This window comes from Fragaria vesca, unplaced genomic scaffold (genome assembly GCF_000184155.1).
Source record: "Fragaria vesca subsp. vesca unplaced genomic scaffold, FraVesHawaii_1.0 scf0513160_u, whole genome shotgun sequence".
Lineage (NCBI taxonomy): Eukaryota > Viridiplantae > Streptophyta > Magnoliopsida > Rosales > Rosaceae > Fragaria > Fragaria vesca.
The window spans coordinates 832,191-900,926 of record NW_004443448.1 but is presented as its reverse complement, the minus strand read 5'-3'; the positions used below and the strand labels follow the sequence as shown (position 1 = coordinate 900,926).

At 39.8% G+C, this 68,736-nt stretch overlaps 10 protein-coding genes across 10 annotated transcripts in view; 6 read left to right on the top strand and 4 right to left on the bottom strand.

Moving 5' to 3' along the window:
• LOC101302325 overlaps nt 1–466 on the bottom strand; it is a 5,684-nt gene extending 5,218 nt beyond the window's left edge. Inside the window, exon 1 of the mRNA XM_004310008.1 lies at nt 297–466. The gene's annotated coding sequence lies outside the window, so the exon portion shown is untranslated. The remainder of the gene's footprint in view (nt 1–296) is intronic.
• A 1,269-nt stretch (nt 467–1,735) lies between these two features.
• On the bottom strand, nt 1,736–4,600 carry LOC101302036 (NADH dehydrogenase [ubiquinone] flavoprotein 1, mitochondrial-like). The gene is made up of 2 exons (XM_004310007.1): nt 4,538–4,600; nt 1,736–3,512 (listed from the first exon to the last, which is right to left on the bottom strand). The coding sequence occupies exons 1-2, from the start codon at nt 4,538–4,540 to the stop codon at nt 2,055–2,057; spliced, it is 1,461 nt and encodes a 486-aa protein (XP_004310055.1). The 5' UTR covers nt 4,541–4,600; the 3' UTR covers nt 1,736–2,054.
• A 2,353-nt stretch (nt 4,601–6,953) lies between these two features.
• LOC101299155 (ankyrin-1-like) lies at nt 6,954–10,194 on the top strand. Its single transcript, XM_004310154.1, has 5 exons — nt 6,954–7,256; nt 7,698–7,973; nt 8,111–8,248; nt 8,341–9,028; nt 9,338–10,194. Exons 1-5 carry the CDS (start codon nt 6,954–6,956, stop codon nt 10,192–10,194), a joined length of 2,262 nt encoding a protein of 753 aa, XP_004310202.1.
• Nucleotides 10,195–19,233: 9,039 nt separating this feature from the next.
• Nucleotides 19,234–23,052, top strand: LOC101298860. The gene is made up of 3 exons (XM_004310153.1): nt 19,234–19,369; nt 19,596–20,480; nt 20,579–23,052. Exons 1-3 carry the CDS (start codon nt 19,234–19,236, stop codon nt 23,050–23,052), a joined length of 3,495 nt encoding a protein of 1,164 aa, XP_004310201.1.
• A 3,574-nt stretch (nt 23,053–26,626) lies between these two features.
• LOC101301748 (ATP-dependent RNA helicase DHX8-like) lies at nt 26,627–31,748 on the top strand. Its single transcript, XM_004310006.1, has 15 exons — nt 26,627–26,826; nt 26,906–27,103; nt 27,214–27,431; nt 27,871–27,923; nt 28,060–28,176; nt 28,286–28,377; nt 28,764–28,850; nt 28,958–29,172; nt 29,285–29,377; nt 30,109–30,232; nt 30,460–30,607; nt 30,730–30,799; nt 30,949–31,109; nt 31,276–31,451; nt 31,548–31,748. Exons 1-15 carry the CDS (start codon nt 26,627–26,629, stop codon nt 31,690–31,692), a joined length of 2,097 nt encoding a protein of 698 aa, XP_004310054.1. The 3' UTR covers nt 31,693–31,748.
• A 3,086-nt stretch (nt 31,749–34,834) lies between these two features.
• LOC101301460 (urease-like) lies at nt 34,835–40,844 on the top strand. The gene is made up of 18 exons (XM_004310005.1): nt 34,835–34,960; nt 35,097–35,170; nt 35,306–35,351; nt 35,510–35,615; nt 35,719–35,861; nt 36,458–36,568; nt 36,881–37,047; nt 37,193–37,571; nt 37,656–37,764; nt 38,176–38,315; nt 38,451–38,588; nt 38,688–38,779; nt 39,146–39,275; nt 39,352–39,510; nt 39,799–39,966; nt 40,112–40,246; nt 40,331–40,402; nt 40,491–40,844. Exons 1-18 carry the CDS (start codon nt 34,835–34,837, stop codon nt 40,710–40,712), a joined length of 2,517 nt encoding a protein of 838 aa, XP_004310053.1. The 3' UTR covers nt 40,713–40,844.
• A 2,005-nt stretch (nt 40,845–42,849) lies between these two features.
• Nucleotides 42,850–46,873, top strand: LOC101298571 (lipoxygenase 6, choloroplastic-like). Its single transcript, XM_004310152.1, has 9 exons — nt 42,850–43,234; nt 43,495–43,778; nt 43,867–44,104; nt 44,191–44,520; nt 44,638–44,723; nt 44,815–44,922; nt 45,025–45,326; nt 45,407–45,673; nt 45,759–46,873. The coding sequence occupies exons 1-9, from the start codon at nt 42,850–42,852 to the stop codon at nt 46,516–46,518; spliced, it is 2,760 nt and encodes a 919-aa protein (XP_004310200.1). The 3' UTR covers nt 46,519–46,873.
• LOC101298284 (4-coumarate--CoA ligase-like 9-like) lies at nt 46,362–49,414 on the bottom strand. The gene is made up of 6 exons (XM_004310151.1): nt 48,401–49,414; nt 47,641–47,830; nt 47,390–47,535; nt 47,231–47,298; nt 47,026–47,128; nt 46,362–46,911 (listed from the first exon to the last, which is right to left on the bottom strand). Exons 1-6 carry the CDS (start codon nt 49,412–49,414, stop codon nt 46,798–46,800), a joined length of 1,635 nt encoding a protein of 544 aa, XP_004310199.1. The 3' UTR covers nt 46,362–46,797.
• Nucleotides 49,415–58,044: 8,630 nt separating this feature from the next.
• LOC101297985 lies at nt 58,045–61,119 on the top strand. The gene is made up of 4 exons (XM_004310150.1): nt 58,045–58,512; nt 58,935–59,366; nt 59,504–59,813; nt 60,560–61,119. The coding sequence occupies exons 1-4, from the start codon at nt 58,045–58,047 to the stop codon at nt 60,700–60,702; spliced, it is 1,353 nt and encodes a 450-aa protein (XP_004310198.1). The 3' UTR covers nt 60,703–61,119.
• A 3,977-nt stretch (nt 61,120–65,096) lies between these two features.
• Nucleotides 65,097–68,736, bottom strand: part of LOC101301166 (cyclin-dependent kinase G-2-like) — a 3,842-nt gene continuing 202 nt past the window's right edge. Inside the window, exons 1-7 of the mRNA XM_004310004.1 lie at nt 67,037–68,736; nt 66,400–66,535; nt 66,225–66,313; nt 65,929–66,040; nt 65,739–65,845; nt 65,500–65,642; nt 65,097–65,426 (exon numbers count right to left, since the gene is read on the bottom strand). The exon at nt 67,037–68,736 is cut by the window's right edge and continues 202 nt beyond it. Of these exons, the coding sequence (XP_004310052.1) occupies nt 65,546–65,642; nt 65,739–65,845; nt 65,929–66,040; nt 66,225–66,313; nt 66,400–66,535; nt 67,037–68,706 (2,211 nt within the window). The 5' untranslated portion in view covers nt 68,707–68,736 and the 3' untranslated portion in view covers nt 65,097–65,426; nt 65,500–65,545. The remainder of the gene's footprint in view (nt 65,427–65,499; nt 65,643–65,738; nt 65,846–65,928; nt 66,041–66,224; nt 66,314–66,399; nt 66,536–67,036) is intronic.

Below are 68,736 nucleotides of genomic sequence, written 5' to 3'. Positions count from 1 at the left end.
AAAAAATTATAGGCATCACCTGCCCCACTAATCTCAGCTCCTATCATATAAACAAATGATGATAATGACTACTACGCATCATAATTAATTAAAATAAACAGCGAAAGAGACAAAATCGTAAGCAGAATAGCAACAGGGAAATTGATAAATTAAGGAAGATTTTGACTTCTTCGTCGTTGCGGCATTGATGTAACAGAAATCGATTCAGATCGGAATCTGAGTAGAGTTGTGGATTTTCATAACCGAAAAATGAAGATCGGAGATCGGTGAGTGTGAGAGAGTGAGAGGAGACTTACGATGTTGAGCAATGTGGACGATGAAGACGACGACGGAGAAGAGAAGCGTGATGATTGTGGAGCTTTGATTCAGAGAGAGAGTGAGTCTGTGCTTCAGAGATTGATTGCGTGTGAGAATAGAGAAGAAGGAAGAAGAGGAAGGAAGTTTGGAATGAAAAATGAAGATGACGATACCGCGTGTTTCGCCGAGTTGACACAATTTATATGGGCCCAATTACTGGCCCATTTGTGATCAAACCCAAATTCGGAATAACGCATATAACCTCCCTAGTCCCAAGTGAGGATGAAGAACTAAAGAGGAGCTCGATGGAGTAGGTATAAACTTTAATGCAATGTGATTCTTTCATATAGAAGTAGAGGAACAAAGTAACTAGAAAGATTCTTCTTCTAAAGAAAGATTATTCTTCTAAATTGTGAAGTTTTTTTATTTAACTCATTTTTCGGTCATAATTTCATATTTTCACCGTTCAGTTTGTAGAATTTATTGCATAGATCATTTTTGCAAAGTTTCATCTAATTTTGATAATCATTTGGGTTTTCGTAATCGTTATTTATATAAACAGTTCTGGTTAAACATATTTATGATCCGTTCATTGATTTAATCTAATTTGGTATATTAATGATCATCAATTTGGATGAAATTTTACAGAAATGATCTATACATTAATATCAATAAACTGAACGATAAAGATGTGGAAATATGACAAAAAAGTGAGTTGAGCCACCATCTGTATGTTGTCTGCTTGGGATTGTTGAGCCAGATTTCAAACCATCTAATTTGGTTTCTTTTGATCTTGAATGAACTCAAAAGCATAGATGAGCCCCTCAGTCCAAAGTTCACTCTCAGGCATGACATCTTTACTACAGGAACAAGAAATGCTGTCACCTGTTTACTCTTGTTGCTGTATTCCATCCAGAAATTAGAGAGCGAGCAGCAACACGAACCAGAGGAAGAATCGAATTGAAAACCAACAGACAGTGAGAAATACATGGCGTTTTGGGCAGAGAGAGAGAGAGACCGCGTGAGATCTCTCTCTGCATTATCAGAGACTTCCGATTTTATCATGTTTAAATTCAACAAGACAATAGTTCTTGTCAAATAATCTATTATGTCTGACACGTAGTATGTTGTAATGCTGTTCTCTGTATAATTACAACCATCAAATGAAAACCAAGAAGAAATGATGGTCCTCTAATCACAAAAACAAAAGAAAAAAGATTGATCTCCCAACTTGTCGACTACTCACTAATTAACTATGACTTGCAAAAGCTCTAAAGTGCATCATCTCAGGGTCGTCAAAGTCTTAAACAGCATAGAATCGAGAATTCACCAATGCCAGCATTTGGTTCCCTAGTTATATAGCACTTGACTGTGGAAGCACAAGACATAAAAGAAGACATATGTGCTAATGCTGCAACCCAAAATATGACCATCATGAGGTCAATTTAGTCACCAATCTTATTGCTAAATATCAACACAAATGATAAGCCCAGATAATCAACCTGGGTAAGCCCGGCAACATTTTAGGAAAATTTCCTTTTTGCTCAAGTCCAAGAAAACCCGCATGTATAGATTGATCCAACCAGATCAGGCCACCTGATAGTTGGTCTTACAACAAAATAACAACAAATAAATTCAAAGTACCCAAGTTGAAGTTACTTGTATTGTTTTTCTCCTTTGTTTTTTTATTTTCAGAAGTCAAAGGAAGAAATGAATGCAAACTAGAACTGAGGCAAGACTCAACCTGAGAAAGACACCTATGCAGTTGCCTCCAGAAGCTCTCTCTCAGCACGCTCCCTGATCCTCCTCTCCATCTCAGGCCTGAAATGCCTTATCAGACCTTGCACAGGCCAAGCAGCAGCATCACCCAAAGCACAGATCGTGTGCCCCTCAATCTGCTTGGTCACCTCCTGAAGCATGTCAATCTCTTCCAACTTTGCATTCCCAGTTTTCATTCTTTCCATAATCATCCAAAGCCATCCAGTTCCCTCTCTGCAGGGTGTGCACTGCCCACAGCTCTCGTGCTTGTAGAAGTAAGAAAGCCGTGCAATTGCATCAACAATGTCAGTTGATTTATCCATCACAATAACAGCTGCAGTCCCCAACCCAGATTGGACAGCCTTCAGTGCATCAAAATCCATCAACACATCATTACATATGTCCTTGGTAAGCAATGGAACAGATGAACCACCTGGAATTACTGCAAGCAAATTATCCCATCCACCCCTCACGCCTCCACAGTGCCTCTCTAATAACTCTTTCAAGGGTATACTCATCTCCTCTTCAACAGTGCAAGGCTTGTTCACATGTCCTGAGATACAAAACAATTTAGTCCCTGCATTGTTCTTCCTCCCAAAACTAGAAAACCACTCTGGTCCACGCCTTAATATGGTGGGAGAAACAGCAACTGTTTCCACATTGGTAACAGTAGTGGGGCAGCCATATAATCCTGCATTAGCAGGAAAAGGGGGCTTCAATCTTGGCTTGCCCTGTTTGCCTTCAAGGCTCTCAAGAAGAGCAGTTTCTTCACCACAAATATAAGCACCAGCACCAAAATGGATATGAACATCAAAGTCATATCCAGATCCACAAGCATTTTTGCCCAGTAGCCCAGCTGCATAAGCCTCTTTTCTGGCCTTTTCAAGGCTCAATCGTTCATTCACATATTCACCTCTTATATAGATGTAAGCAGCACTGGCCCTCATCCCTACCCCAGCAATCAGGCAACCCTCTAAAAGCTTATGTGGATCATGGCGCATAATTTCCCTGTCCTTACAGGTTCCAGGTTCACTTTCATCAGCATTGACAACAAGATAAGAAGGACGACCATCAGATACCTTTGGCATAAAAGACCATTTGAGGCCAGATGGGAAACCAGCACCACCACGTCCGCGGAGGCCAGACTTCTTCATTTCATTAACAATCCAATCAGCACCTTTGATAACTAAATCCTTGGTTCTGTACCAGTCACCTCGCTTCATGGCACCTTTAAGAAATGGGTCATGCAACCCATATAAGTTGGTAAAGATTCGATCTTCATCTTTCAAGCCACCAAAATGGGTTTTCTCTGGAGGTGGGGGAGGTGGTGGAGGTTGAGGAGTAGTAGCAGTTGATGCAGCCTGAGTGCTCAATAACCTATAACCTAGTCCCCACTTCGCACCATGATGCCGGGCTAAAACCGCCCTTTGCAGAGAAAGAATACCCTTGATGGGTGCCTATGACGTACATTAATACCAAAGAAGTCAGATCAGATGATTCATCCAAGGGGAACTATATGTCTGTAACATCTGTCCTTACAATTAACACAAACAAACAAACTGCAATTCCAATGGAAGTGCATCCCAAAAACATGCATGAAAACAGCAACAATGAAACTGCAATATTTACTTTTCTTGCAGACTTTTATTCACAATGAAGGTAATACAAGCAGTCCCACTAGAAGATTTAAACTAGGATAATTTGTCGCAATTCCTATATCTATCTTAACTATTCTCAGCACTCCCTTTTACATTACCTCCTTTATGATAGCCTCACAGCCTTTCACACTGAACCAAGAAAGAAATCGAATTAACACTCTTTGTTACCCGCAATGAAATCTTCTTTGCATATGCATTGGGATTCAAGTGTACGAAGCCTGTAACCCAAAAAGCCTAAGTTGGTCCCAGACCAAATTCAAAACAAACTTTTAGCCAAAACAAAGCTCATAATCAATTTTGAACCTAAACTTTCACAATTTCTCATTAACTGAGCCCAAAACCGACTCTCTTTGCTAGCTGAGGAGAAACTTTCTTCCCCCAGAGCATTGGTACTTAAGTCTACCCAAGAAGCGTAAGAGTATTTCCCATAAAACCCAGAAACTTGCTTAGCTCACAATCAAATTAGAACCTAAAGTCAAAATCTTTCTTCACCCAAGCCTCACCGAAAAACTGGGCATAGCTCAGTAGAGCTCCAACACTAGCTAACTAACCCAATTTCAATTCCATTTTCAGCTACTTTCCTCAAATAATCGAGCACCCAAAAACAGAAGCAGACCCAGAAACATAAAAACAATTCACAGCAGATCTACTAAAGACCCAACATTTCATATCCATACTACAGAACCAATCACACCAAACAAACATGGTTGACAGAAACAACAAAAATTAACCCGAATCAGATTGAAACATGAAGCAGTAAATAACAGGGTCGAAAGTTAATTGCAGTAATAAAATGCAAGGGAGTAGAGATTTGGGTTGGGTACCATGGTATCGCAGCAAGAGGGAACCCTGATGCGTCTGATTGAGAGAGAGAGAGAGAGAGAGAGATATTATGGGAGCGTTGTTGCGAAGCTTTGGGTATATGTAAAATGGAGCATCCGAATTCAAGTTATGGTGTGGTTCTGTGACACGTAGAGATGGTCTTTGGGTCTAAGGATCTGGGGGTTGTGATTGGACCTTGGTGTGGACCAACAGAACACAGATTGGGCCTACTTGTGCCTAGGCCCGTTGAAGGTGATGGGAGTTCTATATTTGGAGTTTTTTTTTGGAGACAATGGTAATAAGATTTATCTTACGAGGTGAAATTTAAACTTCCTATTTTATAATCTACACTCGCCTTTCTTTTTTGGGTAAATTTTTTAAAAAAAGACAAAACACATGTCACTAAAGACAAGATTTAAATTACCAAAAGAGGAAAATGGGAGTGTGGATTGTAAAATTAGGAGTGTAAATTTCAGTTCCTTTTATCTTACCTTATCTTATTAGTAACTTTGTTTAAATAAAATTTCTAGACTTGTAGTATTTCTAAAACTTTATATGAAGTTTCTATTTAATTCGCTATACGAGTCACCTCGCGTTAGCATTTATTGTCACGAGAGGGTCATAATTGACATGTGTTTTCCCTTCGCTAACCTTGTCATACTTCCGGTAAAGAGAAAATGTGGTAATGTTGCACTAACTTACTATACAGTTCTTGATGAGAAGTGACAAATTGGCATGGTTTTCATTATTTTGGTGATTATTTCTCATTTAGTTTTTAAGTTTCATTATTTTCTTTTCTCATCCACTAATTACCTTGAGCTTAAATATGTGATTGGATAAAACGAGCTAACCCTAAATTGAATTACTATATTTTTCCGGGCTATCACCTTATTGCTTTCTTGTTCGAGTTACATCAGGGCTAGATTTTATCATGAAGGTATTACTAATTATACATAGAAATCTCTTATATCGATTCTATCGCCAATGTAGAGCAAATGAACTGCCGGCCAAATCCGGTTTGTGATAAGTTGAACCACAACTGCATATGAGACAAGCAAAGTCCATGGATTCATTGTCTCGTTAAAAATAAGAGTGACCCCTTGATTGTGTTCTTAATTATATTAGCACACTTAGTTAATTGATTAATATCAGAGCTAGCTTAGCCAACATCTGTGGCTTCTATTTGTGATTTTGGCCAAATGGACAGTTGCCAAATAAGTTTGATCACGTAATACAAACTTGGTTTGTTGAGAAGTTGGCTTGACGGCTGAATTGATAATCTGATAATTTATGCTCAAGTTTCTAATATAGTCCATGTTATTAACTTCTTAATTATTCAGATTTCTTTTTTGTTGTGCATATGCAAGTCCTAGCTAGCCAGTAATACATCAGATTCTGAATTGGTACGTGTTGAATCTGATCTGATGAGTTCATCTTAATAGAACTTGTCTCGCTCTTTTCTCTGATTTAGTATTAGACATTTGGTTTGTTTGATTATGAAACTTGTAGAATTTACATTCCTTATAAATTTTGTGCGTGTTGTAGAAATTCATGAACATATGCCTCAAGAGATTCTAAATAAAAAAATATTTCCATATATATGTTTTTTCATCATCTATAAATTTCAAATTAAAATTTTGAGTTAAGTCAAAGCACATCCAATTACAAACGAACAAAAGATCTTTTGCTTACATAAAGGTAAATTAGTTTGAAAGTCTATGAAAAACGTTTATGTTCACCTCAAATTTTATCTTTTCTAGAATTTTGCTCGAGTCAAGTTCTAACGAAGGCTCTCCTCGAGATAACATATTCATTCACAGTAGGTGAATAAAGGAAACATCGAAAAATTGGGTAGGAAAAGAGAAAATCTACCAAAAGAGAAAATATAGGAATATCATTACACCATATCACCAAAGGCTATGAAAAAAAAAAAAAAAAAAACCATATCCAATTCAATTGTGTCCTTTTCTTTTCAGTCCAAAAGATTGGATATAGTTTCCTCAAGTGAAAAGGTACATTTTCCTACAAAAATTACACAAGACAAAGATGGACAGTTTTCCCAGTTTTCCTTTTCTGACTAGGAAATAAGAAAATAGCATATAAAACCCCCAAGAAATTAATTTCTCCTTTGAAACACTAATTATTCCAACCAAGACCAGGTCAAAACACAACCTCAAATTCTCAGAATCTCAAATATATTTCCGCTCACCAAAATCACAACTCCATCTAGTCACGCATATGTCTCTCTTCCCCCCTCTCTGCTTCTGCCATCTTCTTCTCCCTGACGCAAACAAACCCAACTAAACCCAGACCTACAATACCTACACACACACACACACACACACTCACTCTCTCTCTCTCTCTCTCTCTCTCTCTCTCTCTCTCTCTCTCTCTCGCAACGAAATCAAACTGAAAATAATGACGGTGTTCGCCGGAAAAGCGCACGTGTTTCCTATCGACTACGAAGCAGAGGTGTCACAGAGGTTGGTCGACGCTGCCCACGAAAATGATCCGAACTCGGTGTATGAGTGTCTGGACGATCCTTTTGTCGACGTGAACTACGTCGGAACAGTGTGCTTGAAGAGTAAAAAGACAGAGATTGTGTTGAAAGGTGAGTCGGCTCACGAGGTTGGTGTCGAGTACGAGGAGTTCAAGACTCAGGTAACCGCCTTGTTCCTCGGAGCTCATTCCGGCAATTTGGCGGTCGTCAGAAAACTACTGGTAATAAAATGTGATTCATTTTTGATTTGCAGTTAATTATGTGTTTGTCGGAATTGTCATTTTTTCTGATGATCGAGCTGGGTTTTTGGTCGGAAAATTGTAGGGTATCCAGATTAACCGTTGTGATTACTATTCGGAATTTGATAATTTTGAAATGGTAGAATACTGTAACTGACGTGAGATTGAGGTCAATTGAGCATTGATGAGCTGCGATATGGAAAATCATATATTTTCTCATACAGCAACGACTTTTCTTGTTTCAAATTTGAATTTGTTAACTGATATAAACTCTAATTTCAAGGTTTTTATGTGACAGAGTTATGGAGCCAATATGAATCTATGTTTCAAATTTCAGTTCGTAAAATTTTCAAATTCGAATAAAAAACATGGAGTTCCACTCTAGATGCTCAGGACTAAAACTTGTTCATTTTCATGTGACAGAGTTATGGAGCCAATGTGAATCTGAAACTTTTTCGAGGCTACGCAACAACAGCAGCAGTGAGGGAAGGACATACAGAGATACTGGAGGTTCTTCTCAATGCCGGAGCATCTCAGAAGGCCTGCGAGGAGGCCTTGTTGGAGGCAAGCTACTTGGGGCGCGCTAGGCCGACTGAGATGCTCATGGCATCTGAGTTTATTCGTCCTCAAGCCGCTGTTCATGCTCTTGTTGCTGCTTCCTGCAGAGGGTTTGTTGATGTTATAGATACACTCATCAAGGTACATCCGTACATAAAACTCTTCTTAAAACAAGACCCTTAATTTGTGGTCTGCTATGAATTAGTACACACACTTTATTTTATCTTGTACATATAACTGTGTCTGAAATTGACAGTGATGCTCTTGATTGGTGGCAGTGTGGGGTAAATATCGACGCAACTGACCGGACATTGCTTCAATCTTCGAAGCCATCACTCTACACCAACGCTGACTGTAATGCTCTTGTTGCTGCCATTGTTAGCAGGCAGATTTCGGTTGTTAGACTACTGTTGCAGGTCAGCAATTCAGCTCCTAAGAGTCTGTATATGCAGTAATTCTATGATTCTATCTAGTGTTACCTAAATTTACCTTTTGAACAAATTTTCAGGCTGGAGCCAGAACAGATACCAAAGTGAGTCTTGGAGGATGGTCCTGGGATGTAAGTACAGGAGAAGAGTTTCGGGTGGGTGCAGGACTAGCCGAGGCTTACAGTGTGACCTGGTGTGCTGTGGAGTACTTAGAAGCCAGCGGTGCTATCTTGCGAATGCTGCTACAACATGTCTCCCCTAATATTGCTCACTTTGGAAGGACTCTCATCCACCATGCCATCTTGTGCAATAATGAAAGAGCAGTAGATGTGCTGTTGAGCTGTGGCGCAGATGTAGAGGTTCCGATTAAGACAACTACTTCAGAAACTGAGTATCCCATCCACATGGCTTCGCGGTTTGGGTTAAGTAAGATTCTCCAACAACTGATTGATGGTGGCTGCAATGTCAACTCTCGAACAGACTCTAGAGAAACTCCTCTCATGATCTGTGCTAGACATAAACACCAGGAGTGTTTCAGAATTCTTGCTTCCAATGGTGCTGATTTTGGCCTTGTCAATTCTCGTGGTCAAAGTGCAAGTGTGATTGCAGAGTCAGCTAAGTGGAGTCTTGGCTTTAAAAGAGTAATTCTAGACTTGATTGGAGCTGGGAAGGTTGTTCGATCGAGCAATATGACAATCTTTTCTCCTCTATTGTTTGTGACTCAAGAAAATGATGTTGAGGCTTTGAAACGTCTGATCAGTTCTGGTTGTGATATCAACTCTCAAACAGAATCTGGAGAAACTGCACTAATGATCTGCGCAAGACATAAACACCAGGAATGCTTCAAAGTTCTTGCTTCAAATGGAGCTGATTTTGGCCTTGTCAACTCCAGTGGTCAAAGTGCAAGCTCCATTGCAGAGTCAGCTAACTGGACTCCTGTCTTCAAACAAGATATCCTAGATGTGATTGGCGAGGGGAAGGTTATCCGGTCAAGCAACACATCAATATGTTCTCCTCTAATGCTTGTGACTCAAGAAAACAATGTTGAGGCTTTGAAACAACTGATTGAGAGGACAGACATTGATGTTGATGAGCAAGACGAAAATGGATACTCGGCTGCCATGATAGCTGCAGCAGATGGTAACTTGGAAGCTTTCAAATTGCTTATCTGTGCCAGAGCTGACATGAATCTGCAGAACAAACATGGTCAGACCCCATTGGACCTACTAGATAAAAATCAACATGGTGAAGAATTTGAAAAATTATTACTGAATCATGCACTTGAAAAGGGCCCCGATAGTAGTTCTCTCGAGTTCTATGCGCTACATCTTGCAGCGCAACATGGAGACTTGGATTTGGTTCATGCATTGATAAGTCACGGCTATGATGTTAATGCTTTTGATGCTGAGGGATACACTTCATTGATGTTAGCTGCAAGAGGAGGCCATGGTAAGCTGTGTGAGCTTCTAATTTCTTTTGGGGCTAGATGTGATACTGTGAATGCAAGACATGAGACTGCGCTGTCTCTTGCGAGGAAAACTGGATCGAAAAATGATGCAGAGAAGGCCATATTGAATGAGTTTGCACTAAAACTTGTGCTGGGTGGGAGTAATGTCAAGAAGCACACAAAATGGGGTAAAGGAGCTCCCCATAATAAAGTGCTGAGAATGGTTGGGGCTGCAGGGCTTTTAAGATGGGGGAAGTCAAGTAAGAGAAATGTGATCTGCAAGAAGGCGGAGGTCGGGCCTAGTGATGCATTCAGGTGGAACCGCAGGAGGAAGTATGACTGTGATGAACCAGGGATGTTCCATGTGGTGACTACAAAGAACAAGGAGCTGCATTTTGTGTGTGAAGGTGGGATTGAAATGGCGGATTTGTGGGTGAGAGGGATCAAGCTTGTGACAATGAAAGCTATCTTTGGCAAGAATGAATGAGTGAAGTTGTGCATAAGGGATCTGTTCAATTTTGAGGATTGGTTTATCTCATTGTATACCTTTCCTTTTGCATTGTGGGATTACTCTAGAGTGAAAGAATAAGCCTCCCTTTACTAGAATTCTTTGTAGATTACTCATCTCAAACTTCTATGATCAGTTAAGAAATAAAAATTTTCTGACATTTTTTAAAGGTCCTAGAGGAGGGTGAATAAGCCCTTAAAAACTTTTTTTGTATAAATTCGTTCTCAGGGATAGCAAAGGGTATAGCTATCCCGAATAACAAATACACAATGACAATAAATAAAAGTTGTAGTAAAATAACAATGAACACCAAGATGTTTTTTACTCGCAAAAACCCTGCAACTAAGGAGAAAAACTGCGTGCCCCTAACTCTTGAGGGACAAACCTTTCCACTATGTAAAACTCATTTCTTACAAGATTATAGTCTAGGGATACATCAACGACTTGCTATCCTGCCTAAACTACCCACTAGTCTAGATCTATACTTTTCTCTTGTTTCTGAGTACCTTACTCCTTACAAGATTACAGTATAGGATACAACAACGACTTGCTATCCTACCTAGTCCCAAACTAGTCTAGATCTACCTCTTTTGTCTCTAAGTGGCTACACATGAAGGTATAAGAAGTTTCAACTAAGAACTCAGCTATCACTTAACTGATTCTTCTTGAACACTTCTAAGAAGTTTCACTCTCAGAAACTCAGTTATCCTAAACTGATTCTTTCATGAACCCAGCTATCTCAGCGGGATACATCAGAACTCAGCTTTCATGAACACTTCCAGGGTTGCTGCACTACCAACTGATCTTATGGTATGCAGAATGCAATGAGTTTATGAGAAGATGTTTTGTTCAGCTCTAAGGTTTATAATCACAAAAAGAAGACTTAGAGACTAATGAACAATGCAAAGTAAAACCAAAAACCCAATAAATGGAGAAACCCAACAAAGCAAATGTAGAAACTACATTTTGACAACCATTGAGCAAAGGCAGCCTTGCTCAATATATATAGGCTGATGGAGTGCTCTAACAAGAGAGAGACACAAGCCAAAGAGGTGCCACAAGAGGGCAAGAAGGAGGGCCAAAGCAAGGAAGGAGTTTTGGACTTTTGTCCATGGCCAAACTCTGAAAGTGAGAGGTCATATGCAGCTGTCCTAGGCCAAGAAAGAAACAAACAAAACAATCCTAAACAATGTTTGATTTAAAAGCAAGATACAAAGGATTTGCAAACTTTTTCCCAAAAGCATAATACCACAATGGTTTAGCAAACCACTTTTCTCTGATATCAAACAAAGCAATATAGTTCACATTGCAACACACTAGTATTCGTAGTCCACTTAATACGATAGAGTTGCTAAAAATCAATGAAGTTTAAAAGTGACAAGAGCAAACACTTACAATTGCCAAGATCTTTTGTTAGGAGAAAAGAAAAGGACTGAAGGGCTCAAAACACTTCTCCTTGCCATGATTGTCATCTTAAAAAAAACAGAGAATTAATACATTAAGCAAGTTACGCATAATTATGTTTTACTTGTTATCAGTACCATAATTTAGCTGCTGACATACAACAAATTGTTCAATAGGTAAAACTCAAAAGACTCTTTCTCAAAACAAAACAAAAAAACAAAAAAAAAAGAACTCAAAAGACTAGTCAGGAATGAGCCTCAATCACTAATACTTTCCATGTCTAAGTCTCACTAGAGTAATTGGTAGTATGATACCTTTACTATAAGAGCATTTCCACCCATGTACCAATTGGGTAGTTGATTTGCCAAAAGAGAGAGAAAGATGAATGCAGCGGCCCAAAATTGGTTGGACTGATTAATGGGTCCCACTCACTTCACTAATTGAATGACCAATTTTTGGTCACCCAATTGCCAGACCAATCAGTGAGCTCTACACCCATGTGCTGCTGCCACACCACACCAACGTCTCTTTTTTTTTTTGGTAAGTTCCAACGGTTCTTTTGCAACGGTAAGTTTGTTTTACAACAGTTATTTTCGATCTGACGGCTGTAATTAATCCCCAACGGTAATTTTTTTTATTTATTAATTTTTCATCTGAAATCAACCTGGAAAAAAAAAAAAAAAAACTTACCTAACTCTTCTATAAATACCCACCCCTTCACCTTATTTTCTCACACCAAATTTCATAGAAATTTAGCTTCTCCTCATCTTCTTCCTCATCATTTTAGTTCTTCATTTCCTTCAATTATCATCCAAAAATGGGGGAAGCTTTTTCCAATTGGCAATACGAAGAAGAGATTCAATTATGCGATTCGTGGGCACGTATGACCGTATGCCCAATCACCGGCAAACAAATATCCTTATCAAGGTTATGGGAAAATTTTTTTGCCGATTATGTGCAACATTGGGATGGTCCGCCAACAAGCCGATGTCCTCAAGCTCTCCAATCCCATTTTCGAAATTTGAAGACAATGCTCAAGGTTTGGCACAATGCGCAAATGACCTCCCGCAATCGTATTGCAAGCGGCACCAATAGAATGGATGAGGTATTAATTTCCCCCGCAATATTATATATTTGTCCATTCAAAATTTTCAATTTATATATCTTAATTGTGCTTCACTTTCTTGTTTAGGAAAATCAAACTCAATCGATTTTCATGAAAAAATATAAGAAGAAATTTGAAAAAAGACTAATGTTGGGATAAAGTTAAGAACCATCCATACTTTGTTGATCCGCCATCTACTCCATGTCCACCGGCACCATATTTGACACCACGTCCTTTCCAAAATGAGTCTCCAATTGATTTGGATGATGAAGTAGTTGCGGAGACACCACCAAGCTCAATTCCAAGACCAATTGGAATAAAGAAAGCCAAAGAAGCAAAGAGAAAAGGAAAGATGACACAAGATGCAGCGGAATGTATGGCTCTTGCCATTCAATCCATGGCCGAATCAACTCAAGCTTCTGTTGAGCTAGTGAAGAAAAGAAACGAAGAAATAGTTGCTCACACAAGAAAAGTATTTGAATTTGAAGAGGCAAAGGAAGATGCAAGAATTATGGCCATGGATACTAATTCATGGTCTCCGGAAAGAATTAGATGGTGGAAAGATAGGAAGAGAGGTATTATGGCAAAAACATTGTTAGGTGGCGATAGCAGCAATGACGGCGGTAGCGGCAATGACGGAGGTAGCAACGATCCATACATACCTCAATTTGATTAGCTTTATTTTACGGTAATAAAATGATGTTTAATTAGGAGATCATGTAATTTAAATTTCACTTATGTAATTTTAATTTTATGAAATAAAAATTTTATGTTTTGAATAAATTAATAAATAAACTGAACAATAATAATATTAACAACAACTATGTCAAACCAACATTTATTATTAAACATAGATAAATATCAAATAAGATTAAAGCACACATATTAATACAACATACAAACAAAGAGTACATTAATTAAAATCACAAGCCACACTTTATTTAAATCTAAATTCCCGATTGTGGTGTTTCATACTCGGTTACCATCTATGTTCCAATTGTGCATCACCAAATCATCTTGTAGACACTTATGGAGGTAGGCAGACTCTACCTGAAATTCTCGATCCATGAATCCAGGAAGATTTTGTCCGTCTCTTCCTACTGGTTCGAATTGAATAGGTTCTCTAGTATCAGGATGCACAGGTCGATCGTAGACAGTTGCCATAGATGGATTCATTAGATCATCTTCTATAGGCTCCACAAATTCTTCCTCGACAAATTCATCCTGCACAATCATGTTATGAAGAATGATACAGCTTATCATGATGGCTCGAAGATCTTCTAATTTAAACAATCGTGACGCAGTATAGCCCATCGAGATTGGAGGATACTGAAACACCGCTCCACATCTTTGCGGTAAGCCTCTTGTTTTTACAAAAGTGTTTCTCCTCTTCTGTTCTAGGGTTCGATATTGTTTTCACAAAAGTGGACCACCTCGGGTATATTCCATCAGCAAGGTAGTAACCATTGATGTACCTTTTGTTGTTGACATCAAACTCAACCAAAAGAGCAGTTCCACCTATGACACGCTCGAACACATTGGAAGCACCAAGAACGTTGAGGTCATTTTGAGCTCCAGGGGTGCCAAAGAAAGCATGTCATACATGTTTGTCGTGAGATGCCACTGCTTCTAGAATTATAGTTGGTCTTCCCTTCTGACCCGAGTAAGCTCCAGCCCAGCCGATTGGGCAATTCTTCCACTCCCAGTGCATGCAATCGATGCTTCCAATCATGCCTGGAAACCCGCGACGGTGTCCTCTGTTGAGAAGCCTATATAAGTCAGCAGGATTGGGAGAACGCAGAAACCACCCACCGTAGAGAAGCTCAATTTGCCTACAAAATTTCTTTAGACATTTTAACGCCGTAGAAGTTCCCATCCTAGTGATTTCGTCACATTGATCAGCGGCTGCACTGTATGCCAGCATTCTCAAGGCTCCTGTCATCTTCTGTTCGGGAAGCAATCCCATTTTCCCAGTGGCATCTACTTTTTGCCTCCAGAAACTATCGTGGTTGCAAAGATCCTCCATTATGCGTTGAAAGACATGTTTTTGCATTCGGTACCGCCTCTGAAAGCTTACTTCGTCGTACACTGGACGTTCCACAAAATAATCTTGTAGGAGGAACTGACCTCGAACTTCTCTGTGTCTCTCCACATTTGAAGCACGCCTAGGTCGTGAACCACACCCTCTTGTTGTCTCTGATAGTTGAAATTGCGCCACCATTGCAACCGCTTGAGAGTTTGTAGCTTGAATCCGCTCGAGGTCTTCCATATTTTCACGCTCCTTCTCTAGCAACCACCTATTCAATTCATCCATTCTAAACAGTTGAAACGGATAAATGATAAGCCTTTCAAAACAGATGAAGGTATAGAATGAGAAGAATGTGTGAGTAGGGAATGAAGTTTGAAGCTTATTTATTAACAAATATTGAAGATAAAAAGTTTCTGACAAACACACGTGTCACGTTTTTATAGGTTGAAAATCTTATCGTTTATCTCATATCTTCAGAAGATAACGATATCTGAAATTGACACATGTCAAATGAATATTGGACGAATATGTTATCGAAAATCAAAAGATATATTTCCATTAATCTCATTATTAATGAATTATTCAATTTTGAAATGTGAACAGTGGATTAGCAAGCAGATTGCCTTCCATTGGTGCATTGACAAAAGAGAGGCAATTGCCAATTTCAGATGAATAGTAAATTGGCAGTACCAATTTAATTAGCGAATTAGCAATTGCCTTTGCTCCATGGGTGCATTTGCTCTAAGAGCAATTGCACAATTGGCAATTGCTGATTTGCCAATTGAATTGCCCTTATCAATTCACTATTCATCCCAAATTGACAATTGTCTCTCCTTTATCAATGCACCCGTTGAAAGCAATTTACATACTGCTGCAATTATAACCGTTGCAGTAAAAATTATAGAGCCGTTGCAACTGATATGGTGGACCCTACTTGTTATTGCCCGGGCGATTTGATTGCCAAAAATTGGCAACCAGATTGGCGAATCGATTTCTCTGACGCGGGCCCTATGATTTGCCCGAGCAATCTGTTTGCCGCTACATTCATTGTTTGGCTGAAAAGACATGGAACCCACTAATTGCCCCTTCAATTAGCGCAGCGGTGCAACTGCTCTAAATACCCTTCGTAGCAAGACAATTGTAAGCCAAATTTAGCTTCAAAATCAAACAAATTTTTTACACCTGCAGAATTGAAGGTGAACCATTTACAAAATTAGCAATACCCTGCTATACAAAAACGAATCGAAGTTAAAAAAAGACATGCATAAAATATTTATGCACCGTTCCAAGATAACATCTTGAGGGGTGACATTCAGTTTAAATTATTTCTAACAGAGTAAAGTTTACATACCAATCCCTTGCAAATCAACACTGAAAGAGAGATTTCTTTAATTTTCCTGCACATAAGTTCACAAAAGGGAAATACTCATGAAAACTGAAAAGCAAGTAGTTAGGAGTCCAAAATATTACTAACTTAGAATTTCATTACAAATGAATCGGATCTTAGTTCACCAAAGGGAATACTGTGAAGATGAACCATAAGTAAATTCAAGAAATGTAAAAATTTGAAATACAAGAAGCTATGGTCATATATTTTCAACTTTTTTTTTTTTTATAAAGTTTAACAGGAGCTAGGTAGAGGAGAGTGCTCTCTCACCTGAAATTTATTAATAAAACAGAAAAATTACAATCAAGTTGGGCGGCATTAAACCCAATACCCGAAAACACCAACAAAAGACATCAAACTAAACTATAAAGTAAATCAATGAAAACGAAAGTTAGGGAGGCCAAACTTATCTGGTTGGTACATGCCCAGAATGAAGTGGGGAGGTTCATCCCACCAAGATAATGTAGACATCAACAAACCCATATTGGCAAGAGCATCTGCCACTTGATTACCTTCCCTGAAAGTCATATATTTTCAACTAGCATGAACAAGGAGTTACTGCAATAGAATTAACAAAACTAATTAGTTTAAAAGTGACAAGAACTAACACTTACAATTGCTCAAGAAGATACTAAGGAGCACATGAAAGCATTGAAGGGTACAGGGCTCATAATCTGGCAAGGCGTTGTCTGCCGCAATGACTTGCCCTTTACTACCTCAGTTCTCTACGCGATGATTGTCACCTACAATCCGGAGCAACCTAGAACATTCAAGAAAAACAAATACTATACAGTGTCAAGAGCAATTAGTAAACACAACATATATAAGCTTATGAATGATCAAATTCTCACCTTTACTTACATGTGATCCAATAAGGCACCACCAAAAATCTCACAATAAAAGGAAACAACATTAGATCATCAAGCTTTTGTGCACATCTATTGAAAAAGAAAACAAATACACACACGGACAGAGACTAGAGCTCAAACGATAAACTAAAGTCTTGTATTGTCTTCTTCCTTCCCATCTCGAGAAGTTTCTCTAGTTTTAATTTGACCCACAAGGATATGTGATTCCAGCTAGGAACTTGAACAATGCCTAAGAACTAATAGTTATAGAATTTCTCATGAAGGTAAGAAGCATTATGATTCATGAATTAGACAAGAGTGTGATTGATAAACAACAATATAAGAAATTATTAACGTAGAGAGAACGTAACATTCCCTAAACCAAAGTTTTCGGTCTTCTATAGTTAAAAGTAATCGATGCTACAAGAAGCAATATTACCAGAATTGGATCTGAGTGATGCGGTAAAACGACTGGGAATTACTGATGTTTTTGGAATGTATCTTTTGGATTCTAAGTGTCTAAAGATACATCTGTTTAGGGTTTAGAAAGTTCCTCGACCATTACATCTGTTTTTGGTGTTTGGATTGGTTTAGAAACCCTAAACCCTTAACCATTAACATCGTCTCTTCTCTCTCTTTTCGGTGAGGGTTAGGGTTTTTCTCTTCTACAAAAATTAGAAGGGTGTTGACGTGCAGCCGATGACGTTATATGTCTTGGTTGATCTCGGGTATCACTAGAGGCTATATCGTAGTCACTAGTTTTCTCTGTAAGATGGAAGAGGTTGTAGGAAGCTTTGCCAGAAGGTTGGCTATTTCAGAAACAGAGGTGGAGGTGGTGATGCCTTCGGAGGTTTTGGAGGTGGCTCCGAAAAGATGGTTTCTGGTGGGCGAACTTCTCACTGGCAAGAGTTTCAAGGCGGATCTTCTGATCTCGACGATGAAGGGTCTTTGGATCCCGAAAGATGATCCCCCAGATCGGAGTCGGATTACGGCGACTAGGGTGGGCGGCGGGAACCGTTTTCTATTTGCTTTCAAAAGAGAGGCGGATCTGAAGTGGGCGGTCAAGGGTAGCCCTTGGACCTTTGACAGAGCTCTCTTTGCTATAGCGGTTACGAATGGAAAGGAGGACCCTCAGAAGGTGGACCTTAATACGCAGTTCTTCTGGATCCGACTCCGGGGTCTGTCGCCGGCTTATTTGCAAGAGGGAGCAGTGCAGGATACTGGGAGGATTGTTGGGCAAGCCATAGGTCAATTTGTCAGAGCTGTTCAGGGTTGTGGTAGTGTTAAGTTGGGGGAGTTCTTGAAGATGAGAGTTGGGGTGGACGTGAGTAAACCCCTAAAGAAATGGGTCTGGTTTAAGCCGACCGGTTCGTCGACAAGTGAGCGCTTTGTCCTGGAGTATGAAAGGCTTCCTCACTTTTGCTTCTTTTGTGGTTTGGTCGATCATACGGAAGGGAAATGTGCTAGAAGAATTTTTGGGGAGCTCTCTGAACCTGCGTACGACGGTCTTATGAATGCTGATAAAAAGGAAGCGTGGTTGTTTGAGAGGCTCCAGGCAAATACAGATGAGATGGAGAGTACACGGCCGGGTTGGAGATTTGGCTTGCACCAGCCAAGGAAGACTGGTTGGATCATGTCAGCGCCAGATTTAACCACTGCGGGGTTAACCCGAACTCGGGAGGAGAGAGATGAATTTGTTAAGGACAGTGGTAGGTCGTTCGATGGTATGGAGATTGATCGTGTTGCGAGGAGGGATGAACTGCAAAATCCTACCTCCTCAAAACGACGCCGACTTGTTTTTTCTCCAAACGGCGGTGGTTCACCGGAATCGTTGAATGCTGGAATTAGGGTTCAGAATGAGCAGTCGGAGCTAAATCCGCTCCCGGTGAGATCTGACATAATTCAAAAATCTTGTTTGGCGGTGATTTCGGATTTGACTGGGGAGCAAGTTAATGAGAAGACAATTTTGGGGGAGAAACTTTTGGCGGTAAAGGAAGGTGGAGTTATTGGGGGTGTTTTAAATTGTCTAGATCAGTCCCAAGTACAGGTGTCTAGTGTGGATTACAGGGGGGCTGGGCGTTGTAGTAGGATTGAATCTTCATATGCGGCTATTTTTTTGGGCCTTGGGAGTAGTACAGGAGGGCAAACTATGCAATAGAGTTTACAAAAGGTGGATAAAATTGTTTTGGGCTTGGACCTAAATGTGGCCACTTCTTCAAGTCCGGTCAAACGTGGCAAGTCCAAAATGAATAATGGGAAGAAAGAGGGGCAGCCTGCTGGTAAGGGCGTGAAGGGGGGTTTTGCTGTTAAAAGGGGTGTGGTTGCTGAGATTTCTCCAAAGAAGAGCCAAGGACGTGCTCTGAATCGTCCCTCCGTGATGGGTCCAGCTTCGACCCATCACGAGAAATGAATGCTTTAAGCTGGAACTGTCAAGAGATCGGGAACCCTTGGACAGTAATTGGACTTAAAGGGTAACCCTAATTCATCCCGACGTTGTTTTCTTGTGTGAGACGAGGTGTTTGAAGAATGAAGTGGAAAGTTTACGAAGGCAGATTGGTTTTAAGAATGCTTTTGCAGTTGATTGTGTGATTCGAAGGAATGATGCAGGAAGGGTTTGTAGAGCTGGGGGTCTTTGTGTTCTGTGGCAGGAGAGTTTTAAGTTGAGCGTTATGTCTTATTCCCTTAATCATATATACACGGTGATTGAGGGTGTTGGTCCTTGTTTTTGGAGGTTTACTGGTGTTTATGGGTTTTCAAAGGTGGAGGAAAGATATTGGACGTGGGACTTAATAAGGTCTTTGGCTCAGGGTGGTACAGGCCTATGGTTACTCGGGGGAGACTTCAATGAGATCCTTAGGTCTTCGGAGAAGGAAGGTGGGCCTCCAAGAGATTTTGAGCAGATGGAGGCGTTTCAAAAATGTCTAGATGATTGTGGTCTAATAGATTTAAACTTCTCGGGTCCGGTATTCACTTGGAAGGGTAAGAGGGCAGGAGAGCTTGTCAAGACCAGACTGGACCGTTTTGTGGCAAACAAGGAATGGAAGGAGGTGTTTTCGGCCTCAAGAGTGACTCATATGAAACCTTCTAGATCCGATCATGTTCCATTGGGTATAGAGATTTTAACGACCCGAGTTATTAGGAGGGTGAAGAGAAAGCGATTTCATATTGAGGAGTTTTGGTTAAGAGATGCGGAGTGCATTGATGTGGTTAGGAATGGGAGGGTTCAATACAGCGGTGGGGATCTGTTCCAGGCGGTCTGTCATAAGATTGATCGGACTCGACGCGCTCTGTGGGATTGGAGTAATAGAAAGTTCGGCAGTTTAAAAAAAGAGATAGAAAAGACTCGGGGCAGACTAGCGGTGTATTATGATAGAGCTCGGCTAGGTTGGAGTGATCAAGAAAGAGTGCAGCTAGAAAAGCGGTTGAATGAACTTATGGAACACGAGCATAATTATTGGAAGCAGCGAGCTAGGATCATGTGGCTCACGGAAGGTGACCTCAACACTAGATATTTCCACCAGAAAGCAGACAATAGAAGACGGAGGAATGAGATAAAGGGTTGTTCAATGAGGCGGGGGTGTGGTGTACAGCTGAGGCTGAAGTGCAAGATATTGTTTTACATTACTATGGGCAGTTGTTCACTTCCTGTAACCCTAGAAATGTTGATCTGTTCACGTGTTTGTTCCCGACGGTGGTTTCGCAAGATATGAATAATGAGTTGACAAGGGCTTTCACAGAAGAAGAAGTGCTAAAAGCGTTAAAGCAAATGCACCCTTTGAAGGCGCCGGGTCCAAATGGTTTTTCTCCTATCTTTTATCAAAAATATTGGCATATTGTGGGGAAGGATGTTACGACAGCAGTGTGGATTTTTATGAACTCGGATGAGCTCATAAGGCAGGTTAATGGTACTTATGTCACTATGATCCCGAAGGTGAAAGTTGTGGAGCATATTACCCAACTACGTCCGATTAGTTTGTGTAATGTTCTATACAAGTTAGGTTCAAAGGTATTGGCTAACAGGTTGAAACCGATTCTCAAATCGGTAATTGCTCCAAATCAGTCGGCTTTTGTTCCCAGAAGGCATATCTCTAACAACTCTATTCTGGCTTTTGAAATCTCTCACCACTTGAAGAGGATGTATGGCGGGGGTAATGATTTTGGTGTGTTAAAGCTTGACATGAGTAAGGCTTATGATAGGGTCAAGTGGGGCTTTCTTGAAGAAGTGATGCGGAGTATGGGTTTTCATGGTGTTTGGATTGGTTGGGTGATGAGGTGCATCAAAACGGTTTCTTATTCTTTTATTTTAAATGGTGAGCCTCGAGGAAACCATACTCCAACTAGAGGGTTGCGGCAAGGGGACTCCATTTCTCCCTATTTGTTCTTGTTATGTGCTAAGGGGCTTTCAAGGATGTTAACATACGCAGAGATGAGAGGTGGTATACATGGTGTTTCCATCGCTACAGGGGCTCCTTCTATTAACCATCTATTCTTTGCAGATGACTCATTCATCTTCTTAAGAGCGGAGGTAGTGGAGTGGTACAGGTTAAAACATATTCTTCAAGTTTATGAGGAAGCTTTGGGGCAGCAGGTTCACTTTCAGAAGAGTAGCATATCTTTCTCAAGAAATGTGGCGAGGGAGGCTCAGGATCGGTTGGCGAGTTTATTGGGAGTTGAAAGGGTGGACAAGCATGATAAGTATCTTGGTCTTCCAACGGAGTTGAGCTATTCCAAAAAGGAATCTTTTCAATATATCATGGATAAGACCAGAGACAAGATGAAGAATTGGAAGGATAAAACTTTAAGTGCAGCAAAGAAAGAGGTAATGATTAAGGCTGTGGTTCAATCAGTGCCCACGTATGTGATGAGTGTTTTGGAGGTACTGAAACATATTTGCAATGAGATGCATCGATGCATGGCGGAGTTCTGGTGGGGTGACTCGGATAGGGGAAGGAAGATACATTGGGTGGCTTGGGATAAAATGTGTGCTCCCAAAAATGAAGGGGGTTTGGGTTTCAGGAACATGGAGCTCTTTAACCAAGCTCTCTTGGCGAAGAAAGGTTGGCGCATAATAAATAGTCTAGACTCTCTCGTTACGAGAACTCTCAAGGCTAAATACTTCCCATCAGGTCATTTTCTCAAAGCGGAAATGGGTTCGGATGCTTCTTATGTGTGGCGTAGTCTTTTAAAGGGGAGGGACTTATTGAGGAAAGGAATTCGGTACCACGTCGGTAATGGGGAGAGCATATCAGTTTGGCATGATCCTTGGATCCTAAGACCTTGTACTTTTAAGACTTATTCTACGGTTATGGAGGGGTTAGAGGACCTCAAAGTAGCTGACCTGATTGATCCTGATACTAGGGTATGGATGGTGGATTGGTTAAATGAGTTGTTTTTCGAGGACGAAGTGGAGGTAATCTCGTTAAGTTTTCGGAATCCGGATGATCAGTTAATCTGGCATTATGACAAACATGGCCTCTATACTGTGAGGCGTGGTTATTATACTGCTAGATGTGCTTTGGTCAGTCAGCAACAGGCGTCGACTTCTGCTCCCAGGAATTCCTGCGACAAATGGAAGGCTGTTTGGAAGGTCAAGGTGCAGCCGAAGATCAAGTGCTTTATATGGAGGTTACTCAAGGACTCTTCTTCAACAAGGTCTGCTCTGGCGCATCGCATTGCATTGGAGGACCAAAGTTGTTTGTTTTGTAGGTGTGCCCAAGAGACGTCTATGCATGTGTTTAAGGACTGTCAAGTAATTGCTTGCATGTGGCTGTGCAGTCCTTTGGGTTTACGGGCTAGGAACCAGGAAGCTAACTCCAAGTCTGACTGGTTTGAGATTATGATGGAGACATTGCAGAAGTCTCAGCTGGAGGTCTTTGTTATGCTTTTGTGGGCGATTTGGACTGGGCGAAACAATATTCTTTGGAAGGAGGCCCAATTTGATCCGGCTCACACAGTGAGATGGTCTCTTAAGCTTCTAGAAGAATATCATCAAGCTAATCCAGGAAATTCAAATGGGAGGAAAAGTAGGGCTGCTGCAAAATGGGAGTTCCCTCCACCTGTATGACTTAAAATTAATTGTGATGGGGCTTTTAGCAGCAATGGTGAGGGTGGGGCTGCGGTAGTCGTACGAAATGAGGAGGGTATGTTTGTTGGGGCACAAGCTGTGAAGCTTCCTTCTTTGCACTCTCCTTTACAAGCCGAGGCCGAGGCATGTAGGCTGGGTATGTGTTTAGCTATGCGACATGGGTGGAAGGAGGTGGTGATTGAGAGTGACTGCTCAGTTCTTGTGGTAGCAATGCAACAACAGGGCGCGATTCACGTTGAGGTTAGCCGAATTATAGAGGATTGTCGAGCTTATATGAGTTACTTTGATTTCATTATTTTTCGGCATGTCTTTAGAGAAGCAAATAATGTTGCTCATAGGTTAGCACATTTTGCTAGTCTTGATTTTGAGTTGGAGGGGTGCCTAGGGGACCCTCCGGATTTTATTAAGGACTTACTTTATGAAGATCTTTGTAATGCTGCTAGTGTTGATCGAGGTAGAGGTTTTATGTCCCCCTCGCGTCATCACAATTCTATTAATAATAACGGGCGTGGAGCTGAGCCTCCCAGGTAGGCTAGGTTCCAAAACCCCTTTTAAAAAAAAAAATACATCTATTTAATACTGCAGCTTATTTTGTATCACCGGGAATTAATCTCGACCAAAGCTCTAATCATAGAGCACGAATTTTGCAGCTTATAATGAGGGAAAATCAAAGACTCCCCCATCAATCAATAAATTAATCCTAGGACTCCCTTAAAAAAAAAAAAGGAAAGGAAAACAAAACCTAATCCTAAAAGAAACTTTCCTTTAAAAAGATTTGGAATCAAACACAAGCAAATTGTCTTCTATAAATAGAGGCTGCTATCAATGAGTTATATAACATCTAAGAATTCTGTCTAGGACATTCAACTCTCTCTTCTATCTAAGTTTATCTTTCAACAAGTATGGCTGCACCCAGAGATGTAAGAAAGCTTAACCACTTGTTTGAGACTCTCGGCACCTCTTCTCCTAATACAATAAGGAAACCGTTCAGTTCCTGCGGCGTCTATCTATCAGAAAGAGCAGGCCTTTTATGGCTGGCTGGTCGAGATGCTTCTATGAATAAAGGACCTAACAATGAGGATTATTCTAAGGTGAACTCCAAACAAACAGTCATGCATACTCCTGCTGGCTATAGTTCCAGGTCCGGAGAACCAGTGGCACCTGACTATAGAGAAGAAAGACCATGTATGCCTTGCGATTTGGATTATTTTAAGGTGAACTCCAAACAACCGATCATGTATACTCTTTCTGGCTACAGTTCCAGGTCAGGAGAGAAAAACTAGTGGTGCCTGACATTAGAGAAGAATTACCAAGTGTGCCTTGCAATGAGTGTTCTAAGGAGCACCCCGCTTATTCTTATTGCCCTTACGCGCCTTGTAGGGTTTGTTACAAGGTTCACCACCCTACTAATTGTCCTTACTTCCACTATATCCCACAGGGTGCAGCTTTTGACCGTGTTGGCTATGAGTTAGTTTGTAGTTGTGGTAACTTATTTAACGAGGATAAGTGGGTTTGTTCATTTTGTCGTCGAAGCATGCCAAAGCTCAAGGCGAAGTATTGTACCATCTGTAATAGCTTTGATGATCACAGCACACATGACTGCCCGAAGGATAAGGTTCTTGCTGCCGAGTATAAACAGATTAGAGACTATATGCTTTCAGCTGGGTCTGATCTGTCTCCCTATGACAAAGTTCTAGAATCAACATGAACGGTCTATGGTCTGACAACTCCTCTTGGGTGTGGACAAATGAATGAAGGCAAGGTTAGAGGTCATCATTTGGTCCGCGGGCCTAAAAGTCAGTGGGCGGCCCGTTGGTCTGAAGGGTCAAAGCCGCCACCCGGCCCGGCCCATAGAAAAGCCCATCTCTGCCCGGCCTATAGGGCATGAGGCCGGGCTAGGGCGGAGGGTTCAAAGCCTCGGCAAGGTTACTGGGTCTACCAAATAAGCTGCCAGACAGGATTTGGTTGCATGTAATTTACTGAGGTTTATGCGACTTTAATTAGATACACCTTGAGAATTTTATAACATCTGAAATGTTCATCTATTTACAATGTTTTGTAGTATTTAGTTTTGTTTCTGTTTTCTTGTGCTATGATGGTTTTTTTGCTTGAACTGGTTGCATGGCTTGGCTGGGACTAAACTCTGTATCAAAACTTCATTGTCCAATCTAGGAGAAGTTAAAAGACGCTAACTTGATCCTGAAAAATGCGATATCCTAGTGTCGATATTGATCTCATCTCATATATAGTTTTGGTAGTAGTGTAGCTGATCTGCACTTTTAGTCGTAACTCAGGTTCTTTTCTTCGTTAGTTCAAATTTCCATTTCGGATAAGAGTCTGTTATATCCTCTTGGTCCAAAAACATTGGCTATTTATAAAAGAGAGCAGATCGGCACCGTAAGTTTCATGAAAACAACTCGTGGCTTATAAGCAGTTCAGGTTTATGTTTACAACTGGTTTGTATGTTTTGAAATAAAGTTCCATATGAAATCATGTAGTTTCATATGAGTATCCCATCCACATGGCGTCGCGGTTTGGATCAAGTAAGATTCTCCAACAACTGATACTGATTGATGGTGGTCGAATGTCAACTCTCAAACAGAATCTGGAGAAAATGCACTAATGATCTGTGCAAGATATAAATACCAGGAATGCTTCAAATGGTGCCCATTTTGGCCTTGTCAGCTCCATTGGACAAAGTGTAAGCTCAATTGCAGAGTCAGCTATGTGGACTCTTGTCTTCAAACAAGCTATCCTAGATGTGATCCGCGAGGGGAAGGTTATCCGATCAAGCAACACTTCAATATGTTCTCCTCTAACGCTTGTGACTCAGAAAACAATATTGAGGCTTTGAAACGACTGACTGAGAGGACAGACATTGTGGGATTACTGTGGAGTGAAAGAACGAGCCTCCCTTGTACTAGAATTCTTTGTAGATTACTCATCTCAAACTTCTATGATCAGTTAAGAAATCAAAATTTTTTGACATTTTTGGTTTTTCTTCCATGAATGGACATTACAGTTTGCAATCACAATCCCAAATTGTGTTTTTTAAATTTCTCTTACGCTTGAGTTTATATTGACTGATGCCTAATGAAGACCTAAGCTAGAATGCAGTAGTGCAGGTGTCCTAAAATGTTTCCTCCTTCCTTTTTTTTCCTGCTGGTTTAGGTTACTTGTATTTTGGTGGAGATTATAAGGAATAAAATGAAGTATGTGCCTAGATTTTGGAGGATAGGTGACTTGTGACTCGGATGAACATTGTTTGTGTTAAGCTGTATCAACTAACTCCACTTTTCAATGATTTTTAATCATTACATATAATCGGAGTTGGTAAAAATATATGTGTGAAATCTTATATCCAGATTCGAACCATGCCGATACTAATTGAGTAATTTGACCGAACGGTCATGAAAATTGGACAGAGATATGATGTGGATATTAATGTAACACTTTTTAACTGTCACACTTTTAATATTTCTCTCTTCTCATAAACCTCTCGCACTCTTCTTCTCCGCTCTGCAACTCTAAACCTCCCTTCTGTTTCTCAACAATGGCGGAGCTCCCAATCCTCCAGTTCGAAGAGAAAATCATCGAAACAGTACAAAACAGCCCCGTCGTGGTCATAATCGGCGAGACCGGTTCCGGTAAGAGCACGCAGCTCTCTCAGATGCTCCACCGCAGAGGCTACACCAACTCCGGCATCGTCGGCGTCACTCAGCCCCGCCGTGTCGCCGCCGTCTCCGTCGCCAGGTAACCTGAAATTGAAATTTTCTCCTTCGCCGTCTCAGAAATTGAAAATTCTGATTCTGAAATTGAGATTATCGCACAGACGAGTTTCGCAGGAGCTCAATGTCCGGCTCGGCGACGAAGTCGGATACGCCATCAGATTCGAAGATAGAACTTCCGATAGGACTCGGATCAAGTACTTGACTGACGGAGTTCTCCTCCGTGAAAGCTTATCCAACCCGGAGCTCGATCAGTACTCTGTGATTATACTCGACGAGGCTCACGAGAGAAGTCTCAACACGTACATTACTTACTTCTTCTTTCGATTCGGTTATATAGTGTGGTACTTGTTGTTTTGATTCGATTGTTTAGTGTGTTGGAGTGTTTGTTTATGCAAACTTTGGGATGTAGGGACATATTGCTGGGACTGATGAAGCGGTTGGTGAAGCGTCGCGCTTCGAATTTGAAGGTTATTGTTACTTCTGCAACTCTTGATGGTGATAAAGTGTCACAGTTCTTTTCGAATTGCCCTGTGCTGAATGTGCCCGGGAAGCTTTACCCTGTGGAGATATTGTACAGCAATGAGCGTCCTAAGAGCTATCTTGAGGCTTCGTTAAAGACAGCTCTCGGTATGGTTTCGGTTTTATGTTATTATTTTGGTTCGATTATGTTTAAGTATTTACATGTTCAATGTGGTGGCTTCATTCTGTTGCAAACAATCTAGTATGCTTCGAATAGTGTTGGAAACATGTCAATGCGTAGATGATCTTTTTGCATTATGCTGACCAAGTAATCCTAATGATTTCATCTCAAGTAGTTAATGTCAAGTTATCCTGTTTCCACTTTACTCTAATCGTATCCCGCAGTTCCTAGTTTCTTTCTCATCTAACTTTTAGGGAAGTACGTTAATTCTTTTCAAGGTGCATTTTTGCATTACAGATGCTCACACAGAATCTAGTTGATTAGTATAAAATTAAGGTCTATGGGTATGTCACTCTGTGTTCTTGCCTAACTAGCTTTTTAGGACCAAAAAGAAGGAAGAAGACCTAACTGGTTCTCTTGTTACAGATATACATATAAAGGAACCTGAAGGTGATGTCTTGATATTCATGACTGGGCAGGTGAGATGATCTCCTTTTTACTTGGCTTTGTTATATGGAATCCTTACCTTTCAATCACTACTTTCAATTATAACTATTGTAATATTTGTGTTCCGTACAATGCTTCCATTGACCAGTAAATTTTTATTTTTTGTAGGATGACATAGAGAAGTTGGTCTCTAAGTTAGAAGATAGAGTTAGAAGCCTGGAGGAAGGATCTGTCTTGGATGCCATAATCCTTCCTCTTCACGGTTCTCTGCAGCCTGAAATGCAGGCAAGTAAAGACTTTTCAATCTGACTTGTGACTTTTGAGGGCTTTATCTCACAATTCTTTCTTTCTATCAAGCAATACTTGTAGTTCATGCCTTTTCTTTTCTATGCAGGTACGTGTATTTAGTCCCCCACCTCCTAATTGTAGGAGATTTATTGTTGCCACAAACATTGCTGAAACTTCTTTGACTGTTGATGGCGTTGTGTAAGAAAACCTATACTTATATAGAAACTAATTCCTTGGGATTACCATCCTTTGTTTTGCTTTCATTACATATTCATTTTTGTGTGCCAGTGCTGCATTTTGTTTAGAGACTCTTTTGTTTATTACATTCAGTCTATATCCTTCCTTCTTTGTCCATATTTTGTTTACAACCAGGAGATTGGTTGGATGAAATTCAATCAGTGATTCTAAGGAAGCAATGCAAATGGTGGAAACAGAATCTAAGAAACCATTTTTACTACCTTTCTTGTTGTGTCTTACTAATTTCGTAAATACAGTACACAGTTTAATATATTACGAAAAATTACGCTCTCATAGGATGACTGATATTATGCAGTTTTCTCATATTTATAATGTGTGGATATTAGGTATGTTATTGATTCTGGTTATGTTAAGCAACGGCAGTACAACCCCTCAACTGGCATGTACTCCCTCGATGTTGTTCAAATTAGCAAGTAAGGAGTCAGTAGATTATATTTTCTTCATAGCTTGTCTTTTGTTTCTTTCTGCAGTTATATGTTGTTTATCATTCTAAATACTCCTTGAATTTGTGTTATTGCAGGGTACAGGCCAATCAACGAGCAGGACGAGCTGGGAGGACACGTCCTGGGAAATGCTATCGATTATATCCTTCCATCGATTACCATGAGGAGCTCCTCGATGCAACAGTTCCTGAAATTCAACGTTCTTCACTTGCTGGAAGTGTTCTTTATTTGAAATCTTTGGACCTCCCTGACATTGACATTCTCAAATTCGATTTTCTTGATTCTCCTTCCTGTAAGACAGACTTTTTATTTTTATTTTCACTTTATTTTCATGTTTGTGTTTGTGTGCTTTTCTTTCCTGTTTAGGCATAAAATTAAAATCCCTAACTAGTTGTTTGCTGCAGCTGAATCTTTACAAGATGCTCTGAAGCAGTTGTATCTTATTGACGCTATTGATGAAGATGGATTGATCACGAGAGTTGGGAAGACAATGGCTGGTTAGATTCACATCCTATTTTGAAATGTTTTATATTTATTTTTATTTACTTTATTTTGAAGCATGAATGAGTTTTAGTAGTTCTATTACGTTTAGAATGCTGCACTGCCCTACCATTTGAAGACCAGAACATCATTGTATGGTTCAAAATAGGGTAAAATATTGTATAGTCCTTGTAGTTTAAAGTCGATATCTGTTTAGTCCTTGTGGTTTTATTTTAATCTGAATAGTTCTTAAAGTCACGATTTTTCATCCAAATAGTCCTTATAGTTTTATTTTAATATGAATAGTCCTTAAAGTCATGATTTTTCATCCAAATAGTCTTTATGGCCTTTAACTGAGAAAATTGTCCGAAGGACTATTTGGATGAAAAATCATAACTTTAAGAACTATTCAAATTAAAATAAAACCATAAGGACTATTTGGATGAAAAATTGTGACTTTAAGGACTATCAGATTAAAATAAAACCACAAGGATTAAACAGATGTCGACTTCAAACCACAAGGACTAAACAAATTTCAATTCTTCAAAATATGATGCATGTCCTTAAGCTGAATTGTGACAAAAATGCTGTTTATGTATTCATGTTATATCTGCATCGCAGTTTGCTAGAGCTATTTTTTCCTATCAGTATACTAGTGTTCGGAATGATTTTACTAATTGAGTACTGTCTGTGCACTAATTATAATCCTTTTGACAAGTTTACTGAGTATTTCCTTGATGATATGCAGAACTTCCACTAGAACCTTCACTGTCAAGAACCTTGATGGAGGCAAACGATAATGGTTGCTTGTCCCAGGCTTTGACTGTTGCTGCTATGTTATCTGCAGAAACTACATTGCTTCCTGGTCGAAGGTTAGCATGCTAAAATTATAAAGTAGTGTTCCTGTGAAAGTTTGTTAATTATCTCAATGAGCAGTGGGGTTGGATCTGATTAAACCCATTTTGCTTTCAAACAATGTGCATAGTGCTCTGATGATAATGACATATCTGATATCTGACATTGTGGAACTAAATATGCATGCATAAATTAGAATGAGTTTTTTCAATTGATATAATTGTACTTCTGCATACCATTTCAGCAAGAGTACTGAGAAGAAAAGGAAACATGATCATTTGGACCTTCCTGATGGTTCTGGTTGGGGTGATCATATCCAGTTGCTACAGATCTATGAGTGCTGGCATCAAACTCACTATAACATTGATTGGTGCAAAGACCGTGGCTTGCAGGTACCTTCTTTAGTTGTATAAAAAATCTTATGTACGAAGTAATGTTTATGAATTACAATTGTGGAATTTAAAAAAAGATTCCTAATATATATGAACTACTTTTTTGGAACTCATTATTTTAGGTAAGAGGGATGACATTTGTCAAGGATGTAAGGAAACAGCTGTGTCAAATCATGCAAAAAGTGGCAAAGGGTTAGTAAGTTGTTATTATGAATATGTACCAAGTTGCTTATATCAATTAAAAAGATGCTTGAGATTTTTTAATTCTGTAATGCATTCTACCATGATTTCCCACAAGTTGATGAAATTGCCCCTGACAAAATTTGTATCTGTAAACACAGGATCATTAGATGTACAGACAAGCAGAAGAGGGAAAGAAACCCAACAGGATTATAATAACTTGAGGAAGGCTTTGTGTGTGGGGTATGCAAATCAGCTTGCTGAGAGAATGGTATTTCACAATGGCTATCGAACCTTAGGTTTTAAGCCCCAAGTAGTACAGGTATGGATTGTTTTGTTTGTACTCTTGGATTACTGAGTTTTACTTTATATGCCCCTTCTATTATCTAATTTAGTGAGGAAAGGGATTATGGCTTTGAGGCTCACTTAGTTTTGTGTACTGAATTTTTGGAAGTCTAGAACTAAGACTTGTTGATATTTACTGTTAGGTGCATCCATCCTCTGTGCTAAAACCAGATGATGAAGGGAAATTTCCAAATTATGTCGTGTACCAGGAACTTATTGCGACTACTCGTCCATACTTGCGCACTGTATGTGCTGTAAATGTTTCATGGGTTGCACCCATTTTGAACAAGGTTAATAACCTAAACATCAACAAGCTGAGGTAAGCCAGTTTCCATGAACAGACTTATGTAGAAAATCATTATGTTCCTAATTCAAGGTACCGTATTAAAAGTAATTGTGTTTTTCCATAATGTAGCGGTGGGATTGATAGTATCGAAGAGCATGCAGAGGGAAATCTTGCTAGTTTGCCAAAGAAAGATGTTACAGCAGTTCCTGATGATCAAGAAAGTAAAATACAAGCGGCTAGAGAACGATTTCTTGCTCGTAAAGGAAAGAAATGAGCTTAATCTGCAGTCAAGTCTCTGATGTAACCGTACCATCGCATTGATACTGCTCTCTGTCATTGTGGAGTAAGAAGTGTCAAAGGCTGCTTGAAAGAAGAATATTTAAGCAGCACCTAGCAATTACCGGGCTCTTTTGTACCCACATTGCCTCCTCGAAACCAAGCTAGTTAACTGTCTCTGGTAGGAATTGTTTTATACATCGCTGATGTTTAGTGAATTTTGACTTGCAAGAGTACATGTATCGTCCTAGTATTGGCCTGTTTTGTGCTTGCTGTACATATACTCTGTAAATATTTCCATATACCAAATATCCCAATTGAGTTTGACATAGAGAAAACAAAACCTTCCAGTGTAATCATCTTACACATTATTTCACTCTTGTAGTAATATTCTTTTATTACATTATTACTGATCTGTGTTATTGTAGCTTCTGGACAACTTTGACATAATCGTAAACTTCTTTTGTCAGATTGATTGACGTTATTGATCACATAGATATATGCAGGAGCTTTGGGCTGTTGGTCATGGAGTAACAAACAAATATCGTGGAGGTTATGCATTTGATTTTCTGTGGGGATGAGAAAAAAAGAGATGGGTTACTTGGATATATCCGAGAAGAGATGAACCATGATTTTTCCCATCATGTACAGATTACTTTGCAAATTCATGAAGGATTGAATCTATGGAAAGTCAGTCAATATAGAACTAGGAAACAGCTAGAGGAACTAGTCCTAGGTTGCTATGAGAGCAAGTAACTAAGTATTACAACTTTACAATAAGGTCGAAATTAAGCACCAGCAGCTTCATCAATAGCCAGTTGATCAAGTACTTCCAGGATATCCCTTTCGTGCTCTTGCAGGACCAACTTTGCCGCTTCCAATTGCGCCGGTGAGAGGATTTCTTGACAGTCAAGCAGCTTCTCAACCTCATGAATGATTTCGTTAGTAGCACGAATCTGAATAAAACCGGATCTTTTATCGACATTACCAAACTCTTGAATGGCAGTACCATTCGAATTTCGCCATTCCCTCAACGCTCTGACAGACTCATCGGATCGCCTAATCTGCACAAGCAGCTCTGCATGTTCATCATCTGTAATGTTAAGTTCCTTCCGCAGCTTTGTCATCATGGCCACCCGATCCCAAGAGAGACTATCTGATTGTGCACTAAAGGCCTTCAACACGGCATGGTAAGCCTCGGCTTCCATATGGTGGATCATCTCATAGTCGATTTCCTTTTCGCCCCTGCGGACTCTACGAGCTTCTCTGGCTGGTGCAACACCAGGACAGCTGCGTTTTCGACCTCGCATCCCTCTTGGTCACTCGAACTCCAAGTGCTAGAGTCAATGAGAATATTTGCTTCAACCCCAAGTTATGACCCAAAACACTTCCTAGCTAAATATGCACAAAAATATCAGGATGAAATTGGTCGTGGTAGGTTTGAATTTTGGCCCTGCGTAAAAACCTGTTATAGCTCTAGTCATTACACACAAAGATCCATTGAGATGAGATTATATAGAAGCACTCAAGAACAGTAACTAAAATCAACCGAAACAAGGACCAATGAATTTTCAGAGAACGATTTTGCAACTAATTTAATGAAGTCTGCTGTAAAAAGAAAAAGATTTACTCGAAACCTCGCGAAGTAGTCGCTTCTTTTCCCACCCGGTACCTCGTGACTCCGAAATTGTTTATGTTTTTACGATGTGGGTAAAAAGTTAAATATATGGAGCCTGGCGTACCCGGCGTTTCTTTTGTTTCGATGTGGGACAAATATTGGAGAACAATAACATTGCCATGTACTATATTAAGACCACCGGCAAAAAGTCCAAAGTCGGATATGATTTGTACTACCAAGCCCTTTTTAAGGATGGAGACTTGAAGTAGTAAACTAAGCTTCGAAAAGAAGTGGGATTTAAGTTAATCTGCGCCCGGCACGGAGTCTTTGTTTAGGATGAAAATTCGAAGTAGTAAACTAAGTTTTGAAAATAAGTGGGATTTGAGTTAATCTATGCATGGTATGTTTAAAGCTGTTATGTTGGAATGACTTGAATGTATGTTTTACATTTATTCTTTGTTGAGATCTTGTACGTTGTACATATTCTATTCAGACCATTACACAAAGAATGTAGATTCGTACGTATTTTACTAAAGATTGTTATTGTTATTAAAGTTCCACAAGGAAAAAAGACAACCGATTGCTATATATGAGTTATATACAAAGTTACATACAACATGTCCTAATATTCAACATTCCCATCCCAAACATTCGTTAGCTAGTCAGGCTCAGCTAGAGTGAATATCAAACAGAGCTACTTAATCTGTATAACATAATGTTACATTAGCTAAAGGAATTTGGTTTATTTACTTAAATTTATGTTGTTTAGATTTGCTCGAATAACTTCTAACTATTGAATTGAGTACAGTCTAAGACCATCCATCTAATGGCTATAAGACATCCAAACAAATTCAAACAACTTAAATCCAAACATAGAATCCGGATCTTAACTAGAGAATGTTGCCGAATCTTATTCCTAAAGTATATAGTGCCTATGAGTTAGCATCACACTAATAAAATTAATACAACTTTACATTTCGAACCCAAAAAAAAGAGTTAGCATCACACTATTGAAACGACAAACGACGATCCAAATTTCACTGTGTCAGCCGCTCTGGGATTTAGCAGCTGGGAGCCTGGGACTGGTCCCTTCACTCCCTTGAGATCATTCCCAACCGCAACTGATCTGAAACAAAACTCAGAGACAAAAAAAGTGACATAAACTCCAACAACTCCACTTGGAAGTTGGAACTTTGTTGAAATTCGACGTGGACAGCGTTTTGAGATAAAAAACAGTTGATTTACACTGGTTGGGTAAAAAGTTAAGGGGCCCCAAAAGTTAAACACCCACAAACGAGGAGTTGCCAGTTGCCACAAGGTCATATGCAAACAAACAAACAAACAAAGCCATAGGTGACTAGTTTCACAGTTCACACTCATTGGACCCAATCCCATCTCTGCTTCATCGGACTGATAAAGTTGAAAGCTTTGACATCTGTGCCATCTCATCTCTGATCATATATATCTCTTTGATTTCCGGAGCTTTACATTTGTTCAAAGGCGTGGACTTGGAAGCAGAAACATGAAGCTGGTTCCAAGAGAGCTTGACAAATTGGGTCTCCACAATGCTGGGTTTCTAGCCCAGAAGAGACTTGCTCGTGGGTTAAGGCTCAACCACCCTGAAGCTGTTGCACTCATAGCCACTCAGGTGTTTTGTGCTTCTATATTTTTTCTTTGTTCAGTTCAAAGTTTCAAACTTTAATCGTATTTGAGATGAATGGGATGTTGGTGATTGGTTTTGTATATATAGAGAGGTTTTGGTCTGATATAGCTTTTCTGGGTAGATATTGGAGTTTGTTAGAGATGGTGATAAGTCTGTGGCAGAGTTGATGGACATTGGGAAACAGCTTCTGGGGAGGTAAATGGTTTGAACAATGTAAACCCATTATTAAGTTTCTCTCTTTTAGTTATGTGGGCCTTGACAAGGATTGCCTAGTTTGTTGAACTGTTGGGATTTATGTGTGTACTGATGTGCATATTTCTTTTCAAACAGGAAGCAAGTTCTTCCTGGTGTACAATATCTTTTGGATATGGTGCAGGTATTGTGCTCATTTTCATTTGGCTTGTGGCTTTTGTTCACCCTTTAGAAGAATTTGATTGTATCTTTGTTAGTTTGAGAAGCCAGAAATTTATAATATGCTGCTGAAATATTGGTTAGAAACATTAAATCCATTTTGATTAGTAGATTTGTATGTAGGTTGAAGGGACGTTTCGTGATGGGACCAAGTTAGTCACCATTCATGATCCAATTTCTTGTGAAAATGGAGATCTAGAACTAGCTTTAAAGAACTCTTTTCTTCCTGGTAAGGGTTATTGTATGCTAGAATGTTTCAAATTACTTTCTGATGGACCTATTGGCTTTATTTGGCATCACATGGTCATTGATGAAATGTCATTCTTCTGCAGTTCCCTCAGTTGATAAGTTTCCAGAAATGGCGGATGGTAGAATTCCTGGCCAAATGATCTTTGAAGGTGGTAATATTGTAATTAATGAGGGAAGGAAGGCAATAATTCTGAAAATCGTCAACACTGGAGATAGGCCAGTTCAGGTGTTTATCTTTAATTTCACATGTATTTTTTATCTTTTGGTTGTGCTTTCATTTCCTTTTTGATCTAAAGTTGATGCTGCTACTTATATATTCATTTATTCAGTAAGAAATTGTTGTCAATATAGTGTATCCTGAATAATTCCTGTTAAAACCTCATGTTTCTAATGATAGACTGTTTACAGTTGATCTGTGTCTTAAATTTTATAGTGGTAGTCTATATATAATCTTCGATTTATAATTGGCATTAGTACTTGACCGGAGCCATGAAAAAAAAAAGGTAGAAGACATTCTTTTTCAGCTCAGTTGAGTTTTTCACTTGGTAAAATCCTTTAGGTGGTTATATTCAGTTTCAATTGGTTTCCGAGAGCTTAAGCAATGTGTACAGCATTTCAGTGCTTAGGGGTACCAAGGTTTCCCAGATTGATCTCATTTACTTGGTCATGGTAGAGTTATTTGGTTCTGTGTATCTAGCAAGCAACTAAGATGATATGGAGCTTTTAGCAAATTGAACTAATCAACAAGATGACATTAACAACGATCCTGGAGGACTAAGTTGAAGAAATTAAAGTTACTTATACTTCACCTGCTTTTTTCAGGTCGGCAGTCACTATCACTTTATTGAGGTCAACCCCCACTTGGTCTTTGATCGAATGAAAGCACATGGTATGCGCCTGAATATACCTGCTGGAACAGCCAAGAGATTTGAGGTCAAATTTTGTTTAATATTTCAGTCTGGTGTATTTGAAATTAGTTTAGTTCATCGCAAGTCATTGCACGTCATCCTTCACTTCTAAGTTTATAATTCGGTTTCACATTGTTGCTTACAAGGCAATATGACATGTTGGTGCTGCAGTGTTTTAAAGGCATCGTTGGCTCTACTGTTCTACATAACTTATTTTCATAGGTCAAACTTTGTCATCATAGATGTTGGTATAGTACTCAGCTAGGACTTGTTAACAAATTGTAGAAACCACTCTGCATTTCAAGTACATAACTGGATCTTGTGTTGCTACTTTCAGCCGGGGGAAAGTAAACATGTTGTACTTGTAAGCATTGGAGGTAATAGAGTAATCAGAGGAGGGAATGGCATTGTTGATGGTGCAGTACGAAGCTTTGACAGACACCATGTAGTCAAGGGAGCTTTGGAAGCCCGACAATTTGGGAACGAAGAAGAACCAAATGCTAGGTATAGACTTTGTACCTGGTCTATGCTTAGTTGCCTAGTTTGCTTATACTTTTTTATATTAGTAGGATTATTTGATTCAGTTGGCTTGTCCACTAAGATGATTAAGTGAAAATGAAGATGCCTCACCTCTGTACAAATATTGCAGCGAAGGTGTTGCAGGAAGAGATGCAGCTTTTACCACTGTAATGTCTCGCGAGTCATATGCAAACATGTACGGCCCTACTACTGGTGACAAAATTCGGCTTGGTGACACCAACTTGTTTGCTGAAATTGAAAAGGACTATACTGTTTATGGGGATGAATCTGTATTTGGAGGTGGCAAAGTGATAAGAGATGGAATGGGCCAGTCAACAGGGAATCGAGCAGCTGACTCATTGGATACAGTTATAACTAATGCTGTAATTATTGACTATAGTGGGATCTTTAAGGCAGATATCGGTATCAAAGATGGTCATATAGTTGCCCTTGGGAAATCAGGCAATCCAGATGTTATGCATGGTTTATCTAGCAGTATGATCATTGGGGTAACTACCATCTAATATTACAGCTGATTTTGGAAGAATAATGTCCAAGTAAATGACATATACTTGCACCTTCTCTGTAATTAGGTTAACACAGAGGTCATTGCGGCAGAAGGACAAATTGTGACTGCAGGAGCTATAGATTGTCATGTGCATTTCATATGCCCGCAGTTGGCATATGAAGCCATATCAAGTGGTGAGGAATTTTTCTGGAAACTGATCGAGAATTTATGAACAACAAATTTTATCAGTTGTGCTGGCTTGAAAAAATATTGATGATAAAAGTTCGGAGATGCATAATTTATCTGTGATGCTGATGGTCTTGAAGACATAGATTATGAAAGAAAATAAAAAAGCAGTACTTGTATAATAAATACAGAATCATTCTTCTTTTTTTTTTCCTCTTTAGGTTTTCCTTTAGTCACTCCAGATTTTCTGTATTTACATAATGTTATAGAATTCCAATGGCATACTATAGTTTGTGTTTTGGTAAAGTTACATATCTTTTATCCTTTCTTTCTGCTATGTATTTACTCCTGAACTTTGTGATATTTAAGTTCACTTATTTGACCTCTGGATATTTCCATAACTTTCAAAATATCTGCAGGTATTACAACCGTAGTGGGAGGTGGAACAGGACCTGCAACAGGGACTCGTGCAACAACATGCACACCATCTCCATTGCAAATGAAGTTCATGCTGCAATCAACTGATGAAGTGCCTCTAAATTTTGGCTTCACAGGGAAGGTATGCTTATTTGTTTGAGTACTTAAAAGCTTTCCATTTCTCCCCTACCGTACATTCAGAGGATCAGCATAGTAGAAATACCAAGCGATGGCTAAACCTGTTTCCTGTAATCTTTTGTCCCTCTGTTCACTTTAGGGGAACAGTGCCAAACCTGATGGGCTACATGAGATAATCGAGGCTGGAGCAATGGGTCTGAAGCTACATGAAGACTGGGGCACAACTCCTGCTGCAATAGACAATTGTTTAAGTGTTGGAGACCAATATGACATCCAGGTACTTTAAATCTTTATTGTTTAGAAAAGTTTGATAGGCTGTTGCCTATGGGAACTTCTCGTTAGTTTAACATATTCAGTCCAATTGTGATCTTGATAGGTTAATATCCACACAGACACCTTGAATGAATCTGGATTTGTGGAACACACAATTGCGGCATTTAAAGACAGAACTATCCATACTTACCACAGGTATATATCACAATATGTCTGTTTTGATTAATATGCAACTTCTTTTTGGTCTTGTGCAATTTCTTGACAACTATTTGTATAAGAAGGATGCCCAAGTTCTGTTAATCCAAACTTTGTTTTGGGTACATACTGACTACAGCTTGACGTTATCCCTTTGACCATGTTTCAACTGCTAACCATTTCCTATTTACTAAAGATAATTTGCATTCTCACAACGTTATTGTGGAAGATGTATTTATTGATGACTTGTCAATGTAATTATGTTGCAAAGTTATTACATAATACATACTTACTCTGATTGTTTGCATGTTCTGTCATAGAATGTGTATATAATGTTACTTTTGGAATCTTGATTCCTTTTGGCAGTGAAGGTGCAGGTGGGGGTCATGCTCCAGATATCATCAAAGTATGTGGTGTGGAAAATGTCCTGCCCTCATCAACGAACCCCACACGACCTTTCACCTGCAATACTATAGATGAGCATCTTGATATGCTGGTATGAGAAGTTAATACGAGTATTGATACAGCATTCAGTATGTTTACACCACATTTCACACTTTCAATGCTTGCAGATGGTTTGCCATCACCTTGACAAGGACATTCCAGAAGATGTAGCTTTTGCTGAATCAAGGATAAGAGCTGAAACAATTGCTGCAGAGGATATATTGCATGATATGGGGGCAATTAGCATGGTGGCTTCTGATTCACAGGCCATGGGTCGCATTGGAGAGGTATTTACTTCCTCGATACTTATTTCGAAATGTATTTCATTTCCTCCGGACCATACAGAACTTTTTGAACATTGCATATCCGTTTACATGTTAATTTTGAATTATAGAGTTCTAGCATGTCTCCTTTTATCAATCCACGGAAGTTCATATCTTCGCTCGAAATAATATCTTGAATACCATGTTTCACAAGAGTCTTATTTCTAATTTTCTAGTAACCTCTATCCATTAATCACACTGGCAGTTTTCTAGTAAGCCTAGCTCAGAATTGTGTGAAAATATTCTTACCAGGTGATAATCAGAACTTGGCAAACTGCTGACAAGATGAAGTCACAAAGAGGTTCGATAGAACCCAGTGGATCCAACAATGACAACCTCCGGATCAAGCGTTACATTGCAAAGTACACCATAAATCCAGCAATAGCAAATGGATTTTCTGAATATGTTGGTTCCGTTCAGGTATGTAACTTTCAAGTTTCAACAGAAAATCAAACTAATTCTTGTCAAGCTTTTCTTACCCTTCATATGCTACTTGCGTATGGCTGGTCTCTGTAACAGTGACACTGCTATTTCCAATCTTAAAACAATGGATGAGCTTCTGCAGGTGGGCAAGTTTGCTGATCTTGTTCTATGGAAGCCATCTTTCTTTGGGGCAAAACCAGAAATGGTGGTTAAAGGTGGTGCAATTGCATGGGCTAATATGGGTGATCCAAATGCAAGCATCCCTACACCTGAACCGGTGAGCATCTATACTCTTACAATATTTTCTTATGTAATATTTGTGCTGTGTCTTCCCAATATTCAGTGCTTTTGTTATTGGCAGGTCCTCTCGAGACCAATGTTTGGTGCATTTGGCAAGGCCAGTAGTGCTCAGTCCATTGCCTTTGTCAGCAAGGCATGAAATCTCTCCAGCTCTTTCTGTCTTTCACTTGCACTTAAATTTGGTTCATAAGCAATAACTTTTCATTATCCTGTGCAAACAGGCAGCTAAAGAAAATGGGGTTAAAGTCTTGTATGACCTCAACAAGAGAGTAGAAGCTGTGGGAAATGTTAGGAATCTGCGCAAACGCGACATGCAGCTCAATGACGCCCTACCAAAGATTCTGGTTGACCCTGAGACATACACGGTGACAGCAGACGGCGAGGTTCTGACCTGCAGTGCAGCCACCACCGTTCCCTTATCCAGGAATTACTTCCTGTTTTAGGCTCAATGCTCATCCATAGTTTTTTTCTTGGAACCTCTCACCCACTTGTATTCTAAAATGCAACTTCTTATGTTTTGGCCAATCTAATAATGCAAGTCTAACAGGCTGATATAAAATACTGATCATTTGCAATGCAAATCAGAATCTTCTGACTACTATATGCCTCTTGCATGTTCTAATAATCTGGATGCATATCTATGGTTGCTGAAAGCAAATCTCATATCTCACTGAACTGGAGAAAAAAGAAATGGCTAAACCATGCAAGTGGGGACTAAAGATCGAGTTCTGAATCTCCTTAGACATTTGTTTTTCTTATGGAAAATGCTGGCACAATAATACAGTAATAAACTTAATCCAATCTCAGAGCTGGCCCTCCATTAATTTTGGATTTGCTTCTGAAGAAGTGTGTGCTACTGTGCCTAGTTATATTCTGCTGGAAGTTTTCCATGATGAAGCATAGAGTTATTCCCTTAATAAAATTTCAAGTTCTTTCTCGAAGACAAATTAAGACTACCAAAACATAAAGCCTTGTGTATGTTTTAACTATTTTTGTCAAAATACCTTTCAATTATTTGAGAGTGCTTTAGACAAAATACTGGACCAAAATGAAAGTAGGAAGTCTTTTATTCTCTTTTAGTCTCTATCTTTGACACCACTCCTATTTAATTAAGATGTGATACACATGTGAAGTGAGACATGTATTTTTCTAAGTTTTTGTAATTATATAATGTTTAGTCACCTTGCCTAAAAAAATTGATATTCTTGAACTTATGAATAGACATGTGAAGGAGAAGATTTAGATAGTTCTTAATTCTTATTGTTATCTTATGTGTTTGCAATTCCTTGCAAGGTCTTACCAACCATGGATTTGTGATGGTTTGATAAACCAAATGCATTGTATTTTTAACCCAAAGTATCATTCACATTGGCACATTGGCAAATGCAGGGAACCTAAACTATTGCTACAAGTCTAAGAAACCTGCTTGTTGAACTCATCCTATGTGTCCAAAATGCTCTTTTTCTTGTCATTTCTGTATTTTTAACCCAAACCTTTTCTTGTTGTCATTCCTGGTTGTCATGAAAAGATGTAAAAAGATGCTCTTTTTCTTGTTGTTTTTAAGTCTTTTTCTATTGTGTTGTTCAAGTCTTTGACATGGTTGGTTTCGCCTTTTTGATTATTTGTCACACTCTTCCTATTTAGACTCCAAACAGATTGGTTTCGCCTGTTTATGCCCAAGGATCCATACGTGTGACAATCTTTTCCACATAAAATATGATGTTACCCTTAAAAAATTGGATCTCAGTCCTAAACTAGCTAGTGGATCCTGGATAACATATAGGACGGCAAAGTGTGATGTAATGTGCTGCTAAATCCAATTTAGACCTGGTGATCTACAACACTAGTGATCCCAAACATTCCATATCATATATATGTCTAGAAGAGCTAGATCAAGAATGTTGTAGCATTTCGAGTTGTGATTTGAGCCATAAATCTTTATATGTATAGTTTTATCACGTAACGTTGTTGGTGTATAAATACGACGGTTCTTAAATTTATGTATCAGATAAGTGTAATATGAATAGGAGTACTATAAACATTCCGCTTAATTATGATTATCATTCTGATTAGTAGATAAAGTTACTAAAAATAGAAACTTACCCTTTAGTGACACATTTTACATGCTTTTTTCTACTCATGCATCACCTGCCAAAACTAGCCGGTCTTCTTTTACCAGAATGGACCGCCATTATAGTAACATTACAGACCGCCCTTCTTCCCACTCTCCCACACAGCGCTCGTATCCAACGCGCCCTTAAACACAAATCGCCACTCTTTACATAACAGGGAGATTCCACACCACGCGCCACAAGCCGAGAGTGTTCATCAGTCTGGACTCTGGACAACTGAGTAAGTCCCACACTCCCACTATTAAAACCCAATGATGGAAGTATGGAACTGAAAGCTGCACACTTTCCAGAACAAGGCTCTCACTTCGGAGTTGGTTTTCACTTCCCAGACATCACCACTTGCCGGAAAAAAAAAAAGAACCACCGTCGTTCCGGCGACGTTAGAGTTACTTAGACAAGTGATCGTTGACTTCATTACAACGTTGTTGGTTGGTCTTTTGTCAGAGACATGTATGCACTTACACAGCCGCTGGTTCCTTTCAAGTCAAGCCTCGCCGGCGGCCGGCGGTCAGCCGGGAAGTTCATCAAGCTCCGGGAGGCCCATGTCCCCGGTTTCGGATCACGGCCCAATGGGCTTGGATCAGTCAGAGCCGTGATCAGCGGTGGTGACAAGGCTACAGTGGAAGAAGAAGCTTCAACTTCTTCATTGCAGAGTAAAGAGATTAGTGGCGGCTCTGCTTCTTCTTCTCCGATTCAAGTGAAGGCGGTGGTGACGATCAGAAAGAAGATGAAGGAGAAGGTGACAGAGAAGATTGAGGATCAGTGGGAGTTCTTTATTAATGGGATTGGTCAGGGGATTATGATCCAGCTCGTCAGTGAAGAAATTGACCCTGGTAAGTTTTATCAAAGACTCCAAAATTTTAGTGCCTTTTTTGGCTTTTGTGAAATTCTGTTTTCTTTTGGTTCGATGAGTATGAAATATTTTCATGACCATTTTTGTTCTTGATCTTGGTAATTACCACTAAAGACTAAAAAAGTTTTGTGCTTTTTTGGGTTCTACTGTACATTTTACAGACAATTTTTGGTTTGGTTTTTTCTTATTTTATTTTTTTGATGGGTATGTAAGATTTGTGTTCCCATTTTTGTTCTGTAGTTACTAATTCAGGGAAGGTAGTGGAATCTGCTGTGAGAGGCTGGTTGCCAAAGCCAATACCATCGGAACATTCACACATAATTGAGTATGCTGCTGATTTCACTGTCCCAAGTGACTTTGGGTGTCCTGGAGCTGTTCTTATTACTAATCTCCATGGGAAGGAGTTTTACTTGTTGGAGATTGTCATTCATGGTTTCGATAAAGGCCCTTTTTTCTTCCCTGCAAATACTTGGATCCATTCTCAAAAGGATAACCCCCAAAATCGAATCATCTTCAAAAACCAAGTGTGGATTTTTCTCAGTTACTTGCATTTATGATTGATTCTGCTGGAGCTATGCTTATATTGTTTTCTGTTGTTGTTGTTGTAAACAGGCATACCTGCCTTCACAAACACCTCCAGGGATTAAAGATCTTAGACATGAAGACTTGCTGAGTATTCGGGGCAATGGGAAAGGCATGAGAAAACCACATGATAGGATTTATGATTATGATGTTTACAATGAGTTGGGGAATCCTGACAAGAGTGACGAACTAGCTAGGCCGGTCATTGGTGGCAAGGAGAGGCCATATCCACGGCGCTGTAGGACTGGCCGGCCTCCATCCAAGTCAGGTACATAAAATGTTGTTTCTTTATATAGTGCAGTTGGGTTTTGTAGCATTGATATATGATTGCCACTTTGGATGACATTCAAATAGATCCTCTTTCGGAGAGTAGAATTGAGAAGCCCCATCCAGTTTACGTGCCTCGTGACGAGACTTTTGAGGAGATTAAGCAAAATACTTTCTCTCGTGGGAAGTTGAAAGCCTTGCTCCACAATCTGTTACCATCTCTAGCTGTTAGATTGTCAAGTTCAGACATACCCTTCAAGTGCTTCTCTGATATAGATAAGCTATATAATGATGGTCTCCTCCTCAAAGATGACGATGACCAGAAAGAATCCATTCTGTTTTCGGGAAGCATGATGAAAAAAGTTCTTAGTGTTGGAGGACAGTGGTTGAAATACGAAATCCCTGCTATTATACAAAGTAATGTACACTTGTTCACCTTTTATTCCACTGTTCTGATAAACCATCTTATTTTCAAGGGAAAAGTCTTCTGGTCTTTAATGTGATTCATTTCTCCTATTGAATTTATGTGATCAGGGGATAGATTCAATTGGTTGCGTGACAATGAGTTTGCCCGACAAGCTTTAGCTGGAGTCAATCCAGTGAACATTGAGATTTTGAAGGTAACATACAAGAAGATCCTTTGTCAATCACTCTATGTCAGTTAAATGCCCTAGTGTCTGAGTCCTCAAGTTGGATAATGTATATTTCCAGGAATTTCCAATTCTCAGTAAGTTAGATCCTGCATTTTACGGCCCTCCAGAATCCGCTATCACGAAGGAATTGATAGAGCAAGAGCTCAATGGGATGAGTGTAGAAAAGGTATCAGTATCTGATTGAATACTGAAATTTTTAAGTGGTTTTATTTCTTTCTTTCTTTCTCCCTATATCTTCTAACTCTTCCCCTGACAATTCATGATACAGGCTATTGAGGATAAGAGACTGTTTATACTTGACTACCATGACATATTATTGCCATTTATTGAAAAAATGAACTCTTTGCCTGGAAGAGAAGCCTATGCCTCAAGGACTGTGTTCTTCTATACCAAGGCTGGTTTTTTGAGACCTCTAGCCATAGAGCTTTCACTTCCACTAACACCTTCATCCCCTCACAACAAACATGTATATACTCATGGGCATCATGCTACTACACACTGGATATGGAAGCTAGCCAAAGCTCATGTTTGCTCCAATGACGCTGGCATCCATCAGCTTGTCAATCACTGGTAAAACTGTAACACATTGAATTGTCCAAGTTACAGTATGTCGTATATAACTAATGTTGTGGTAATTCATTCTTTCCTAGGTTGAGGACTCATGCTTCCATGGAGCCGTATATAATTGCCACTCATAGGCAACTTAGCTCAATGCACCCCATCTACAAGCTACTTCATCCTCACATGCGCTATACGTTAGAAATTAATGCACTGGCAAGGCAGGCTTTGATAAATGGAGGAGGAATAATTGAGGCTTCTTTCAGTCCGGGAAAATATGCCATGGAGGTAAGCTCGGCAGCTTACAAGAGTATGTGGAGGTTTGACTTGGAGGCATTACCAGCTGATCTTATTCGAAGGTAAGGTTTGACTTGAAACATGTTATAATTATCACCACAATGACATTGAGCAAATAATCTGAGTCGTTTTACTTAACATTCTTAGAGGCATGGCTGTGGAAGATCCTTCAGAACCGTGCGGAGTAAAACTTGTAATTGAAGACTATCCATATGCTGCAGATGGTCTCCTTGTATGGTCTGCCATAAAGGAATGGGTAGAATCTTATGTGGAACACTTCTACTCCGAGCCAGATTCTGTGATATCAGATATTGAGCTTCAAGATTGGTGGAATGAGATCAAGAACAAGGGCCATGCTGACAAGCGGGACGAGCCATGGTGGCCTAAACTTAATACCAAAGAGGACTTGTCTGGTATACTTACAATAATAATTTGGGTTGCTTCAGGTCAACATGCTGCCATCAACTTTGGCCAGTACCCTTTTGGCAGTTATGTCCCAAACCGTCCTACCCTAATGAGAAAGCTTATTCCACAAGAAGATGATCCTGATTATGAGAAGTTTCTTCAAAACCCGCAGCAACGGTTCCTGTCTTCCTTGGCAACAAAACTTCAAGCTACCAAAGTAATGGCTGTTCAAGATACTTTATCAACTCACTCCCCAGATGAAGAGTACTTGGGACAGGTGAATCCTCTACACACCCATTGGATCAATGATCATGAAATTTTGGAGTTGTTCCACAGGTTTTCGTCTAGACTAGAGGAAATTGAGAAGATCATTGACAGGAGAAACAAAGATGGTCATTTAAAAAACAGAAGCGGAGCAGGAATTCCCCCGTATGAATTGCTGCTACCAACCTCAGGACCTGGGGTAACTGGTCGCGGAATCCCCAACAGCATTTCTATCTAATTGCTTTAGCTATGCTGTAGTTGGTTCTCTTTTGTTATTTCTAGTGATCGTTGGTGCTTACCGTTTGCTTTGCAACAAGCCTGTGTATGCAAGCAGCATAGAATGTTGAAATGCATAACGATTTGTATTTCAACGAGTAGGTGAAACAATCTTATCTATTGTACTTCCTATGTAAGTAAAAACACCAGGACTTCAAAATAATGAATAATCTTTGGTCGGTGTAGCAAGCAGATTTATACTGTAGATCCAAATGTGACACCAGAAGAAAGAAACTGGAATTCATAACTTGGACAATGCAAGTTTGATTAATTCCTTCCTCAATAGTTTACCTTGTGCACTCTTTGGAACTTCATTGATGAATGCTACTCTTCGTATTTTCTTATATGGTGCAACCTGAAATTCATTTGATGAAGTTCATAAGGTTGGAAAATCACATGCAGTATATCTACCTAAGTTTCTAAATTCATCCTTCCATGCTAGGCATGTCATTGGAATAGTCTGAATTACCTGTTTCGCAATATAATCCATCACCTGTGATTCATCAACACTACTTCCTAGTCGCCTCACCACAAAAGCCATCGGTACTTGACCAGATTCCTCATCAGGATACCTATCAATCAGTATCACCATATACAAAGTGTCAAACTTGAAGAACAAGCCAACAGAATTGAGAGAAGCACAAACAATAGAGCAAAAACCGAAATTCACATACGGAACCACAGCTGCATCAACAATATCAGGATGGGATAGAAGCAGATGCTCCAACTCTGCCGGGGCAACCTAAGGCAAACATGCAATAGTAAGCACACAGAATCTCACTAATTCTATTGAAGGAAAGCAGAAACTTTGTTCATGCATATGTCACACAAACCTGGTAGCCTTTGTACTTGATCAGTTCCTTGATCCGATCAACGAAAAATAGGTAACCTTCATTGTCGATATAGCAAAGGTCTCCAGTTTTAAACCATCCTTCAGTGTCCAAAGTTGCAGCAGTTGCTGCTTCATCACCAATATAACCTACACTAATCAAAATAACAAGCAAACAACACCTCAAATATGCATCAAAATATGGATATGAAGCACATTTCAATCCTCAATACACAAAAAAACAAAGAACATTACCTTTCATTACAAATGGTCCTCTAACCCAAAGCTCACCGGTCATCAGAGGAGGCAAGGCAATGCCGGTCTCTGGGTCAACGATCTTGGCTTCAAAATTTGACATTAGCTTTCCTGTTGCTCCTTCTACTCGAGTCTCATTTGGGCCTACTGTACCAAATACCCGACCCGTTGTCTCTGTCAGCCCAAATCCCTGAAAATCATAGCTTTTGTCCCTATCAGATTCAACACATTTCCACTCGGCCCTTGTAGTTTTGAAACTTAGCAATAATAGCATTGTACTTCACTTCAGCTTACAATTTACCCCAACCACATAGTTCTCTCATATAATTTCCATGGTAGTAGAAACTTGAGCATTTTTCTTTTTGCTTAACATATGAGTAGAGAGAGCAAGCCTTTCCAACCCAAATCATTTAAATGCTTGATATTATAAATAGAAGAAGGTAGGGCATGCAACACCCATGCTTTTAACTAGAAACATAAAAAATTACACATTCTAATAAAATAAAAGTGACGTACAAGAAAGTAGAACTCAACTAAAACGAAAATTTAAAAACCTTAGCAACCCTAATAGTCTGCTGAGTTATCGGATCACATACGGGATAGATTTTATTGTTATTAAACAAATTAAGATTTAGATCGATCAACTCCGAATCATTTACTTGCATGTCTAGCTGATAACTCACAGTCTCACATGCACTAAAAAGATGAAACTACAAGGACTAGAGTGCAAAATAATCAAAATCATTCATGCACAACTGACCTGTGCGACTTGGACGTTAGGAAGGCGTTTCTTGAGCTTATCAATCACACTCTTGGCAAGCGGAGCGCCGCCGCTAGCGACGACCTGCAGCGAGCTCAGATCGTACCCCTCGATCTCGCTCCCAAGCTTCACCACCGCCACCAACACCGGCGGGGCCCACGCCACGTGGCTGATCCTGAACTCCTCGACGGCCCTCAGCGTCGCTCTCAGTTCAAACCTCCCCGGAATAACCGCCAGCGTCTCGCCGAACCCCAACACCCTCATGCAGACGCCGAAGCCGTACACGTGGAAGAACGGCACGGCGCAGAGCATGACAGGTGGAGCCGCAGTCGGATTATTCCGAACGGCGTACGCCGACGCCAGCATGGAAATCCAGTTACGGTGAGTCAACTCCACGCCTTTGACCGCCCCGGTGGTCCCGGACGAGTATAGGATCGCGGCGGTGTGGGACTGCTGGAAGCGGACACGTGGAAGCTCCAGCGGAGGGGATGATGACGTCATCGTCATGGACTCGAATTCCAGGGAGTCGAGGAGTACGACGCGGAGGGTTTTGGGGAGGTTGTGGGCGGCGGCGGAGGTGGCGAAAGCGACGACGGGTCTGCTGAGGTGGATTTGGCGGGAAATCTCGGGAGTGGTGCTGGCCGGGTTTGACGGGGAGACGGTTACGCCGAGGGAGAAGAGAGAGAAGAAGAGGACGGGGAGGTGGAGGGAATTGGGGGAGATGACGAAGGCGGTGTGGCCATAGGAGAGGTTAAGCTGCGAGTGTAGCGCTGCGGCTAGGGTTTTGACGCGGCGCGTGAAGTCGGGGTAGAGAACGTGGCGGCGCGTGGACGGGTCTAGGAGAGCCGGGGTAGATGGCGGAGGAGGGGAGGCTTGGAGGTGGGAGAAAATGTAGTGAGTGATGGAAAGCGGGATCGTCTCGGAGGGGAGAGGGGCTTTAGGTCTGAGACTGTGGAATGTTTTGGTCTGTGAGCAGAAGCCGCTGTTGGGATCAATGGTTTTCTGATCAGCCATTTCAGTTTTCGGAATCGGAAATGCAAGTATGGAATCAAATTGGTAGCTTGTTGTTCAGTTTTGTTTTGATTCTGGATTTTGGAGAGGTCCATTTCAATTTGTGTTGTTATTCTAGGGTGACATTCTAAACGACATAAATGCAGTAGGTGGAGTATGAAATTTACACTTGCAAAAACAAATTTGTTCTCTTGTGTTCTTGGATTATGTATCGAATATGATTTGTCACAACCGGCACTAGCTAGGGTTCTGATGTAATTCTAGAGCAGAAGTGATGAAAACGTTATAAAGCACTTTCAATCGACCGGGTTTGGCTGCTATATGGCATACATCAAGTCGTGAGCCGTCTGATCGTTTAACAATTTAAAATTCAAAACGATTGGACAACTCATGGCTTGATGTATGTTATACACATATGTACGTATAGTAGAAAAGTCTCAATCGACCAACCTCATTCCATAGCGTTTGAGTCAATATTGATCACCTCTAAAGCATCCATATCCGGAATGATATGGTTCTAACTTCAGTTAAATTTGTTTGTGTTACGATCTCCTCGAAAAATTTCATCCCGTCCCCTTTGATATGGTGACTACGGTTGGTCTGTTAAGCATTAGACAAGAACTTCAAAAGGATTTCAATCAATCAGATTTCTTGTAGATAGATACTTCTACTTGTGAGAATTTGAACTGCACTTGGACAGGTGAACCTTGCTCTCTTTGATGTGATCATTTTGGATTTAATTTGTTTGGTTGGACCAACACTCTTGCATCAAGTTTGTATGCGCCAAACGCATGATTAACTTGGTTAATATATAGTGAGCATTTGATCCTATATAATAGTTTTGACATTTGACAATTTAGTTCACTTGGCTGCTTGTAGTTGTAGTTATCTGATGAGGGATCTTGTAGAACATTTGTTCGATGATCTCATGTTCTGTACCTCTCACTCTCTCGGAATATATATCCTGGCAAATTCTCAAGTTGTACGTTTATCTGTAAGACTGCAACTTCAATATCATTGATCCCTTAGACAGAAGTGGACGTACTAGTGGTATCTCATTACACACGAAATGTTCCATAACCTAACTATATCTCACAACTTCCCTAACAAAACTAACGGCGGCTCCAGGTAGCAATCTCCCGTATGAGTCATAATCTCATGTTACCGTTCTGAAATTGTTTCAATTTGAGGTATGAAAATTTAGAACAGCTAAAACGTCAAATACTGTACGCAAGATTTTACTTCTAAATCTATAACTTTATGTCCTCGTAATATAGTGTTTGAAGGTTTCAAAACTAATCCTTCTACAAAATGAACAAGAATCAACCACCACGTGTGGTCGTGTTAGTAAGAGCCTAGGTGTGAAACTCTCATACCACTACCAGAAAAAAGGTTTTAGCCGACGAAAATAAAAAAACCAGGCCGACGAACTATTTTTTCGTCGGCTAAAGTGGACTTAGCCGACAGAATTTTACTTCGTCGGCTAAAGTGGACCATAGCCGAGGAAATTAATTTTTCGCCGACGTAAAGAATTTTTTTCGTCGGCTATAGTCTGTGAACTTTAGTCGACGACGTTAAAATTATTTAGTAGACGAAATTAAAATGTCGTCTGCTAAAGTGCCTTATATTTGCAGATCTGGACAGCAGCTCATCTGGGAAAAAAAAACGGGAGAAAAAGTTTGGGTGTTGTCAAAATCTGTCCATAATTAGTTTGTGGAGCTATATATAGGTACGTACATGTGTATATATGTTGATTTTGAATTTTATTTGAGTTGATCGATTTTGAGTGTGATTGAGTTGATCGATTTTGAGTACGTTGGATGTATATATATATGTGTTGATCGATTTGGTTGATGATTTGATAATATATATGAAGTTGTTGTTAATAAGTAGTAGATATATATATTAATTAATTTATAATATTGTGTTGATGGTATGAAGTTGTTGATGATATGAGTTGATGATGATTATGTGATGATGTTGATATATAATATTGTTATGTAATTATTAAGTATATATATATATATGTTAATTAATTTGTTATTAATTAGTTGTAGTACGTAGAATTCTAAATGAATTGAGATTTTATATATGGAATTTAATTAATAATTAGCTAGAGTTATACATATATATTTTGTTATATTTTCAGGATATGGATAAGAGTTGGATTTCGCTTCCAAAATGGGACAAAAGATATGGTAAAAGAGTTATGAGTTTTTTGGAATATGCACTAGCTAATGCTAACGGGAATACAATTTTTTATTGCCCGTGCACGAAATATCAGTGTCGCAGCAATATGCATTGATTTGCGATTGACAAAGTATGGCAGCACCTGAAGAGTAACGGGTTTTGGGAGAAGTACACATGTTGGTTATATCACGGTGAAACATCATCAGGGGGCCCGCATGATCATGGGCAATTTTCTGAGACGGGCAGTACATCCAAGGATCCAACAACGGCCTTCATCAACGACATGTTTTCTTATGAGAGCGGTGTATGCGCTCAAGGATAGTATATGCCTGAGCCAGTGCAGCCCTTCCCTAGAGTTGTCAACACTGTTGGTATTGACAAGTACAACAAACTGCTTGCTTTCCAACAGACCCATGTGTACCCCGGTTGTCAGAAGACCGTTCTTGAAAGTGTGATGGACGTAATGAAGATTAAAGTTGAGACAAAATCGACCGCGAAGGCTGTTGATGATTATCTACAGTACACTGCTTCGAGGCTGCCCCACGGTCATCATCTTCCTACCACTCATCATAAGGTCCGATATATCCTGAAAGATCTTGGGCTTTCCTACATCAAGATCCATGCATGCAGATATGATTGCGTTCTCTTCTGGGGTAAATATCCAGAAGGGAATGACCTTGGTGGCCTTGACGCATGTCCGGTATGTCACACTGACAGGTATAAGCTGACTCTTGCAGGCAATAGGAAACCTGTGAAGGTACTTCGGTATTTCCCGTTGAGGGATAGGCTGGAGCGGTTGTACATGTCTTCACACACGGCCGAAGCTATGAGATGACACGCTGATAGGGAATTGCATGACGAAGATACCCTTATACACCCTGCTGATGGGGAGACTTGGAAGCATATAGACAGGGAGTTTCCTCATTTTGCGTCAGAGGTCCGAAATGTGAGGCTCGAGCTCTCATCCGACGGGTTCAACCCTTTTGGCAACATGAGTCTTCAATACAGTGTATGGCCGGTGATTTTGGTACCGTACAACCTTCCTCCATGGATGTGCATGAAGAAGGAAAATAATATGTTGAGTTTGTTGATTCCGGGGCCCGGTTATCCAGGGAAGTGTCTCGATGTGTATTTGAGACCTTTGATTGAAGAGCTTAAGTTTTTGTGGGACGTTGGTCATCCCACTTATGACAAGTACATGCACGAGATGTTCTAGATGCATGTCATAGTTGTTGGTACCATCAGTGATTTTCCTGCCCGTGGGATGTTGTCGGGCAACGTTGTTAGGGGATACAAGGCTTGTCCAGAGTGCCTTAGCGATGAGGGGAGCAGCAGTCATTGCAACAAGATATGCAAATTGGGTCACCGTACTCTCCTTCCATATGATCACGAATGGCAGTTCGATGCACAAGCATTTGATGGGACCGTAGAAAACAATGTGCCTCCCAGAAGATGGACGGGGGAAGAAATTTTAGCAGTGCTTAATGAGTACGATTTTGGGCAGCTCAGCAATCATTCCAATATTATGGCGGCAATACCTGAAAGACCCGACAGGTACAAATTCTGGACACATAAGAGCATATTTTGGGAACTCTCATACTGGAGTAAGTTGTTGATCAGGCGCTACCTAGATGTGATGCACATAAAAAAGAATGTTTGCGACAGTGTGGTGGGCACAGTGCTGAACTTGGAGAGGAAGACGAAAGACGATCCTAAGGCACACATTGATCTACAAAAAATGCTTATAAGAAGACATCTGTGGTTGAAAGAAGGGAAGAAAAAAATGGCTCAAGCTCCTTACACCGTGAAGCCTGACCAGAAGAACGTAATTTTCAGGTGGATGAGTTGTGTGAAGTATCATTCAGGCTATGCAGGAAATATAGCCCGGTGTTTGAACTTCTGGGACAATAAGATGTACGGGTTGAAAAGTCATGACTGTCATATTCTGCTACAACGTCTCTTCCCTGTTTTCATTCGACCGTTCCTTCCCCGTCAGATGGTGGAGTCGTTAGTAGCATTGGCAAGATTCTTCCAGAAGTTATGCACACGGGAAGTGAAAAAATCTAACCTCCGGGAAATACAAGAGGACATCATTTATATCATATGTAAATTTGAGAGGATATTTCCTCCAAATTTTTTTTGACATCATGCCTCACCTGATTATCCATCTTCCCGAGCAATTGTTACTTACCGGTCCAGTACACTACACTTGGATGTATCACATGGAAATGTACATTTTTTACATCTGAATTCCTCAATATACATGTTCAATAATCATAACACTTTGCAACTTGATTTATAGGCAACTTGGAGACTACAAAGATTATGTGGCTAATAAATCCGCACCTGAAAGATGTATAGCTGAAGCATATATTGCGCACGAGTGCGTCACCTACATGAAGTTGTATTTAGGAGCGTTGAAGGAAACTCCGCAAACCATACCAGTAGATGTACCGAAGTTTAATTTTTCCATACTCTCCAGTGATGTTGAGGTTTATGAAATTTTGCCAGACTCCTACAAGTTGCAACCACATGAGCTAGTCATTGCCCACTGGTGGGTATTGATTAACTGTCCAGAAGTTGAATACTGAAAAGACATCCATCTATATTGTCCAGACATTCAAAGTGATCTCGAGTACCACAACAGGGAGTTCGCAAACTATTTTGGCGGCTGGGTACGTAATTCAATATTTTTGTACATATTTATGTTTATTGCATAATTATCCATATTTACAGTTGAATGGTTGGTTGCAGATGAACCATATTCAATTTTATGGTCACCCAAATTGGTCGCACGAACTAAGACTTCTAGCGATGAAGCTGATAATGTCAAGAGTTTATCCGATGTGCAAGGTGAATGGCGTGCAATTTATATGTGAAGAGAGAGACAGCAGACGGAGAACACAGAATTCTGGAGTGATGGCGCATGGTGGGCGGAATGGAGTTGACTATTACGGTGTTCTCCATTCAGTGGTGGAACTCGTTTATGGGCAAGGCATGACAGTGCACCTCTTCAAGTGTAGATGGTTTGATACTAGGCCGCAGAACATGAAGACCAATCAGTACGAAATATTATCGGTGAACACTGCTACAAGTTGTTACGAAGATGACCTGTTCGTTTTTGCCACATCGGTGAGTTTACAAAATGCCTCAATAATATTATGTATTACATTGTTAGTTTCTCGAAAAACTAAACTAATAAACGGTTAAATGCAGGTGTGGTTTGAGGTTCCCGAGCACCTGAAAAACAGGTGGGCGGACGTTGTGCATGGGGGAAGGTACGTTGGGAAGTTAATGAAAAAACAAAATTGTATGTGATATTAATAATATTTCTAATATTTTTGTTATATCTGTAGGTATAAGGAGTGGAAAAATGAGTTGCGGACCCACTGGACTACGCACGGGAACGCACGTTCTGGTACCCTTGTTGAGTTCCAGTATAGGGAGTACGAGTGGCGTTGGCTTCTGACATCAGAATTCAACAGCCCTCGTAAATAGGTATTTTAAAAAATTAATTAGTTAATTTGTCATTAAGTACGTCCGTTTTTAAATATTTTACTAATTAGTTTTTTTTTTTCTTTGAAGGCCGTTTCCTGGGCGAATACTCAGAACCGGCAACGCAACACAAGGAACCATCGTGTCGGTTCTAGACTGTTCGCTGTCTTCATGGACGAGGCGGCCAGGAAACATCCATAAGTCAACCGGTACGTCTATACGTACGAGAAGGCATATCTTGACGCCCAGGAGGATATTGTAAGTCATCTTACGTTTTTAAATTTTAAATTTTACTTATATATATGTCAAAATGTTAATTAATCATTTGTTTCCTATCCAATTAGGCGAAGGGGAGGCTAGTGACGAGGTGATGAGTGCTATAGTGAGGGAAACATGACCGGACACGCAAGAGGAAGAGATGTCCGAAGCCATGTCCCGGATCGACACTTCGGATCAGAGGGTTGGGGCGAGGATCATGGGCACGGCCTTCCCACCGCGAGAAAACAACTTCTACTGTCGGGGTCTAGGAAAGAAGGGCTAGGGGGTCCTGAAGACCACTTCAGGATTTCAACGAAAGGCAGCCTCGACCAGTAGCAGGACGACTCAGCTAGAGTCGAAAGTTGAGAGACTACGGGAACAGCAAGCTGCTCAGGTTGCCGCTCATGCCGCCCAGATCGCCGACCAGAGAGCCTATACTTCCGCGGTATATGCCGCCCAGCAGGCCCAGCAGCAGCAGATGTTCTAGTACTTGCAGGAGTTTACAGCTGCCCAGCTTCAGGGACTTCTAGCTCCGCCCATGCCTACGCCTATACCGCTACCTCAGCCGCCGCAAACTCCTCAGCAGCAGCCCCCAGAATCGGATATTGATTTAGACCATCTAGATTTTGTGCAGTTGATTAATTATATAGTTTTATGTGCTTGTTGTTGGTTATATGTATGGAATTGTTTTGGTGTATTTTGCAGCTTGCTTGGATTGGTAATTTAGAAATTTCGGGTTATTTTTTTTTTTACTGGAATGGATTTATAGCCGACAAAACATATAAGATACTCGTCGGCTATAGTATTTCTAATTTTTTTTAATAAGGTTTAGCCGACGAATTATGGCATGTTTCGTCGGCTAAACCATTCTAACGCCGACGAAACAGACTATATTTCGTCTGCTATAGTTATTTTTTTAATGTTTTATTACACACTTTAGCCGACAAATATCTTAAATGTTTCGTCGGCTAAAGTATCAGACTACGGTCGACGAAACATTAAAGATATTCGTCAGCTAAATTCTGGGACAATAGCCGACGACGTTTTCTAGTTTCGTCGGCTAAAGTCATCGCTGACGACCTTTTCCCTACGAAACTATAGCCGACGAAGGCTCGTCGGGTAAGATCTTAGCCGACGAATTAAGCTAACAGGCCGACGAAACTTTTTCGTCGACTAAAGTGCTTGTCCTGGTAGTGTACCTAGGTTCGAATCTCAGCCGATGTTAATTAGAGTTAAATCTCAATTTATTCTTGGTGGCCAGAGCTGATAATATCTCTCGATGCGGATTAGTCTTTAGGCCTGAAAAACCTTTAAGAATACCATCATTGATACTCTAAAAAAAATAACAAGAATCACTAATTTTGTGCTATAATCTAATGAACATTTATGGGTAATAGATGACTCACCAGCTCCTTCTAATCTTTATGTTTTTCACAAGTAATCTCTTTCCCCGTATACACCTCCACGGCTCCACCTTACACACACGATCACCGTCGTAATCATGCCACCTCCAATTCCCCTAACCACTCCACACTCCTCTTCATAAGTCATAACCATCACTCAACTAACCCGATTATTAAACCAAAATTGATTGGAACAATCCTGCTTAGCTTCACATGGACTCGGGTCAGTGATTGTCCTTGGTGTTCAGCCCAGATTGGCTGAGCCGAGTGCGGCGTATAAGGTACAAATATTTGGCGGGAGTTCCAAAGGGTTAAGGAACTGGACAGACAGATTTGATTGTTGTATTACCACTTAAACAAATCACAATGAGATCACAGATCCGACACTACTAGTGACTCGACTTTGTCTCTTTCTTTCTTCTTCTAATAACAACTAACATGGTACTTACACTGGAATATGATTCCCTGACTTTGTGATTACCCGTCACCGGTGGAATTACGAGAAAATAAGGTAAATATATACCGGTCAGCTTCACGTTAGCAACGATTATAAAAATTAGTAGTTATAATATAAATTGAGATTCTCATTTGTAAAATAACTGAATTGCCGATTACGTGAGTGATAAACATCAAATTCTTATATCTTTATATGTAAGTAAATGTGTCATAAAAATAGATACTGAAATCTTGGTCTGAAATAGAAATAATGAATTACATCAAGCTCAACCTAAAACAGGTCCATGTCTAACACCCGAAAACAGACTAAGCCAGAAACTAACAAAACAGTAAGAACCAACAAGGTTCAAGAGGAAATCAAATCAAACAAGCCCTGGATGATTGGATTTGAATGGTTGGTGTCTTGGTGACTACCTGGTAACACTTGGCTTAACCCTTTAGGGCCTGACTCGTAGATTCTGAAGCTAATTCTACAAGACTCCAAGTAAAGCATAATGATATCTTTTCAAAGTTCCCACTCCAATAATCGTACGGTGGGTGATCAACTCACTGAATCAATCGGCTGAAACTCCTTGTCAGATGAACTTAAACTAGTCCAATGAGGTCATGCTGGCACACACCTTTTCAGTTTTGTTTTGATATTAAAATAGTACAGTAATGTTTGCTCAAAAAAAGAGGAACTTGAATTTCAAGCCTGGATTTTTCTGATCAGATTCTTAAACCTCACCCCAATCATTCAACTTTTTCCTACATAAACCCCTCGAATCTCAACTGGGTTGCCACCAGTTTTGCTCCAAACCCATCAAAATCCAATCTTTACAAACACCATTCATGGCTGACCCTCATACTAAAACAGAGGACCTCCCACCACTCCACCCCAACACCACCACCACCCCTCTTCTCGATTCCAACCATACCCACCACCCAGAAGAACAAGGCCTCGAAATCAAAGATACCCAGTTGGATCAAACCCTTCAAAAGCTTGAAGCTTTCCTCACTCTGTTGGGTTTCAACCAAACTTGTATTTTCAGCTGTATACTATCTTGGTTTGCTTTTGTGATCATCGGAGTATTGCTTCCGGTGCTTGTTCTTGTGATTTTCAACTGTTCTGATTGCGATAAGTTCCAGATTGAGGGGTTTGAGCTTGTTATTGTGGGCTCTCAGGCTTGTTTGGCTGCTGTGTCTTTGCTTTGTTTATCTCACAATCTTCGCAAGTATGGCATTCGGAGATTCTTGTTTGTTGATCGGTATACTGGCCATATGGTTCGGTTTCGAAACGATTACATAAATCAGATTAAGGTAAAAGCATTGAATTGATGTTTTGCATAAAGCATATTTGAATTGGTCTACTACAGTCTATTAGTGGTTGTGTTATGAATGTGTGTGCTTTGGATCGTATATTGTAGATTTTGTAGATTGTATCTTTAGTTATATATATCAACTCCATATGTGAAATGTGGTAGTTCAAAGTTATGTCAGTACCATGGTCTGGATTGTGAGCCTAAGTTTTTGTCTTTTGGTCTATCTCCATTGTGTGATTGTTAATGCTCATAAGCATAGCACATTCACTTTTTCTGCTTATCTTTTTAAGAGTAAGCAGAGGCTGCAAATGTCGAGAAGGCCTATTTAGTTTCTAGTTATTGTCAGTTAACTGCTATTTTGACTTGTATAGATATTAGTGATGTACTAAAAAGTTTCGCTTGGATCATATATCGTCACAGGGTTCTTTTCGGTTGCTACTTTGGTGGTCACTGCCATGTTTGCTGTTGAAGACTATACGTGAAGTGGTCCGCATGCTATATGTCCATCATGATTCATGGTGGCTCTCAGTTTCTATTTTATTAGCTTTGGTTCTATCATGGACATACGCGAGTACAATCACCCTCACAGCCAGCATTTTGTTTCACTTGGTCTGCAATTTGCAAGTAATCCACTTCGAGGATTATGGGAGGCTCTTGGAAAGGGAATCTGATGTTTTGGTATTTATGGAGGAGCACATTCGGCTTCGGTATCACCTCTCTAAGATAAGCCACAGGTTTCGGATCTTCCTACTTCTGCAGTTTTTGGTTGTCACATCAAGCCAGTTTGTGACTCTATTTGAGGTCACTGGATATAGTGGAAAGATCACATTCATTAATGGTGGTGATTTTGCTGTAAGTTCAGATATTTGTTACTTCACATGCTTGTTGTGTATCTCTTTGCAGACTCTAATAAATCATCAAATATCATTGCTCATTTGTAAATATTAGGCAGTAAGAAAAATTTCCTTCTGTTTGCCCCAAATTTCCAGGTCTCCACAATTGTTCAGGTAGTCGGGATTATTATTTCTCTACACGCAGCAACCAGAATTTCTCACAGAGCCCAGGCCTTAGCATCACTTGCCAGTAGATGGCACGCACTAGTAACATCCAGTTCTAATGATTCATCTCACAACAGAAATTCAAACAGTACGGGGAACCTTGAGGCTGCCAACACAATTAACTCGCTGCATCTAAGTTACTCTGAGAGTGATTTGGAGTCGTGTGATTATTATGTTTCAATGCCTACAAATACACAGCTGGCTTCATATATGTCCTCATATCACAGGAGGCAAGCTTTTGGTATGTTTATCTTTCATTGGTTCTGAAATCCATGTGATTCCCTTTATCCAATAACATTGTTTAGATTAGACATTAGTCATGGTGTTCATTTTGGAAAAAAAAAAAATTCTGCTTTCTTTGATGCCATGATCTACATGATACAACCTTATGATGAGAGATAAATCGACAATTAAATGCAATATGAACACAAACCATTTTCAAAATTTAACGTGGTAGGTCGGGGTTTAAGCATTACACTGTATGATAGTTTGATGATTATCTGTTTGAATCGACTGATGAGAGTATTTACTATTTTGACTGTCCTGTCTTAAAACAATGTGGAAACATCTTTGACGAAGCTTAATCATTGGCTTGCCTGGCCCTCCTTGGCTAGTATTAGTTGCCTGGCTGTTTGTGTGTTTCTGTTTCTGCTGTTCTTTGTTTTCAGTTTCCGTTCTCCTCTGTATTTGCTGGTTTCAGCCTCTTTGACTCTTTATTGAATTTCTACAAAAACCAAAAAAAAAAAAAAAAAAAAAGGAACAAAGCTTAATCATTCTTTTGAGGCTTCATAGGCTAACCCATGCATGCATGTTATTTCGCTTCTATAAAAATGAATCCTTGTTTTCTTAGTATGAAGCAGCTGAGTTGTCTTGTATTTAATTTCGTTGCGTGCCTTCTATTGCTAAATTTGTTCATACTCATGTGCTCATATTGTTAAAGCTCTGTTAATTGTCATTTGTCTAATGCTGTATTTCTTGAAATTCCAGTAATGTATTTGCAAACTAATGCTGGAGGGATCACAATATTTGGGTGGACAGTTGATAGAGCCCTCCTCAACACAATCTTCTTCATCGAACTATCTCTGATTACCTTTGTGCTTGGTAAAACAATAGTTTTCTCATCGACTTAACAGGTGCCTGGTTCCCACTCTTACCCAACCACGTTAAAGTTGGGAAATCGGCAGAACCAACAAGAAAAACTATGGAATTACAGCACAATTTCTTCAGTCTGATAGTTTACTGCCACAAAAGATTAAGGTTTACCCTTTCATTGCTTCGATTGTTTCCCCATGACATCTATACGAAGCTCTTTGCATTACCATTTGGTTCACAGATGCTTCCTTCTTGTTTGATATACCATAGGCCACAGAGAAATAGGAAGAGGCTTGCTTGTTGTAAAGTTTAAAATGAGATACCCAGAGTCGGGCTTATTTTGTTTGTGTCAGTAGCTGTAGCCATCACATGTGCGCCTGTGTATGTAAATTAGTTGCGATTGCACCAGAAATTCAGCATCTTTTTCTTTTGGTCAGAAGAAATTCAGCATCTTTAAAGGCTTTATTCTAGAACCTAAGTACATGCTTCAAACTAGTTAGAGTATTGAAAATAGTTAGTATATTGAAAATGACAGGGTTCTTGGTTAAGCAATGGTCGATAACCGTGTTACTTCAGTAACATCAATACTTCGAAATAAAATCAAAATGGACACAGATGGGGGAAAATTTAGCTTCATGTGCTGGCTAGTTGCTTCAACTTCTTTTCCTTTTGCCATGTACATAAATAACATAATAGAAAACTGGAAATCATACCTCTAGTCCTAACTAGCATACAACTAGATTCTGATACTCCTTCCCGGAGATGACTTTTTTCATGACACGGTCTGGCCGAATTTGGCTGCCATTATTCAAGAACTTGAGGTATTCTTGGAGAAGCCACTCAGTAGCGCCACCCCTGGTTGTGTCTCGGTCACTGGGGTAGAATTTTAGTGCCTCGTACTCCAAAACACTATCTATGGCACCACTTCTCCATTACCTTTTTTTATCTTAAACCTTCTTTGTATCACCTCATCATCAGTCTCCCAGCTATACTTCTCCCGAGAATCATTTCGTTTTTGTTGCTTGAAAGCTTGACCATAAGAGTGTTGCCCCTGATCATCCAAGTGATTTGATAGTGTTGCATTGTAACTAATTGAGCCAGCCGAAATCAGATGGAGATATCGGAAACAAAATTGAGGAGATTTTGGTATCTACAAAGCATTCCTTAGAACGTGTTTGAGTTAAAGATCCTTGTCGACTATATTTGAGTTTACTAAAGAACAAAAGTAATGAGACATGGAATAGGGCAAAACCCAATAAAACTTGCGGCGGTTGATGTCATTATTGTTGGAACACACCGAAATTGATTTTAGATACTGGGGAGTACAAGAGTCATGATCTACTGCATTAGATAATATCCCTTCAAGTAAAGAAATAGGCAATCAAATTGCACCCACCAAAGTCACTATGCCTAGATTTACATTTCACCAAGAATTCGGATTATGAGGCTGTCGGTAATATATTTACACCATGCCCATAATTTGGGTGCTACCCGCAATACGCTCAAAGGCATCAAGACATTGAGCGTCTTGACACTCCCTACATAGCTCACTTGCCGACCAATAAACTTACCAGCAACGTCTAGATCAACACCAATGTCAGGTACAATTTCACCAATGATACATGCTAATAACAAGCTTGGATCATAGGATGTGCTAGTAACAATTTAAAGACAAAGCACGCAGCAGAAAGTTTTGTACATCTCTCTTGACTTGCAAGGTAGTGAATGGGGGTGCAAAAGCTTCAAATTGACGCATCTTCATTGACGCATATAAGTAACAATAAGCAGATACCAAAATGGAAGAATGCTGCACTTATAACAAAGGATCTTGTATTTCTAAGTTGAGACAGATGTTACAGTGCTCTACGAAGTAATTGCATTGAAAATCCATCGGATCTTGGGTAAAATTGGAAGCAAATTTATAAGACACATGGAATAAGTAGAACAAAAACCGCTCTATTGATGGAGATATATTCCAGGATTTATGAGCAACAACATCAAAAGGACCTTTTTTTGGGTCTGAAACATCAAAATGACTTGAACAAGGTAAACATATTTGTAGCTTTGAAAAAAGAAAAATAGATTACTATCGAACAAACAAACTAAATAACGGGAGGAACAAAGTCCACTGTGTCAGGCTCTCAGACCATTATCTTGACTCAATGAACTAAAACTGGCAGCAGACTGAAAAGCTTAAAACTCTTTTGTTCTTCCTATCTTGATTCTTGAAAGATAAATGCCACCAGACATGTTAAGACAAACAAGACCACACTATTCTAGCATAAATTATCATGAAAAAAGAGGCTCAGAAATGTTGAGATAAAAGAGACCACTCTGTTATACCTTACAATTATCTTTCTCGTCTTTACAGCTTCCTAATACGGTGACGATGTTTTAAAGAACCACCATGGACTCTACTAGAAGTCCTAAAGTGCAAATAAAAGTTGCCACAATGCGGTGACATCGAATAGTCACACCACTAAAAGCATACTATACAGTGCTAGTTTTATAAACCACTACTTCAGTCGACCATATCAAGGATCAAAATCCCAACTTTTCACTAATCAGTTTTCAATTAACATATATCCTTGCTCGTTAAACTCCAGATTTTCAACAAAAAGAAGTACATGTTCCACCTGACTAAGTTCAAACACGCCCATTATGAAGTCATTTAAAATACCCTTGCCCTCCATGCCTTATGAGAAGTTTGAGGACACTGAATAATATAGAAATGTCCCTTTAGGCAATTCCATATATTTGACAGCTGTAATATTAGGATTACTCTGGTTTTAATTACGCGATAAGTGAACTAATCAACCCAATTCTCACAATTGTCAAGGAAAATTCATAACTTTCCATATTACCTATCCTCAAGTGACATAGAAGCAATCTTCAATGTAGACCAGCTATGTTCAAGTGATACTGGTTATGCCATAGTGGTTGCTTTTGTCTATTCGTCTTCAATAACAGTGAATGACACAAGATGAATATACAAAAGCAACCACTATGTGCATAACTAGTATCACTTCGCATTTCAACACCTAGGCCTTCAGTTTTAACCAGCATTAATTTTCATTCCATTAATAAAAACGAGACAGTAGCGCAGTAAGAAAGGCCACAATTTTGCACCTGACATTTTGTCAATGTTAATGCGAAGTGTCCAGGAACAGAGACCCGAATCTTTTTGCCTTTTAGCGTATTTCTTAAAACTCTTCTGGAAAAATAACAAAAACCAAATACACTCAGAAATCATTCACTTCAAAAATCCGAAAGGATTCGGAGAAGATAATACCAATATCTAAACAAAGATGTGCATAGTACCTCTAGTGAGCCTGTGGAACAACTAATTGAAGTTCTATAAGTTCCTGTAAGTGCAGGAAACCTCCTCAACCTGCTTGCTTTTGATACTGCAGTGACATACAGTAGATATGTCATAAACAAAAAAGTCAAAGCAATCAAACGAGAAAAAACATGGAGGATTCTTCATTATTCACCAAAATGGGCAGTCCATCTAATTTCATCCAGTATTGAGAGGGTGGAAACACAAATAATCCTACATAAAGCTGACATGGCCACTGAAGCAATGAAGATTACATTGCTATAGGTACAGAAGTAACCCTAGGTAGAGAACATTTCGGTTTCCTTTAGTTAATAAGATGATTCACTATTCAAAGTTTGCAAACAGAGAATGGTTACACCACTACCACATTATGATATTATCATGTAAACACCCAAGACGATACAGAGAACGGAAAAAGGCTACAGCTCTCATATTATGATTTTATCAAGTAATCAAGTATGTGCATTCCAATTCCTGCTATAATATTTATTTGTTGGAGAAAGTTACATTCCAGACTTTTCTTGAAAAAAAAAAAATCAGACCTAATTAATCCTAAAAAGATTGAGCATTAAAGTAGCAAGGTATATCTGATAACATTTTATGTGCTCTTTGAATCACTACAAGCACATTTACATGAGCATTAACTGAAATTAAATTGATCTTAGCAGCAAGCTGTAGGATGGGTTTGAGGTATAATGGGCCTACTTCACAGCAATTTTTTTCAACATACACAAATATAGGCTAGTGACTCAAAGAAAAGAAATGCATCAGACAAACCACATCTGACTATTGTTTTCGTGTTCCATCTTCCCCTTTTCCCCTTGTGGAACTTTGATATCAACAAACTGCTTCTGAGCAGATGAATTTACTAAACCGTACTAGAATTTTTAAACGAACTATTTCATGTGCAAGGTGTGATACTGGTAGAAATAAGTAACCTTAAAACACATTCTATCAATGTAACTACAAACGGTAAAAATAAAAACATGCCATCACACATTTAATTAAATACATCCCCCAAACATTCCACAGATATCAAATCAACACATTACCTTCAAAACTACATGCTTAACTGTCAATATTCTTCGTCAAGGAAAAGCAAAGAACTCCCCTCCACTTCTCACCAACCGTCTCTTGCAAACACAATGTGAATATTAAATATGTCTAGTATAACAGATAGTGCTATTTGAAACCAAAAGAGAACTGTTTACAATGTACCAATGAAAATATGTTACATACACAAGTTTCAACTGATTTCTTATAAGACAACGCAACCATGCCACAACTAGCAAAGAAAGCAGTGTCATAGATGCATTTCTAAAAGATAATCAAATATGAAGAACAAATTGTTAACCTGCAACAATTCTGGTTGACAGGAGGCTAAAAAAATACAAATCTCCGAGCCAAATCATGGGCAAGTGCCTGCTAAAAAAAGAGAAGAAATGACCGTCCTGACATAGAATGTTGTAACTTCCGTTCAATGCATGTCTCTCACCTCGGCCATGCCCATTGATGTATTGAGGCCATTGATCTGATTTCTCCTAGCCAAACACGCCCCCAGTTCCTATACCCCCTTGCAACTCCTTTCTCCGTTGCTCTTCCAGGGGATCTGGACTCTTCAACATTCTCCGTGAGCGCCTATTTGAAACAGCGATAAGTTGATTTGATGTAGAAAATAGAATCAAAGTAATACTACTGGTGGATCTACTTTGCACATTGTAGCTATTAAGATACCTGTCTTGAGCATGTTGAGCAGGAAACGTGGGCATGAAATCTTTTGTCTTGGGAAGAGGGACTTCACGAAACCACTCATGATTCAGAGCAGCATCAGCAGTAATTCTCTGAATAAAATATTGAGGACCTTAATTAGTAACTATACTAACAACTCCAGCGTTCCAATAGACAAAACAGGAAACAAGCTTGCCTTCTCGGGGTCATATGTTAGAAGCTTATTCAACAAATCAAATCCAGCTTCAGTAAGAACTGGAGATCCAGTAAATGAAGTAGCTGGGAACTTCTTGCGCAAAAGGTTAAACCTGAAACAAACAGGTCAGTAGTTAACATAAGTCAAAACCTTGATAACTGAAAGCATCACCAATGGAGGCCAGATAGCCAGGTCAGAATCACCCAAAGCTGGAAGCCTGGGAAAACAGCGGCGAGAATAAGAACACAATGTTATCGAAACAAAGATTGAATAGTTTGCCGAAATTGTGTACTTACTGATGCTTAACAAAGTTGACCTTCACTCCAGGAAGCTTGGAAAACCCCGGCCAAATAGTCTCATTCGGTGTGCCAAGTATCTTAAAAATCTGTAGTTATCATAGGAAACAAAATCATATAACTTCATAATGTGAAAGAGTATAACCAACATTGAGCAGATCAATTAACAACTCACTTTGTCAAGTTGTTCAAATTCAGTTCTCCCATTGAAAAGGGGCTCCTTTGATAACAGCTCAGCCATGATACAACCTAGTGACCACATATCGATGGCCGTTGAATATTCTCTTGCACCCAACAAGAGTTCAGGCGCCCTGCATTGAGAAAACATTAATGAACCAATATTTTGCCAATATACATATATATATATATATGTTCTTTCATATAACTTATAACAGATACAAGAAAAGCAAATGGCAAAGCTTAACATAGATTACAACGGTGACACAAATGACAAGTAGAGTTTGAATAGTCTATATCATATTAAAGACCGCATGGTCAACATACATTGAACCTTTGAATTTTAAAGGACTCTACCATAAGTAACAAACTATTCCATAGATGCTTGCTAAATGCTTACATTACATTATGCATCATTAACAAACAAGAAGTTGCAGATGAGCATATTAGGATCCAAAAAAAATTCTTCTAGCTAGAAAGAAAAAACAAGCTAAATTGATATTTAAGTAACTCGATAAGAAAAAAGGAAGCAACTATAGAAAAAGGAGACCCATTTAACTACAGGTGAAAGTAAAAAATCAACTGTGAAGTTAATAACTCGTGGAAAGCAGATGAGGATGGCAATTACAGCTTACCTGTACCAAAGAGTAACAACCAAATGAGTATATGGTTTCAAAGGACTTCCATATTGACGAGCCAACCCAAAGTCACAGATCTTCAACTCACCCCGATTATTTAAAAGCAGGTTAGATGTTTTCAAATCCCGATGAAGCACCCAGTTATCATGAAGATATTTGACACCTTCCAATAGCTGGAGCATAAGGCATTTAACTTCACTCGGGCTAAAAGGCTGCTTCATTGTCTCCATGAGTGCTTTAAGATCATGCTCCATGTATTCCATCACCATAAAAATGCTATCAAGGTTACTGCCCACCACTACTTCCTTAACATCGACAATTGATGGATGATGAAAAGAGAGAAGAATGTTTATTTCCCTCAGAGAAGTTAATGGAAAACCTTCTCTTTCCTTCTCCATCTTTACCTTCTTCAATGCCACAATTTCGCCAGTTCTCTTATCTTGGGCCCTATATACAACACCATAAGTCCCCTCATCTATCTTGTTTAATCTCTCAAACTCATCAACACTTCTACAACCCTGAAGCATGTTTACGACTCTTTGTGGAGGAGCTGCAGGTTCTGGTGCCTCAGGAGAATCAGGCTCATCCTCTGAACTAGTATCGTAACGTCTAACACTATCATTAGTACCATGATCCTTGTCAACATCCATATAGTCATCCCTGTCTGAGTCATTATCAGGATAGTCATCCCCACTGGACCTTCCACGGGGATCTCGTTCATCTGACTCGGACGATCTCGCCCTACCTTGTTCAGACCCATCTTTCTTAAGCTCCCCTAGCTCCGGAGTCAATGAGCTGTTGCGTACTCTGTTTTCCACCGATCCTAAACCAGGCATTTTCCTCCTCCTTTTAGGAATTTCCTCACTTTCCGAAACTCCGTCTTCATCACCAGGAGAACTATTTCCTGCTGCCCATCTTGAAGATGATATATTTCGGGTCGGAACATAATCTTCATCTTCTATCTGCTCTCCTTCACGAACATCCCCTAATTTCTGATCTGGTGAAGACAACTCCACCGGAGACTCATACACACCATTGCTAACAGCCTCAGGTGCCACAGGAGACTTAACAGGAGAGGAAGGTCCTACATTATCAGCTTCATCCATTTTACCCGAAGATATCTGTACCCTGCTATCTGAACTAACATTAGGAGACTGACGAGACACCTTAGCAAGTGGTGGTGGAGGAAGAGCAGTTGCTGTCACTGTCGCAATCCTACTACTCTTCAACAAACCACTCCCTCCTTTATCATCTCTATCCCACACAATAGGCGAAAACTTCCTTTTCCTCTCTTTCGGAGTCTGAATTCCATTCTCCACCACCTTCATAACCTCAACATCCGTTACCGGCTGCGACCCAGATTCAATAGCATCATCGGACCCGCTCTCACTCGACAATTCACCAGGCTCCCTGTCTACAGCCTTAGCCGAAAGCTTGACCCCACGGCCAGCGCTGCTGCCGGAATCACTCCTACTCGAAGAGGAGCGATACCCACCATTCTCCCGAGCCTCCTCCATGGACCTGGGCCTGATTCTGTCTCTCAAATCCCGAACTCCCCGGCCATTGTCAACATCACGATTCCCATTCGCAGTTTGCCGCAATTCGAAACTGGACTCTCGCTCCCTGAACTCGTTTTCGCGATAACCCCCGTGTCTCCCAGCCGCCATATAGCACCAAACGGAATAGGGGAATATCCA

What these genes read in the sequence shown, in the direction of transcription:
- LOC101298284 (XM_004310151.1), bottom strand. Translation starts at nt 49,414, where the DNA reads ATGGCTGATCAGAAAACCATTGATCCCAACAGCGGCTTCTGCTCACAG. An exon ending in CTAACGTCCAAGTCGCACAG is followed by an intron (nt 47,831 to 48,400) that starts GTCAGTTGTGCA and finishes TATGATTTTCAG; the next exon opens with GGATTTGGGCTGACAGAGAC. An exon ending in AGGACCATTTGTAATGAAAG is followed by an intron (nt 47,536 to 47,640) that starts GTAATGTTCTTT and finishes TGATTAGTGTAG; the next exon opens with GTTATATTGGTGATGAAGCA.
- LOC101301460 (XM_004310005.1), top strand. Translation starts at nt 34,835, where the DNA reads ATGAAGCTGGTTCCAAGAGAGCTTGACAAATTGGGTCTCCACAATGCT. An exon ending in GAAGAAGAACCAAATGCTAG is followed by an intron (nt 37,048 to 37,192) that starts GTATAGACTTTG and finishes CAAATATTGCAG; the next exon opens with CGAAGGTGTTGCAGGAAGAG. An exon ending in ACTATCCATACTTACCACAG is followed by an intron (nt 38,780 to 39,145) that starts GTATATATCACA and finishes TCCTTTTGGCAG; the next exon opens with TGAAGGTGCAGGTGGGGGTC.
- LOC101299155 (XM_004310154.1), top strand. Translation starts at nt 6,954, where the DNA reads ATGACGGTGTTCGCCGGAAAAGCGCACGTGTTTCCTATCGACTACGAA. An exon ending in CGGTCGTCAGAAAACTACTG is followed by an intron (nt 7,257 to 7,697) that starts GTAATAAAATGT and finishes TTCATGTGACAG; the next exon opens with AGTTATGGAGCCAATGTGAA. An exon ending in TTGTTAGACTACTGTTGCAG is followed by an intron (nt 8,249 to 8,340) that starts GTCAGCAATTCA and finishes ACAAATTTTCAG; the next exon opens with GCTGGAGCCAGAACAGATAC.
- LOC101298571 (XM_004310152.1), top strand. Translation starts at nt 42,850, where the DNA reads ATGTATGCACTTACACAGCCGCTGGTTCCTTTCAAGTCAAGCCTCGCC. An exon ending in CAGTGAAGAAATTGACCCTG is followed by an intron (nt 43,235 to 43,494) that starts GTAAGTTTTATC and finishes TTTGTTCTGTAG; the next exon opens with TTACTAATTCAGGGAAGGTA. An exon ending in GAATCATCTTCAAAAACCAA is followed by an intron (nt 43,779 to 43,866) that starts GTGTGGATTTTT and finishes TGTTGTAAACAG; the next exon opens with GCATACCTGCCTTCACAAAC.
- LOC101297985 (XM_004310150.1), top strand. Translation starts at nt 58,045, where the DNA reads ATGGCTGACCCTCATACTAAAACAGAGGACCTCCCACCACTCCACCCC. An exon ending in TTAATGGTGGTGATTTTGCT is followed by an intron (nt 59,367 to 59,503) that starts GTAAGTTCAGAT and finishes CCAAATTTCCAG; the next exon opens with GTCTCCACAATTGTTCAGGT. An exon ending in TCACAGGAGGCAAGCTTTTG is followed by an intron (nt 59,814 to 60,559) that starts GTATGTTTATCT and finishes TTGAAATTCCAG; the next exon opens with TAATGTATTTGCAAACTAAT.
- LOC101301748 (XM_004310006.1), top strand. Translation starts at nt 26,627, where the DNA reads ATGGCGGAGCTCCCAATCCTCCAGTTCGAAGAGAAAATCATCGAAACA. An exon ending in TTGACTGTTGATGGCGTTGT is followed by an intron (nt 28,378 to 28,763) that starts GTAAGAAAACCT and finishes TGTGGATATTAG; the next exon opens with GTATGTTATTGATTCTGGTT. An exon ending in ACATTGCTTCCTGGTCGAAG is followed by an intron (nt 30,233 to 30,459) that starts GTTAGCATGCTA and finishes ATACCATTTCAG; the next exon opens with CAAGAGTACTGAGAAGAAAA.
- LOC101298860 (XM_004310153.1), top strand. Translation starts at nt 19,234, where the DNA reads ATGAATAATGGGAAGAAAGAGGGGCAGCCTGCTGGTAAGGGCGTGAAG. An exon ending in GAATCGTCCCTCCGTGATGG is followed by an intron (nt 19,370 to 19,595) that starts GTCCAGCTTCGA and finishes GGAATGATGCAG; the next exon opens with GAAGGGTTTGTAGAGCTGGG. An exon ending in GATCATGTGGCTCACGGAAG is followed by an intron (nt 20,481 to 20,578) that starts GTGACCTCAACA and finishes TGTGGTGTACAG; the next exon opens with CTGAGGCTGAAGTGCAAGAT.